Consider the following 69,585-nt stretch of genomic DNA (forward strand, 5'->3'; position numbering starts at 1 on the left):
TTGATATGTTTGATTGATTATTTTAAATTTATATGAAATACACGTTGAAAACATAAAAAAAAGAAGTTACTTGTTCCCTAACTTATTATAAGGATAATGTCGTGTAAAATTGGAAATCAATCAAAAGTATTTCTTGGTTCGTTCATGTTCATCGTGGCTAGATTAAAACTGTTAAAGCTAACAAAATAAGCAAATAAAACAAAACATATAATAATATTTACATACTTTATTATTATCACAGTAAAAATACTCACAAATGTACATACACTATTGGTTTCTTCACTATTGATATGAGACTATTTGGCCTCTGTTTTCCAATTTTAAGCTATCTAAAATTAATTTTTTTGTGTTTTTTTTTGTTTTGTTTTCCTTTATAGCTACACATCTATAAAACAGTTAGCCTAACCTTACAAATAAAAACAAGCGACGTTATCGTTAATAATTTGAAATATCTAAAAAAGATATATAATAGTGTTGACACAACTCTCATTGGATACACAAAATTACGGAACAGTAATAAATTAACGTGAAACTATCAAATTTGAACATCGAAAAGTGCAGTTTCTCCTGCAATTGGTCTAATTTCATTAATTTTATTGTTAAATGTCAATCAATATATCGAAAAGTGTAAAAAATCACACCAAGCACAATTAAAATGAACAAAATGGTATCAATGGTCTTTTTTTTTCATTGCCTACTTTTACTTCGTTCATTCAAACAATTACTGAACTTTTTTTTATCGTAGTAGGCCTTGATTTGCTCCATCACTTGACAAGTTCATTGTACTACGATATGATATTTGTCCGTCTAATGGAAATGGAGACAGAGAAGGGAGACACAAAAATGGAATTGGGGAAGTCGAGTGAGCTCGAAAATCAGATCTTGTTTTATATCCAAGACATTAAATCTTTTAAATAAAATATATATGTGGGTACATTAATATTAAACAATATACATACTGCTTTAGATGTATAACATCAATATAGATACATACTCGGCAAAACTTGCATTTCGAATGCAAACTCAAGGAACCAAATGAGATATGAATGTTTCCACCGTCCGGCTACTCTCAATAGAAAAATATCTGCTTTGTACAACAGCCCTGGCGCGCTCTCCGGCTCTTACCACACCTCGCACTTCTTCTCCGGGTTCATGCGCGTGCCAACCTTGCACTGAAACTCGTCGCTGAACTCCCGCAGATTGCTCAATGCTCCTATCACTCGGAATTTCGCGGGCGAGTGAGTGTCCTTTTCGATTTCCAGGTTCGTGGCTTCTTTGGTGAACGCAGAACACCATACCTGCGATAACGCCATTTAGATATGGCGATTTTGATGATTAATTATAGAAATTACCTGAGCAAAAGCGACGAAGAAGAGTTGGCGATGATTCAGTGGAAGCCCAGGTAATTTTCTAGGTTCTTGCTTGTTTTTCATCATGTCCATGTAAGCGTGGTAAGCGGCCTTTAAACCTCCGTTGTCCGCAATGTTTTCACCGAGTGTTTGATTCCCATTAACATTTTTCCCGTTAATCTTGTAATTATCTATAAAAATGTTCGGAATTTTGCTAAGATTGTTGTTACGACTGTGTTACGTGAAAATGTTATCCAAGTTTTTTTCTATTACTACATTTATCCACATTTATTCTATTTTAAATTCATATTCACCATTATTTAACTAATAGAGCTCCTCCGCCATTTGAACATACAAAAATATAAAATTAGTACAATCTAACCAGAATATATCACAAAAATTGGAAATTATAAGCAACTGATGCGAGCCTTCATAATAAGTGTAAAAAAATTAAGAATAATTCAAATGATAAATACACACCATATTAACAATATAACTTAAAATTTTATTGGAAAAATCACGTCAAGTATATACAATAGAATAATCAAACTCATATACTACCGGTATAATTGTTCTTTTTTTGTGCCCTCACAGCTTCAGAAAAACGTTTGAGTTCATTATTAAATAACCTTTAAGGTTGCTCAAGAGTCATTTTAATTTGGTTGGAATACAATTCATGTTTTCTTAACTTTTAAATAAGCATTCATCATTATGTCAATAATATTTAACCCTTCGCAATTTTTTGAAAGGAAAAAAGGGAGTTCATCTGGGTTCAGTAAATATTAAAAATACGGTATACAAAATATTAGCATGTGGTCAATCATGTTTCCTCTTAAATTGTGCTCTTAGATTGTTAAAAAAAATAATGCGCATTCGCCATTCTGTTACAAATAATAATTGTTCCTTTTCAAACAAAAAATAGAATAGTAAAGTAAACCAGGTATTGGCCGTCCAATAACTTAATCTGACAATCGATTAAAACCAGCTAAACATACTATTACACGTTAACCACAAAAGAAAATTAAAAATATGGGTAAATAAGTACCACATCAGTTAACCAGGGAAAGAAAATAGACTAGGCGATGAAAAATGGAGACTGACCCTGTGCATGAAGATTTCGACCTAAACTAAAGTCTAACATAACTTTTTCAAGGATTTGTTTTCAAGTAATTATAAATTTTCAATCAAATTAATATACGAGATGTTAAGACCCAGATATCACTGTGACAACTCTAAAAGATATAGAGAGTGTGTAAAAAGTGGCACACCTTTCAAAACAATCTTTCCTTTTGCTTTTGTACAAAAATTGTTAACCATGGATAAATCAAAAGGTATTTTAGCACTCCATGAAGAAAACACCTCATATATATGTTAGAGACTGGTAAAAAGATTAAGAATGTATAAATTGAGATAAAACCACCATATAAGCCAGGCATTTCTCCATGTGATCAACACTTATTTTTGTTTACGTCTAACTTTATGGTAAATAACAGTCATTTTTAGGAAATATATGATGTTAAAATCGTGGATCACTTTTTCATAGACACAAATGCTTAATATTACTTACTGTATTGTTGCACAACACACTTGGTACGCTCCTTAAACCGTTCCACGGTTTTGTTGTTCCACCAGTGATTCAAGTTGCCGTTTTTATCATACTGCCTGCCCTGGTCATCGAAACCATGGGTCAGTTCGTGACCCATGACCACCCCCATGGCGCCGTAATTAAGACTGTCTGGAAATCTGGGGTCATAAAAGGGATTTTGAAGTATTCCGGCTGGAAATACCATCTGGTTCTTCGTTGGAGTGTAGTACGCGTTGACCGTGGACGGTACCATGCCTAAAACACACACAAAATGATATTTCACGTCTGGATTCGAACGAGAATCACTCACTCCATGTCGTTTTGTTAACGGGCTCGTTGATCTTTTCCAAATTTTTCTTCAAATTGTAATAGTTTATGTTGACGTTATTCTCGAAATATCGGTCAGACCTCACTGTCAAGTTATCGAATCTCTCATCCAAATGATTCACGTTCTTTATAAATTCCGGATAACCTAAAAAAACAAAAATAAGACCGATGGATAATGGTGCTTCGATGGCAGCTCACCGATCATATCTGAAATCGCGTCAGCTTTATCTATCGCCACTTTTCTTGTATCTTCATCCATCCAATTCAGGTTCTGAAAGTTTCTCTTGAAGGCGTCGCGAACATTGTTGATCATGACCTCAGCTTGTTCCTTCGAATCCGAATGGAACACTTCCCTCACGAATATAGCACCCAATGCGAAACCTTGTAAAATCACCATCATGTTCTGTCCTTAGATATACAGAAGTTAAATAAATACCTAGCACATTGTTGGTATCCTGTATACAGTATCTCCACTGAGGCTCATCAGCTCCATCCGAACCCATGAGAGCTGTTCGTAAGCCCTTATAAGCATCCCTGAACGGTTTCGAAAGGCACAGAGTAAATACCTTCACCGTTTGCCACACCAAGTAGTTATTCAATATGCTGAAACGAAAGGATGCGAGGCGAAATATAATCAAAACTCTAATCATCGGACTCACTTACATTCTTCCTTCGGTAGTGTTCTGGTAGTCGTTGATGAGATTAGTTAGATTGCCCAGATAGTCAGGCGCGTAAACTACAATCTGCTGTTTGGAACTGATCTTCTTCTGCACCACCTTCATAGCGTTCTCGAAAAACTGCCTCCAATCTATCTGAAAAATGGTCGATATGGACAATGGTATCAAAAACATTGGAGAACAATATAATCCTCCACCATTTTATCAGAATATTAATATAGAATTAGTACAGTTTCGCCGGAATATATTACAAAAAATGACTATATTTTCTCAGTTTCATATTTGCTTTGCTCTAATTAAAGATATTGGCGATGCGATCTTAAATAATTATATTAAAAACGTCCACCATTACATCATTAATATTAGTCTCTATCATTTACAAATAAACATAGTCAAAGCAGTTTATTAATAGGAACAATTTTAATCAAGGAGAGGATGTATCAAGATTTTATTTTTATTTTTCTTCAAATATTTAGTATCACAACTTTTAAAGTAATTTTTGTTCTACATTACTTCTTCTAAAGGTAAAAGAAAAACAGTTCCGCCAGATATATTTGGCTTTTGAAATTGCTGATCCTCATAACTGGCTTAAAGAAAAGTAATTCAAGTTTTTTCTGTTTTAAAAATTATGCACATCCACCATTTTATCAACATTAAAAGTTCCTTCGCCATTTTCTCAAAGAAAAAGAGAAACTTTAAATACAATAAATTTTGAATGCTTAAAGAATAAATTAGGCATAAAATAAAACTTTTATTGGTTAAATATTTAACCACAGAATATAGAAGCTAATCTAAAAATGAGAAATTGAATTAGTCATAATAATTTTACTCACAAAGTTGGCCTTCTCTTGTAACTCTGCTACAGTCATTAGATGATACAAAGACTCCTCATCCCTCCTAAGATCACTGGGCGTCGTGATATTGGCCAACTTAGTTTCAAACTGAATCACATCCTCCATTTGTTTTTTGGTGGCATTTAAGTCACCTCCCAGAAGGACTCCAACCTGAATAATATATAATTTAATGATGTGAGTATAAATTATGGTTAAATACCCACCTTTGTCATATATTCCAAATAAGCATTCAATACTTTTATATGATCTGCAGTTTTGTTCAAGTAATTGTCCCTTGTAGGTAAAGCCAGCCCACTTTGATCGATCTGTAGTACGTGTCTGCTTGAATTCCTGTCATCTTCTCCAACACCATAGGAAAACAGAGCACCCACGCCATATTTATTCTGGACTATCTCAAGCGTGTTTTGCAGCGTCCATTTGCTGATGTTGAACGGAGCATCAGTGATGTTCCAACCTCCCAGCTTCCTCAACAAGTCAAACATTGGTTCAGCACCCAGTGTTTCTACGGTATCATTAGTGTCTAGACAAGATTCGTAGTACATTTTTGCTTTTTGTTCCGCTTTTGATTTAAATGTGTCTATGGGTTGTTCTAAAATACATCTTATATGCAGTATTTGTTTATTAATTGTTTTAATTACGATCTCACCTAATACAGTCTTAATGACAAGCCAGTTCTGCTGTTCCAGCTTCATAAAAGTACCCCAGTTACTCTTCCCATCGGGAATCGGGTTCGCCTTCACCCAACCGTTACAGGAATAAGCGTAAAAATCGTCGCATGGATCCACGGACAGATCCATCGCCTCCAACATGTGACTGGATATTATCACGCAAGACTCGTTCAGGCAGGGTTGTTCGGCCACAAACCTGGCTTGTTCTAACTAAAAAAGTTATAGTTAAAATTTTATTTCGGTTATATTTTGTCACAAATAAGAATTCCTTCGCCATTTCATCAAATAAATATATGAAATTACTATGGATATTATATGTGTTTAGTTAATACCATAAATACGAGTATTTATACATATTATGGCCGTTTTTAGGATATTAAAGTAGTTTATAAAACGCATTCACCATTATATCACAAAAATAGTTCATTCACCATTTTGTCAAATAAAAAATTGTACTAATGTTTTATTAGCAGAATATTATAATATAGCTTTGTTTTTGTGTTGGTTTCAAAAGCAGAAAAAATATGTATAAGAATATTTGCTCTCAAACATAATAATTTAAAAAATAAATAGATTTCATTCAACGGTAAAACCACACAGTGTTGATATGTCATAACATCAGTTATATTTTAATAGGAATAGTTAATATTTACGCTTTTGCACAATTGTTATTCACTTAAATCGTCACATTTTAACGAAAATTAACATAAAATGGAATTAAAGATGTTTTGTCTTAAATCCTTAATAATTAAAAGGATATTATTATAAAATTAATAAAAATTTATGAAAATAAAAAAAGCTTCGACTCTATTCTAAATAATGTTTGAAAAACTTCTAAATTCTTTTAACAATCACCTACATTTTTTTTCTAAAATCTGCACCCACTAGATTATGTAATATAGAACTGAATATTACATTTTTTCCATGGTCTTTAATATGTCATAGTTATGATACATGATGATAATATACTGGGTCTTCTGTTTGCACAACAAATACATGTAATTGAATGTTTGTGCTGAAATTAGAAAGCTATAATATGTGACAAACGACATAAATTAGATGGTCTGATCGCAATAGGTAGTGTCAATAGCAACTATACACAGCGTGGTCAGTAAGAGTTCAAATTTCAAGATGTTATAAATAAAATAAAACTAACTGTACTGAAAACTGTTATAATATTTGATGTATTTCCCATTGTACACCCTGTGTATATACATATATTATATAAATTGAGATAAATATTATCGGAAATACACGAGGATAATGTGAACTAGCCCTAAATGACTGAATTTGATATACGACAACGCTTCCATTATTAGAATTATCTGGGACAATGTTGACTCTAGATAAATGTATATATCATGGCACTTCATTACCATATTGACTGTTGGGGGATAGGCAAATTTAATTAGAATTTATGCGTTATATTACTACGCCCATAAGATATTAATCACTGTATCAATATACAAATTGAAATAAAACTAATATTTTTAGTCATATCTCTGGTACTTTCAAGTTCTGATCTCTTGATCAAATGACGCTAGATCAGGGCTGTATTACTCCCTACCCACTAGTGAATGATAGTGAATATTAAGATAACATTAAACTGAAGAATATTAACTATATTAAATTGATAGACGAATACACAGATACTAGAAAGAAGAAACATGCTCTTACGAAAATATCTTACTTTAGACATTTGCAGATGATGTTCTACAACGTTGATGACTATCGACAGAACAATGATGACCATAAACAGGAATGTCCCTAGAAACAATAGTATCCTCTCTAGAGTGGACCTGACTTGCCATAGTCTGGCCCCAGGATGATATCTGATGTGTGTGGCGCTAGTGCTTATACCTAAAACAAAAATAAAAATATTACGTGCGTGGGAAAATAATCAATGTCTTTTGAATAGCATTATCAATTAAATTGTTTTGGAATATTAAACGTATTATCAATAATATTCTTTCAACACCTTCAGAAATGGTGTATCATTATATTTTGATGATTTAGGCTGTATAGGTTCTAAAAAAATTGACAAATGGAGGAAGTATATTTGTTCCTACTATTTCAAATTAATCAAATTATTAAATATGTCACAGTTCAAGAACCTCTATCTAATTCTTACAGTTAAGATCAGACTGCTGAATAATATGGCCAAAGAGCATTACTGCATATTCAATCCAATCAAATTGATATAGCGTGTGGCAAAGAATTATTATTGAACACGAAAGAATATCCATTGGACATGCAGATCGAGATGGATATACAAGCAAGAACTGTGGATTTATGGAAATAAGCATTGTCTAGCATAATACCTTAGCCTGAATGAACTCCATCAGATACACAGAAGAAGAAGTTGACAAATGGTAGAATCATGAAGATCAGCATCAAAATAGGCCTCAATTTCGGCGATCACCTCTTCATTCGACAAGAATTTCTTCCCAGCGAGCATTCTTTTGAGATCTGAGAACAGGAAATAGTCGCTGGGTGGCAGATCTGGAGAACACGTTGGAATAGGAAGCAATTCGAAGCCCAATTCATGGATTTTTGGCATCGTTTTCACTGACTTGTAACACGGTGCATTGTCTTGGTGAAGCTGTACTTTCTTTTTTTTAAATGCGGCCATTTTTCGGCGATTTCATCCTTCAAACGGTCCAATAACGCTATGTGATAGTCGCTGTTGATGGTCCTTCCTTTTCAAGGTAGTCAATGAAAATTATTCCATGCACATCCCAAAATACAGACGCCATAACCTTGCCAGCCGACTGTTGCTTTTCCCCACGCTTTGGAGCGGGTTCATCGTGTGCAGTCCACTCGGATGACTGTCGATTGGACTTCGGAGTGAAATGATGGAGCTATGTTTCATCCATTGTAATATATCGACGCAAAAACTCGGGTTTATTACGCTTGATTATCTTCAAACACTGCTCTGAACCATGAATTAGTCGTTGCTTTTGGTCAAAAGTGAGCTCACGCGGCATCCACTATGCACAGAGCTTTCTCATACCCAAATATTGGTAAATTATATAATGTACACGTTCAGTTAATATCATTAGAGTGTCTGAGATATGTACAAAATTCTAATCTAAATAAAATAATTTAACAAAAATTTTATCAAATATAATTTATTTTAACATTATAGTACATATAAAAACAACAGTTAATTGTACAACCACAAGTTTATAGGTTAGAGTTATAACCTCTTACCACTATTGTTCTCAAGAATTTTGCATACGTCTGACAACTGAACGACTTTGACAGGCTTATTCCTTTAAGTGTTCAAACTAATCAGACATCATTGTGTCTCTTTTTAAGTAAAATAAAATGAGAAGGAAAATATTGTCTAAATCTGAAACGAATTTAGGAATTGCGGCAGGTAATACATTAAATATCTTGATGACATATGTACAAAGAAAACTTTGAATAGACTATATATATATATGAATTAGGTATACTATAATGTTAAAATACATTTTAGTTGATAAAATTATTTTTGTTTAGTTGCTTTATTGACATTAGAACTTTATTATATGTCAAAGCCAAATGAACTAAAAAAAAAAGTTGATGCGGCAACATGGCCACGTTTTGACGTCCTAATTTTTCGTGATGTGCATTGACCGTTTTATTGGACGGACTATATATTTGTTCAAGAAATATTACATGTACAAAAACATTAATTACCCTTTCACGAACTTCAAACAATATTTTACACAATCAAATGTTTTCATTCGTTTCTCAAAATATTTTATAAGATTCTCATAACGAATAAATCTCCGTGCAAACCAAACCAAACAAATTCGAGTAACCGAATTATGTAAATATGCGGGAGACAATAGCTTTCGCGTAGTTTATTGAATAAACAGTGTCGTAAATGTTGTATAAACTAATGCCAGACCATATTGTTTTGACGTTATTCTCGCCATATCGTTCTAGATTTGATTAAACGATCCGTCTGAGACTTATTTGTTATTCCGGATAAGACGATTTATAACGATTCTCATGTTTTATTAAGGAAAAAAAATCAACGTACCTTCTGTCAGTTGGACACTGTTGACGCTGTCATCGTCTCCAAAATCCGCATTGGTATATCTAGTCATCTGAAAAAGTACGTATTTTAGTTTCAGAGCAAAATACTAAAAAAGAGAAACACAACATAAATATGAGTAAATAGATATAGTGACGATTTTGATCATATTTCTAGTATATTCAAAGTTTTTTTGTACATACGTCATCAAGATGTTTAATGTATTGCCTGCCCCAATTTGTAAATTCGTTTCAGAATCAGACAATATTTTCCTTCTCATTTTATTCTAGTTAAAAAGAGACACAATGCTGTCTGATTAGTTCGAACACTTAAACTAATAAGCCCGTCAAAGTCGTTCAGTTGTCAGACGTATGCAAAATTCTTGAAAGCAATAGTGATAAGAGGTTATAACTCTTACATTATAAACTATTTTTTCTGCATAATTGACTGTAGTATTTAGATGTACTGCAATGTTAAAATTAATTATATTTGATAACATTTTTGTTCAACTATTTTATTTAGATTAGAATTTTGTTGTATATCAAAGCCCAATGCGGCAACAATGCGCCGTTTTGACGTCACAAATTTAGATGACTTATGTACAAAATAACTTTAAATAGACTATATTTAGTTTACTAAAGACAATTAATGACACCATTTGACAGCAAAAACTCAAAATATATTCATATTATTTTGTGTACTTGAGTAACATCAATTAAGCCAGAACCTTAATATAACAATTAATAGTTGTTTCTCTAAAAAAGAAGTAAATCAACGCATCATCATCATCGCAATCATCATCGCAAATCATCGAGTTTAGATCACATTATCTCATAATAATAATTAGCATAATTCATAATTGAATATTAGAATTTTATATGCAACAGTAAAAATATTATTAGATTTAATCTTATTTATTTAGTTGCATGTTTGCTCTGCTTTTGCCATGTTAAATGTAGTTAAAATAAATAAAGTTATACACTTTTTAATATGAAAACATATACAATTAACCTTGATGCAATAAAATGGCGAATGCGTTAAATATAATTGGATTTAATGAAAAAAATGTTGACAGAAAAAAATTACAACATAGATGTGATTAAATATAGCTAGTATTCAAGTCATATGTGGTTAATTCTAGATAATTAATGTAATGTCGTAGGTTCTTAAATGATAATAATTAAAACGAAACATTATTATTGATTAAATACTTTTGTTTTTCGTACAAAAAATATATATCATCGGTTTTGAGAAAATTAAAAATCAGTACTTGATATATTACTCATAAAGTGCGTCATTGAAAGTCACTATCAAGACAGAATCACTGGCAATAAAATTAAACAAACTCTTTACATACAGAGAAAAATAATAAATATTTTATTTAAAAAAAAACATTAATTCTTCACAAAAATGATATTTTTGAAAAAAAAACTACATAACTTAAGAAAATGGAATAAAGTATTTATTCAAAGTATTGGCCATTTGATTCTACCATCTTTCAGGCAATTTCTGGATGCCATCCCAAAACACCTGTTTGTCTTTTCGGCAAAACCATTCATCGAACCATCTTCTAACTTCCCCAAAACTGACAAGGTGTTGCTGTGAAATCGCGCGTTCCATTGATGCAAAAAGTTGATAGTCGGAAGGGACAAGGTCTGGAGAGTAAGGCGGTTTGGCTTTATAGGACGGTGCATTATCGTGCTGTAAAATCACTTTACCGTGTCTTCGGGTCCATTCCGGAGGTTTTTCGATTAATACATGGTTCAAATTAATCATTTTTTGTCGGTAGCGACCACTTTTAACTATTACACCAGGTTTGAACAGTTCGTAAGACACCAAACACAAAGTGACCACAACGATTTGGCCTTGGAGTCGATTGGTCGGCTTCGCCAGGTAATAACCACAATTTTTTGCGCTAAAACAGCATTTCGCACACGATTTTTCGATTTCCCATTTGGATATCATTCAGTAAATGTGGCAACGATCTACCCATCTTTTGGATATTTCAATAACTCTACCAGTTTCGCATCTTCGATCTTTGTCAGTCAATCACAACGTTCTTTGTCTTGCACATAGAAGTCACCTCTTTTAAATTTTGAAAACCACGCTTCACATGTTTTCACGAGTTTCTACCCGCAAATTAATAAAAAAAGTAATCCGTGCTGATAATTTACATTTACAGACACGAAAATTGATATTTTCGAAGAAGTATAAATCTGTGACGGGGTGACTTTCGCAAAGTATAACATCTATAGTTTTAACATCAAGTTTCAACATCTGTTAGAAAAAATGGTAATGATTTTCCGGTACACTTGGTATATAGATGTTACCATTTTTGATGAAAGAGCTGAAGGAGTTTCAGCAGATGTTAATTTTGATGTGGAACAAGGTCAGGTATATGAATCAAACATAGTCATACATATCCACTAGCTGGAGCATGCTGCCTGCGATTATGTATCAAATTTGATCGCAGCTGCCCACTGCGTCTTTCATCCAAAACGCCGATTTAGTCGTACAATTGCCAAATTACATTACAAGTACGTCTCTAGATTTGATCTTCAACTGTCATACACAATAATTGGCAAAATAAGCTTTCAAATAAGTAGGACTTCAGTTTTGATTGTAGTATTTCCTCCTTTCCATACGTTTTCCTCCATCATTCTTCCCCTACAGTACTGATCTAAGGTATTTGAACTTTTGTATTTGCTCTAACCAGATGCAGCTGCAATTCAAAAAAGCAGGTCAGTCCTTTGGCCAGCATAATTACATCCATATTATGCTGAAAATCATCCACTGCTAATGGAATCATCGCAAGATGTCTCAAGCTTAAACGATTTACTCAAATTTCAATTGAAACCTTCTTTATAACAGGTCAATTGAAAAGTCCCCGGCTTGACACATAGATGGCGCTATTATAATTAAATCCATATGTTTCTTAGTTTGCCCTAACCCTCAAAAGATGCGTGTATAAATTTGACAGCTGTCGGATCATTAGTTTGTGAATTATAGCATTTTGAGTGAACTTTTGTTATTATGAAATAAATGGATAAAAAGGAATTTCGTGTGTTGATAAAATATTGCTTTTTGAAGGGAAAAAAATACAGTTTTTGGCTTGATGCCGAGTTTCTGGACACTGTCCCAGGAAAATCAACCATCAAGGATTGGTATGCTAAGTTTAGACGTGGTGAAATAAGCACCGTGAACGCAGTTGATGTCCAAAAGAGGCTGCTACCGACGAAAACATAAATAAAAAATCCACAAAATGATTTTGAATGACCGTCAATTGAAACTGAATGAAAAAGTAGACACTCTAAAGATATCAACTGAACGTGTACATCATATCATTCACGAATATTTGGGTATGAGAAAGCTCTGTGCAAAATGGGATGATTCGGAGAAGTGTTTGAAGATGATCAAGCGTAATAAACCCAAGTTTTTGCGTCGATATGTGACAATGGATGAAACATGGCTCCATCATTGCATTCCGAAGTCCAATCAATGACAAGGTTATGGCCTCTGTATTTTGGGATGCGCATAGAATAATTTTCATTGACTATCTTGAAAAAGGAAGGACCATCAACAACGACTATTACATAACGTTATTGTGCCGTTTGAAGGATGAAATCGCCAAAAAACGACTGCGTTTGAAGAAATAGAAAGTGCTGCTTCACCAAGACAATGCACCGTGTCACAGTGAAAACGATGGCAAAAATCCATGAATTGGGCTTCATATTGTTTCCTCATCTACCGTATTCTCCAGATCTGGCCCCCAGCGACCATTACCTATTCTCAGATCTCAAAAGAATGCTCGCTGGGAAGAAATTTTCATCGAATGAAGAGGTGATCGCCGAAACTGAGGCCTATTTTGAAGCAAAGGACAAATCGTACTACAAAAATGACAAAAATGGTATTGAAAAGTTGGAGGGTCGCTATAACCAGTGTACAACCCTTGAAGGGAATTATGTTGAATAAAAAAACTAATTTTGCCCAAAAAATGTGTTTTACTATGGAGTTTTCAATTGACCTGTTATACTCCAGACCTTGCTCCTTCTGATTACTACTTGTTTCAACATATGAGCGATGATATGTTTAAACAGCACCGCATTTCTTATTAATATACCAAAAAATAGCTTAATTCGTAAAGAGCCTGAAAGGATACACCGTTCTTTCGATACAGAATCCGTAAAATGCCTGAAAGATAGGAAAAAATAGCTATCTATTGACAATTCTTTGACTAAAAAGCATTGTACCGATTTTTCACGATAAAACTTCTCTTGAAAGTATTTTAAAAACAGATAGTTATAATTAGCAAGCAATTATTATTGTCAATAGTCAAACATATTATTGGTTACGCATAAATGAAAACGTCATATTACAAAAAACAAAATAGAATACGTAAAATAGTAAAATGAAAAATTAATGATAATAATACCCGGTAGAATTAGCGTTTCCCAATATTAATAATAAATTACGTTATATTATACAAACACAAAAACATCTTATCTAAGTAGGACCGAGATTTTACAGATTATTTTATTTATATCTAATAAAAAATATGATATTGATATATCAACGAATAGAGAACCTTTAAAATGCGTTTACCGAAAATTTACCGGATACAGTGTGACGTTTATTATTTTCTGAATCATAAAACAAAAACTGTAACTGTAAAACTTACTGTATCCCGTCCGACCAATCTCCTGAAAAACTCCATTTCGACGAGCGACAATTCAAAACTAACCGCAATTCACAACTCGCAGCGCACTACCTAAAAATAATACCGGGAAAACGAACCAACCGAGCTCAAGCCCGAGTGGCTAGGAGTTCCGCTATTTGTTGTTGTTATCGTTTTTATCGCATCAGCTATTAATATTTGATAATATTCGCGTTTTTATTAGGAAAAACGCAATACACACGGTCGGATATCGGCGGTCGCTGTCAACGTTCGACGGAGACGGCGCTGCGATCGGCTTTAGGGTTCTCAGTCGGTATGAACATGTTTCATCTTTGATATGTGTCACATTAAGGTTATAAAAATAGCAGTTAACTTGATTCAAACAGATAAAAAGCTGGTGTTCGCTTGATATTCAGTAAATTTTGTAGTTTAATACGGCTAACGTGATTTTATCTTCTGGTGGGTACAGACCTGAGCATTCGGTGTGAATTTCGTTGAGAAAATTGAAAATGCGCATGAGCAGAACGGAATTCGGCGAACGTTCGTGCCGAACAGGTTTCATAATTGGTTCAAAGTCGTAGTGTGCATGTACTTTGCTTAGTTCCAGTATTCGCCACGTGATTTTCAGCGCTTGGCGACGAACAGAACGTTATTCTAGGAGATCGGGATCGAGCACAACAAATTTGAGCGAATGTTGAAGAAAAATTGACGGGATTATGAATGACATAGGTTTTGGTTTCGAGAAATTAACCCTGCTTTTACTGTAATTTAACAGGTCAATTGAAAAGTCCCCGGCCTACCATAGTAAAACTATTTTTTTTTGCCAAAATTAGTTTTCTTATTCAACATAATTCGCTTCAAGGGTGATACACTGATTATAGCGACCCTCCAACTTTTCGAAACCATTTTTGTAGTACGATTTGTCCTTTGCTTCAAAATAAGCCTCAGTTTCGACGATCACCCCTTCGTTCGACGAAAATTTCTTCCCAGCGAGCATTCTTTTGAGATCTGAGAACAGAAATAGTCGCTGGGGGCTAGATCTGGAGAATACGGTAGTAACTAAATTCAAACTTGTGAAAATTACTTCATTCGGTTTTTTGTACTCGGATGACCGAGGTTGAGAAATCTTAAAACAAAAGTTCGATACTCTTCTTCAAAACCCTATATTTTAATATCGATATTTTAATTTGTAATTCAAAAGCTCGATACAACTATCGATAATCGATAAATATATAGATATTCTTTTGGCATCTCAATTAACATTATTTAATAATCATGAATTTAAGCAATTAATATAATAATAAGCAATATAAACTTAGTTCCGAAGAAAACTGAAAACATTTTTTTTTTAATTAGCAGGTGTACAATTTTGTTTTCTCCATTTTTTGCAGAAATTCATCATTCCTTTTTTGGTCAGTTGAGTTATTCTCCTATGATACCTTTTTAGAAATTTCCTAAATGTTCTGGTTATTCAAAAAGAAATCATCCATCAAAATTAATTTACAATATTTTTTCTAAATATTTTAAGTGAGAAAATTCCTATATAATTACAAGATATATAACCTAAAAGCCATATTAGTTGTCAAAAAGAGTTCAGCAGCGCCATCTAGTACTAATATATTACTCTTTATATATCCATATTGTACTATGTCAAAAAATATTGACATATTAAACACATATGGCACAAAAAGCTCCTATTAAATAAATAAGTACCCTTGAGAGAAAGGACATGTTTGTTTTACTTTCATATAGTGTACATTAGCTTATATTTACAGATAAAAGCGATAAGACAAACACATATTTGTGCCGTTTATCTTAATTAATGCGATAGTTACTGAACTATGCATTATTTTCCCTCAAATATTAACACGTAATATAAAATAGTTACAAAGTATATTTTGCGTTAATAGATAACAAGACTAATACAAGAAAATAACATACGTACCTTTGTATTGTCTATTATGAAACAAATAAACAGCCAACTATTAAAAATAATCATCAATTTTCTGATAGTTATTCTACGTCATAGTATTAGCAAAAAAACGGAAAACTTTTAACACTAATAAAAATAATGAATAATAAAAAGTTATTAATAGATGCATGATACTTTAAACTGATGAAAAGTGCGAATCGTAATTATTAGATTTTGTCAATTTTGATTTTTAATAATATTTTTGAAATATTAAGTTATGTTAGAGTAATACATAGTAAGATAGATATTCCTGTTTATATTTAGATTCGCACATACACAGTTTCGTTTATATTATGTCTTATAAACAGAAAATACCATAACACATATGTTACTGTCTCAATACATGGCAATAAAAATTGAAAATAAACCTAAAAAACACATTTATTTGGAGAAGGTTATTAATATAGCTTTGAGGATAATAAATTAACAAAATCACAGTTTCCATGTGATTTTTGCAGTAACCCCTTAAGTCTGGAACACTGGATTATTTTAAGCTTCACAAAACGTAAATATAAAACAGGCGTAATAAGGAAACGTCAACAATATAATTCAATTGTTTTCACAGCACACTATGTTGCAGTAATCTCGCGCAAATAGAACTATAATCTTATTATCCTTATTACTTTCGATCCTATCAGTTCTAATATTGTAAAGCATGCCATGAAACGTGAACGGACTAAAATTCGTGTCTTTTAAAAACATTCACATACATTTATTTACGTATTTTTAAGAATCTCGCGTAAATCTCTCGGAATCTAAGTAACCCATGATGTATTTTTAGAAGTGTTAGTACTATATACACATAAACAATTTTACTTACGTTTTAGCTGTATGATAATAAATTTAGATTCGACCGATCGGTAGACCTGACCGAGTACTGTTCGAAAAAGTGCAAAAGCGACGCACGTCATGGTTGTTTTAATTAAGCCGAGGCAGCTGTTTAGACGTTAATTAAAACCGAACGTCAATGAAGAGGGCACAGCGAAGTTTTAATCGAAAAAAGTCGTGTTACTTTAATTATTTGTTGCGTGGGTGTGCCGAATATTGGAAGCCTTCTTTATTTTCGTATACACACAACTGCCATGATTATTTCATTAGTAAAACATATAATTTTATTGAAAATGTTTAGTTTCTATCCTAAATATAGGTACAATTTGTGATCGAAGAAGCTAAATGGTAACAAGTCACATACCCAACTAATAACTATACAAACAGATATCTTAATATTATGATCATTACATTGGCATTTAAATAAATAAACACTGACAGTGACATAAGTAAATACGTAAACAAAAGCCGATAAAGAAGATTTCTAAAAAGCAACCCCTATTTAAATTTAATGTAGCTCGTATATCCAGTCAGTTATGTTTGCAATATAAGTAATTCTATAAACATATACGAATAATAAATTACAAATCCCAAAAATAATACGCAAATAATGAACGATAAAGCACAAAAATAGTTCTAATAAATTATCGGACGATATCAGTCATCGGTGACAGTGACAGAAAAAAATGATAAAGTAGATTTCTAATAACATGTTTTGCGAAAACTCTAATAATTTGTCAGTTATGTTTATAAAATACGAAACAGTGAAGACTTATTAGTTTATTACAGATATATGCGTACAATATCAGGTAAGGATCAAAATTAATTATAATAAACTGACGAAAATATAAAGTACCCATTGATTAAACAGATCTGCGTATTGTATCGGTCAATTTAACAGAAAGTTTATGATAAAACAGAACAAATAAAATACGGATTGAGCTATATTAGTTAAATATTGTCACTTATTTAGAAATTAAAATGATGGATGAAAAATAGGAATCTGTAACTTATAAATTCGATGTTTTAACGTAAATTTGTATTATATTGTATCTCAATAAATACAAATAGCGATGTTACGTGATAATACATAAGAAAAAAACTGATAATATATGAAGCACAAAAATAATACTAATAAATTATCGGACGATATCCGTCATCGGTGACAGTGACAGAAAAAAATGATAAAGTAGATTTCTAATAACATGTTTTGCGAAAACTCTAATAATTTGTCAATTATGTTTATAAAATACGAAACAGTGAAGTCTTATTAGTTTATTACAGATATATGCGTACAATATCAGGTAAGGATCAAAATTAATTATAATAAACTGACTAAAATATAAAGTACCGATTGATTAAACAGATCTGCGTATTGTATCGGTCAATTTAACAGAAAGTTTATGATAAAACACAACAAATAAATTACGGATTGAGCTATATTAGTTAAATATTGTCACTTACATAGAAATTAAAATGATGGATGAAAAATAGGAATCTGTAACTTATAAATTCGATGTTTTAACGTAAACTTGTATTATATTGTATCTCAATAAATACAAATAGCTATGTTACGTGATAATACATAAGAAAAAACTGATAATATATGAAGCACAAAAATAATTTTAATAAATTATCGGACGATATCTGTCATCGGTGACAGTGACAGAAAAAAAAAATGATAAAGTAGATTTCTAATACATGTTTTGTGAAAACTCTAATAAGTTGTCAGTTATGTTTATAAAATACGATACAGTGAAGACTTATTAGTTTATTACAGATATATGCGTACAATATCAGGCGAGGATTAAAATTAATTATAATAAACTAACGAAAATATAAAGTACCGATTGATTAAACAAATCTGCGTATTGTATCAGTCAATTTGACAGAAAGTTTATGATGAAACACAACAAATGAAATACGGGTTGGGCTATATTAGTTAAGGGCTGTCATTTATATGCAAATTAAAATTATGGACGAAAAATAGGAACCTGTAACTTATAAATACGACGTTTTAACGTAAATTTGTATTATATTGTATTTCAATAAATACAAATAGCGATGTTACGTAATAATACACAAGAAAAAACTGATAATACATGAAGCAAATATACAGTTACTGGTTATTCCACTAAACTCGATAAATATTATACCTTATCCTGTATAGCTGATGATATACTTTGAATCGTATCCATGTTTTTTCGTATCACTTCACTAGGGTTTATAACTTCACCAAACTGATCGGCGATATTTTTCTATGATAACGCGTCGCATTCTCGTACGCCATTTATGATTAAATCATTAAATAAAATGAAGTTGCCGATCGAAATATTTTGCTTTCGGAGATGCATTTATCAAACGAACCTAGACTAAATGGAATTGGTCGGTACACATTCGCACAATAGCGACATAAATTATTGGTGATGTTCTTATTAGTTTAACGTTGATGCGTTAAAATAACCACTTCTACAAGATGTTAACTTGATAGCTCTCAGTGTTAGGATCCCATTCTTGGGTTCGTACAGACGTTAAAACATTAAATAAACAAAAGCAATCGTCAATGATGACATTAAAATTCGCCAACAGATGGCGCTCATAACATTATCACTACATAGTATAAAACAAAGTCGCCTTTTCTGTCCCTATATCCCTATGTGCGCTTAAATCTTTAAAACTACGCAACGGATTTTGATGCGGTTTTTTTCAATAGATAGAGTGATTCAAGAGGAAGGTTTATATGTATAATACATGCATAATATACTAAGGCAACATTGCTAATTTTAGAGGTTTCTAACGTGATGTCGTAAATTAACCTATTTTTTTAGGCTTATTTAGCAATTAGCAAAAACGCTGCCTAACCCTACGAGTTAGATCAAATTAATGTACTACAGTATTGTACACCATAAAAAGGTCTACAAAAAAGTCCGCGATGGTATATGTTTATCTTTTAGGGATAACCCACATTAACCATTTTTATTGTTTACTTTTTACGTGAGAAAATGGCTTATTTACGAAGCTATTTTAAGCAATACGGCATTAATCCTTATCGAATTAAGTACCTTAAATACAGTGTGCAATTAATATAGATCAATATGGTTCCTTACAGCATGTAAATTAAACAAATATTTTCGGAGATATTACAAATTTAAAATTTGCGTTTAAAAATGTGTAATGTAATAAAAATTGTATGAATTTAGATATTCCAAAGATAGCAGGAAATCTTCATAGTAAGTATAGGGGAAGAGGAATTGTTTTACTCCAAATTTAATGCGTGCAGGCCAAGGGCAGTAATGAATGAACCAAAAATACTGGATCGATTTTAATCATGTTTTCATTGAGTGACATAGGCATATATATTTTATGCCCGTGCAAAGTCGGAGCGGGCCGCTATGTTTTTATATACAACGTTCATATTTTTTCTGTAGTGTATTTAATTTAGTATCAGCATTGCACCCGTGCGAAGCCGGGGCGGGTCGCTAGTTTAATCATAAATTAATGGTTAAATTTTAAAGAAGAACCTAACCTCAAATACGGTATAGGTTCCTTTTTTTTTAAATTATTGAAATGTAATTTGTTTTGAAACCAAATTATAACAAAAGGCACAGTAATGTATATTTTTAGCACACATTAATTGTTATTTCATGCAATTCTTTTGTTTAGTTTTTTTAGTTAATTACTAAAAAATATGATGTTATTCTGCTTAATATTATAAACGTAAGAATTCACAACATACATTTTATATTTACAATAAGCAACTTTTATTTAAAAAGGCATTTGACCTAGGTTATGATAGACCTGCCTCAAAAATCAAGAATAAAGAAACAAGCTGAATCTTACAGCCCTATTTCGCAGCTACCAACGATATCAAAATTATTTGAGAAAATGCTGTTAAAACGTGTTAAACCGTTTATATAAAATACCACATTTCCAATTTGGATTTTGAAATCACCACTCACTCAACAGTCTACCAAGTCCATAGAGTAACAGCGATTGTTGAAAAGGCATTCGAAGGAAAGACTGAAAAAGAAATACTGTCCTGCAATATTCCTGGAGGTTTCACAAACTTTCGACTGAGTATGGCATTTGGGATTTTTCAAAATGAGCATAGAATATTCATAGGGTAGTGTTTTAAGATTGCTGCTGTATCTGCTCTACATTGCTAATTTCCCAGCAACAAAAGTAACAGTACTTGGAACGTTTGCCGACGACACAGTTATCAAGGCAAAAGATACATCTTTGCCTAAGGTTATAGAAAAAGTACAAATAGCAATTAACAAGATCTACATATGGACTGGAAAATATAGCTTGGATGGTAAGCAAAATTGTTCATCATGTTAGAGAAGAAGCAACTGACTAACCAGGTCAGAAGATAACGAAGAGCTGCACGATGACCTCGAAATCAAATGGTTATATGAAGTGTTCCAAGATTTCGTCTTGAAACATGAAATAAGGCTGCTAAATCACAGCAGCGTGCAAGCAATACTGCTACTGGACAGCACACAGGAAATCAGAAGAGTGAAGCGAACCAAACCGCACGAGCTTTTATAGTGTATAAGTTTTATTCTTAACTTTAGCTTCAGTAGTTTAGTTTTATTTTAATTTTGGAAATACATACTGATATATTAATCCCGCACTCGCCTTTTTTGTATATTAATGCAAGTACAATAGAACAGTAGTAATAAATTAATTTGTAAACTAAGATTGTATGAAGTAGATATAATGTAAGATGTAATTAATTTTAAAAAAATCAAAAAGACTATTACTGTAACTTCGTTGAGTTTATACATATAAACAAAAACGAAACAGATGTCAGAGAATAACAAAAAACCCGCATCTGTCGATGCCTCTACGATAAATACGCGACGAAAAAAAAAAACTATGAGGAAGAAACAACAAAACACTATTCGCTCGACCTGCCACGATCCGGCTTTGGATCCGTATCGAAATTGGCCGGCCGAGCCGTACGACAGATTAGGTTAAGTAGGCCGCGATTTCGATCAGCGTCGGAACCCGCGGTTCGCCACCCGACAGAAACACGTCGCCGCGTGACGTCGGTACCCGTTTCCGGGCCGCCGTACCCGCCCGCTATTTGTGGAACCAATTTGGAGCGTTTTCCGCGAATCGGACCGCCAGCAGAAACACTTACCTTGGCTGTCATGTCGAGGCCGCCACGCACTTTGGCCGGTGTCGACGCCCCGGGACGGGAACGGTGCGTCGTCGCGACGCCGACCGTCCGTCGATCGATAGACGAGATCGGGCCGCTCGGCTTCGGCCGATTTGGGGGTTCTAGAGCGAAGGGTTCATCTCTATCGGGGGAGAGAGGATACGCGATGTCCTCGAAGTATTTAAACAATAAAATATTTTTAACAGAAAAATTGAACCGACTCCAAAAAATAAATAAGGAACTCAATAAGAATTAAAAAATAATCAAACTTGAATTTTTAACACAAAAAAAAATTTTAAAATAGATATATATATACATAATTATTGTTGTAATAACTAAATAAAAATAAACAGAAACCTTATTTAACTATATTATCTAACAGGTCAATTGAAAAGTCCCCGGCCTACCATACCAAAAAACATTTTTTGTCCTTTAAGGGTGATACACTGATTATGGCAACCCTCCAACTTTTCGATACCATTTTTGTAGTGCGATCTGTCCTTTGCTTCAAAATAGGCCTCAGTTTCGGCGATCACCTCTTCATTCGACGAGAATTTCTTCCCAGCGAGCATTCTCTTGAGATCTGAGAACAGGAAATAGTCGCTGGAGGCAAGATCTGGAGAATACGGTGGATGAGGAAACAATTCGAAGCACAATTCGTAGATTTTTGACACGGCGCATTGTCTTGGTGAAGCTGCATTTTCTTTTTCTTCAAATGCGGCTGTTTATCGGCGATTTCGTCCTTCAAATCGTCGAATAACACTATGTAATAGTCGCTGTTGATGGTCCTTCCATTTTCAGATGCCATAACCTTGCCAGCCGACTATTGGCTGGTTATTGCCGTCTGGTTTTGGGCCAGAACCAAAAAAATCTATACTCACTTATCGTCTGATTGGAGACGATATACTGATCTACTATGAAGTTAAGTCCACCAACTTGGGAGAGAGACTTCTACAGAAAGCCGGGTTCCACATCTCCTCTCTAAAGTTCTCAGTGGTTCACTTGAACAATATTCCCAACCCTGCGGACAATTTAGATTCCTGTGAGTGACATTTGATCCTTGGCTCACCTGAAAGCACTACATTGCTGAACTGACGAACTAGAGTCCTCCTGATCTTTTTCGTCATCGTCGCCAGGAAATCATAGTGAAAATGTATATGTCAATCGTCCTCCCAAAAATGGATTATGGCTGTCTCCTATGCAACGCTGCATCCAACACTTACTAAAAGGTCATATAGTCTATTCAAAGTTTTTTTAGTAATGCGTCATGGATATCTGCGACGTCGAAACATTGCAATGTTGCCGCATCAAATCTGAGTTTTAGGAATTTCCAGCACTGCACAGCATTATCACATATACTGAAACTTTCCGATTCACTGTCCAATTCAATCACTAAACTGTTAATTTCTAATCTGTCTAAAACATGTTCACGATTCACGATTCCACTATTTATAAATTACTTTCTCTGTATGTCTTATCGAGTTCATCCAAGCCGAAGGTATTATAATATTAATATATATTAAAATATTAAATATTTTGCGAACAAACGTCATAGGTATAAATAAGGTCGAACAGGTAACGAAGATACAGCAATAGATGTTTTAATCGAATAAAACCTGAACCCTCATGATGGTTCAGAATAGATATTAATCGATACAGATATTTGGCAACATGACAACATTTGACCACATGTTGCAAAATCTGTGCAAACCTATAGGAACCGCATAAATAGTACCCTCGATCCTATTCGTCGTATTCGCCGAACATTCTTCTTCCTGACCACATGAACTAAAGATAAGAAAATCGGAACAACTCGTATATATCCTCAAAAACAAGTATTCTTCTATCATAGCAACGTGAACATAGTAACATAAAGTATCTTAGAAACATTTTGAAATAACCGAAAGTTCATTTTCACTATTAAACGAATCCAACATTTTATTAAATTATAATGGGGACTTTTTAATGGATGTCAAAATTAAAAACTCATATAGAAATTATCTTTAAAGCCACTTACACAAAGAAAATAATTCCAACATATCTCAATAAAGTAATAATAACTATAAACAACACTGAAAACAGTATATTACAAAATATATCGATTCATATTTTATGTACAGCCTCGTCATAGGTTGGTATATCATCCGAAATGTCATTTTCTCGACTTGGCGCCACGGCCGACGAAGCATTTCCAGTCTGGAAAAACCCGGATGGCCGTGGCATGTTCAACGCTTCGACATAATCCGGGGGCGACTCGCTCTTGTTGTCAACTGACACGACGGAATGAAGAGAATCGCCTTCCAAGCCTACGTTGATTGTCCGATGACAGCAAACATCCGTTTATTCAATTAATATTACTTACTACTTCTATAATTCGCTATCAGAGTTTCCAACAGATAATTTACGTTACCCGCGCTAACGGTTCTCAGTCCAGAATCGGTCAGACCCGATATATTTCGCGGATTGTTAATTCCCACTTCCATTTGTCGTTCTTTTTCTATCTTCTTGCAGTACCAGCAGAGCAAATACATTACTAGAATAATTCCAATTCCAAACACCCTAAATATAAACGTACATACAGATTTTATATTGGTAAAAATAACGTTCATACCAAAAACACCAGTTCTGGTAGTATTTTGATGTTTTATGAACTGAACAACAACCATTCCCTGTATCGCAACAAATTTCTATTTTATAACAAATATATCGATATATATTGGACGAATTCGCACGGACATTATGTTTATATATGGTACAGTATTTGATATCCTTTAATCCGGGCGTCATACTCTATAGAACCATCATCTTGCAGTTGTAAAAATAAGAAATGAAAATAATTTAAACATCTTTCACAATAGTGACAGTTTTCACAGATGTCGCTCGACAAAATCTCAAATTAAAACGACGCAGTTTGTATTGCTGGTTGTCGCCTACCAGATTCCAGATTGACAGTATTTGGCAAATTCTAACCAAAATCGCAACGTGTTTGTTTACAAAATTTTAAACCTATATCTGAGAGAAAATAATGTTGAAATCTTACATAAACACCATACCTTATACGAAATTCATTCTTATTAAAGGTTAGTACTAATATTTTGATATTGTTTTATGTAATTAATGGCTTTATCTCGAATATTTTTAGCTTGCTCCATGCAAGTTATTTTCGCATTGCAATGTTAAGTTCAAGGTTTCTCGTTTTTCTTTTAGACTCCGTGGAATCCAAAGACGGGAAATTGTTCGAATATTTGGTAAAACAACATGTAAATAAAAAAGAGCACAAATTACACTATTTTGTGTGTGAGGGGGTCTTTAAGAAAGCTCAACAAAAATATGTAAATGAACCTAATATAATTCTATATGACTATGTAACTAATTCAGGGGGCTGGATGCCAGAAAATATTCAAGAAAATTTCAGCGACAAATTAGCAAAATTGGGCGAAAATGACATTGTTGTTATTGATGCATTAACGAATATTATTTTTCAGTATGGCGTTACTGAAACATATAGAAGTCTCAATTACTTAAAAAATAAAAAAGGTGCGTAATTATTATCAATATTATGATGTTATATTTACCATATTCCTTTTATTTGGCTAGTAATTCAGCAAATAATAGCTGTTCTACATAAAGATTTAATAGAGGGCGATGAAAACAAAACATGTATGTTCTTTGAAAACCTTAGTACATTATGTATAACTGTTGAACCTAAATTTATGTCTGATAACAGACGTCTTCATTATCTGTATAAGAAAAGTGGTGGTAAAATAATGCAAGAGGTAAAGAGTAATAAACTTCTTAGGGTTTAAAAAAGTATATAATTGATATTTTCCAGATTGAAGAATACAGATTTGAGGGTGATAATTTATTAACCAGTAAAATAAGTAAGCCTTCTGCTAGTAGGTTATTAGAGAGGTCGGCACAGCCTAATATAAACCCAGAGAATTTATCAACATTTAAAATTGGATTAACAGAAAAAGAGAAAATATCCAGGGACAAAGTAATCTTGCCTTATTTACCCAGGTAATATGTTAGACTTTCTGCTGTTACAACACACTTTATGTAATCTGTTTCAGTGCTAATGAAAAAGAATCGGAAGGTCAGATAATCTACCAGTTAGATGAGATGGACGACTGGGATGAAGAAGACCCAGACGACGACCTGGATATTTAGCAATAAAGCTAGTGAAATTGTTAAAGTTATTTTACAGAAAGAAAATCGGCTGCCACTTGTTACAAATATTTCTATATTTAAATGCTACTTTATGTTTTCAAAGTGTTCATTTTTGTTTGTTGTAAGTATTTAATATAAGATAATATAATTTATTTTTAAGAACTCTTGACGTTTTTTTGTATTAGTAAAGAAATCTTTCGAAGACCGGATGACAATGAAAATCTACAGCTTTTTTCGTCATAGCACCATCATTTATCTTCTCTATGTCAGAAACTGTGAGTGATTTCAGTTTATTCAGGACCTTGACTAGGCGATTTTTTAAGATAATGCTTCTAGCGGCCCAAATAAATTTATTTAAAGTCAGATATCTTTGAAACCACGGTTCAAACAGGCATATATCTGGAATTGCTTCTTGGACCTAAAAAAAATGTACTGCGTAACACACTGAACCATTCTAAATTGTATTCTTTTATAGTAAATAGTATGACCTTACTACTAAAAAATTAACTAAATGCAAAGATCAATCAATATAACTTAGAAATAACATTTGTTTCTACATGGCCCACGCTTCTTATTTAACATATATAGAAAAAAACTGATTTATTTAGAAATTACTTAAAAAATAAAATGGAATGCATTATAGCAGAATAATGAATATAATATTTACTAGTCATTCAATATGTTTCACTAACACTGACGTGTATTGCAAAAAATTGATTTAAAATATAAATTTCCATTTTAAACTATGCATTCACACAACAGGCTATATTAAAATCAGTAGCATTATTTATTATTCCTGTATTATATAAAACTGTAATTATTTTCTTATCATCCTACTAATAAATTATAAAACAAAAACTTACAAAGTATAAATACTGTTACCTTATGAATCGGTCTGATGCTTCGTTTTCTGTGTAATTTACCGATGACATTCGGCTCAGACGTTAGGCAACAGCAGAGGCTTTGACAGTCCTAAAAGTAATGTACTTAATAAAACTAATATTTTCCCGCTTGGTATAACGTCCAACGTTTTCCAAACGATTATTCTCTTTTAAAAAACTCAAATCCAACTGATCTTCGTAATTTTGGTGCAGTGCCACTTTTTTCTTTATTACGGTGTCCGCATTTAAAGCTCTGTATTGTTTGACCGCCTGCAGAAATGCTTCCTTTTTCAAACTGTACTCAGATATGTTTTCGTTTCGGTTCTTTCCGGAGTAATCTGTTAATTCCAGCGGAGATATTGTTGGTTCATCCTTGGAGATGATTTTACGCGAGACATCAGAATGATTTAAAGCTGTAATTTCTTTTGGTTTTGACATTTTCGATATTGTGACATGCATTATGTAACCGATGCATTATAATTAGTGTTTGACATTATATTGATATTTGATAAGTGCATTCGATTAGTTCAGATTTTTTTCTATGTATAGCCTTGTTTAGCTTTGCGATTGTGTTTTTTTTTGTAAATTAATTTCTAGGTACAATACGCAGTGTTATTTTGTTTTTTCCTTTTTCTTTGTTATGACATTTATTACTTAAGTAACGTCTAAAATTAAAATAGCTTATAAACGTGTAATTTCCTTTTTTGATATTTATAATGTACAGTGTTTATAGTTTTGATCTTTTAACTAGATATAAAGATAAAATCAATTGGATTAACCAAAAATCAAAGCTTGATATTATTTTGTTTTTCCATCTTACTAAATTTTACAATGTATTAAAAATAAAATGAAAAACAGTTATGAATTATAATATTTTTTTTATTTAATAAAATGAAATATTTATTAAGATATCACAATAACATTTTTCAAAGAACAACAAACAATTACAAAGTCAAACAATATGAACACTGTTCTACGCAGTAAAATAACCTAGAAAAATATAATTCTATAAAGGCATGAACCTTCATTAGATTAGACTCATTCATCGCGCTACATCCTAGGGTCACTCGATCATGTTTTAGTATCGTCCTCTTTTGGATTCTGGTGACGTAATTCCGAATCGGTACTAAAAAGTAATTTGTATTATGAATATTGATTTAGGTGGTAAAAAATGAAATAAATGAACCTACCTTACTTATTTGTTAGTAAAAATTACTCATATTAGTAATTAGTAATAAAGAAGTAAATCGCGAACTAAAATGAATTTAAATTAGTCATGACAAGAAGCTGAAAATGTTAGTATTACTTACAAATTTAAAACAAGCCTTGATCAACATTTAATGCTGTAACAAATAGTTATTAGCTTAGTATAGTGATTAAAACTTCTAAATTTGCTTAAGTTTCTATATAGTTAAATTCACAATACAATCTGAATTGAGAAAAAAATTATGTTATATTAATTAACATAACCGATGAAACAATAAAAAATTCCCACAGAAGGCGTTGGAACTATTTAGAAAAACTTGCATGAGTGTTATTGTTTTGTTTTGACAGATATTGACAACAGAATTTTTGGTTGGGTTTTAGGTCTTCATAGACAACGCTACAATAGATGACAGGAACAAGTTTACTATTCATTTATATAAATACTGTAACAAAAGTTTAGTTTGAAGACATTCAACAGTCCGGAAAATGTAATTTATATTTTATGAAAGCGGAATAAGTAAGAAATCCATGTTTAAGGAATGCGGATTTAGCAATCCATGTTTCAGTATACAGAATAATTCTTTTTTTTTAGGAATGCGGAATAAGTAATCTATATTTGAGATCTTTTATAAATGCGATATCTACATTGAATATACAAATTTGTTATTTAAATAATTCTAATTATGGGTATTGAAATGATTTATTACTTTTAGGGAATCAAGATTATTTACGTTAAAATGTGAATCATCTCATTAGCTCAAAGAACTTGGTGACAGAAAAAAAGTTTGAGTAATAGTAATTATTCTATAGGTTTTTATAAAACTTTTTTGTCAATTCGGCGCAAATATATTAGTAATGAGTTAACAGAAATCAATGAAGTCATAATAAAGTTTACTCACCTGGAATATCGAGTGGCTGATATGGTAAACGTGTTCCCTACCGGTCCCATAATATATTTCTCCACGAAATTATATCGTAGCAAACGGGTATCCCCCATCGATACTGCCATATGTATCACCAGGTACGTGCAGAATAAAATGTAGAGGATACCCAGGAATATAACCAGCGCCAACCAGAACCAATTCAAGTTGAATTCGTTCACTGTGCTTACAACGAAATAGATATTGATGGCGATGACAACAAGGCTCAACAAAACAGACATGATTTTATTTGCGCTGAAAAAAAAAGAAATCTGGTGTATACACTGTTCACATAGAAGGCGCTACTAGAATTAAATCTTTGTTTTTTAGTTAGCCCTAACCCTCAAAAGTTGCGTGTATAAATTTGACAGTTGTCGGATCATTTTCATCAATTTGTGAATTATAACATTTTGAGTGAAGCAACATTTGTTAATGTGACAAAAAATGGATAAAAAGGAATTTCGCGTGTTGATAAAATATTGCTTTTTGAAGGGAAAAAATACAGTTGAAGCAAAAACTTGGCTTGATGCCGAGTTTCCGGACACTGCCCTGGGAAAATCAACCATCAAGGATTGGTTTGCTAAGTTTAGACGTGGTGAAATCAGCACCGAAGACGGTGAACGCAGTGGACGCCCGAAAGAGGTTGTTACTGACGAAAACATTTTAATTATCCACAAAATGATTTTGAATGACCGTAAATTAAAATTGAATGAAATAGCAGACAATCTAAAGATATCCATTGAAAGTGTGCATCATATCATTCACGAATATTTGGGTATGAGAAAACTCTGTGCAAAGTGGGTGCCGCGCGAGTTCACTTTTGACCAAAAACAACGACGAGTTGATTATTCGGAGCAGTGTTTGAAGATGATCAAGCGTAGTAAACACGAGTTTTTGCGTCGATACGTGACAATGGATGAAACATGGCTCCACCATTTCACTCCGAAGTCCAATCGACAGTCATGCGAGTAAACTGCACACGATGAACCCGCTCCAAAGCGTGAGAAAACGCAACAGTCAGCTGGAAAGGTTATGACGTCTGTATTTTTGGGATTCGCATGGAATAATTTTCATTGACCTTGAAAAAAGAAGGACCATCAACAGCGACTATTACATAGCGTTATTGGACCGTTTGAAGGATGAAATGAAAAGATGAGATGAAAAAGAAAATGCTGCTTCACCAAAAAAATGCGTCGTGTCAAAAATCCATGAATTGGGCTTGGGAAAAATGTGTTTTACTATGGCAGGCCTAGAAGTTTTCAATTTACCTGTTATTATGATTAAATAACTTTTAACCGATTTTTGTGTCTAAAACAATCAAAAGCTATATATAATAATACTTTTGTTATGTTTTGTGTATAAAAAAAACGTGGATTTCGTTCTCAAGTATCTCGTATGATAAAACTATGGACTGTTATAGTGTACTCACTATTCATTAGCAAATTCTCCCATGATATGCGGATTGCTGGTGAAGGCGATCGTCGGTATGGTGGCAAAGGGTAACTGCAAACTCATCAGCGCGTTCAATATGTCGTTTAAACCAGTCAAATCATCGATGCTACTGTAGAACGCCAAAAGAAAGGTGGGGATGATGGCGATGGTTCTGGTGAACAGGACCCGTTTCCATCTGGCCCACTGGAGATTGAGGAAACCCTCCATCGCGAACTGGCCGGCGTATGTACCTGCGCGAACACAATCATTCTCGATAAACGAATAGGAATATTGTTGTTGACTTACCCGTCATGGTGGAGCTCTGCCCCGCGGCCAATATCCCCACCGCCCAAACATACATAGCGATCAGGCCGTACGTACATCCCAAAAATATGCCTCCTTTGTACAGGTCCGCGTTTACGTACTCTTTCGCCTCGGGACCAGTATGGGGAAATATACTGGCGTTGATGGAAGGGTAATTCTGGCAATATCCATACTAATCAAAAAAAAATCTTGTTATATATAATTACAAGAACCTTTTGATCTGATATTTCAAAAATATGTCTTTAATTACTGTTTTATTGACAGTAAAGTGTCACCAATGCCACCTTAGATTTTATCAATCCCCTTTTAAGGCATCAAAATGATTCAGAGGTGATATTCAAAAGGTATATGTGGAAAAATTGTCAAAAACACATTATTTCTCAAGGCGTTCAGATAATATGACTTCTTTTGTTTTTAAAATGAAATCCTTGTTTGTCGCTGCTTTTTTTCTCTAAAATCGTCAGGGATTTCATAAACCGAACTTTTCGTTTCGTTTTGCAGGTTGTCTAACTTCAAATTATGTAATTTTTCTATTTCTTAAAAAATTTTTTTAATGTTTTTTTTTTTACATTTTATTGTTAAGAGAATAGAATTATTAATAAAAGTAAGTTTTGGTATAAATGTAACTGGAACATTTGTATACGAACAAAAATTATAATGTGACTATGCCGCACCAAATTTAAGTTTTCGTTCGTACTAACGTAAATAAAATAATAAAACAAAAATAACCTTATAAACTATTTTAAAAGTATAGTATTCTAATGCATATTTATTGAAGGATACAGTTAATTAAACAGCCGCAATAGTTAGAGTTGTTTTATTATATTTACATTGACATATGACAACGTTGTCGACCACTACCAACACAATTAGAATATTATAGACGCATTAGAATCTATTGTCTCCTTTTAACTACTTTAGTAAAATATGAAAGAAAAATGCTCGGAGTTTAAAGGATTTTATTTTTTATAAACTAAATTTCGCAATACGTTCGACGTCGCTGATGACATTGCATTGGCTGTTTTATTGGAAGGATTATATATAGGTTTAAAAAAAATCTAACTCATGAGGTTCTAAAAAAGTACACGAAAATTTGTTTTCCACATTTTGACCAGGACAGCCATGTTTGCCATATTGATTTCAAATTTTAAAAGTATTTTAAGATGAAAGCCCATAATCCAAATATATAAACAAGTGTTCCTTCTATAGATCCTTCAAAAAGACTTCAATTTGTTACCTCTGTTGTAGCTTTACTAACCGAAGAGGATTTTAAAGATATTAACTGCACAAGTTTAGAGAAATACACAAATAAAAAAAGTCAACATTAAGAATTTATCAATGAATGTAAAAATAAAAAGAAAATTTTAATTAAGTATATTTTAATATACTTACAGAATAAATTTCCGTTACAGATTCCGTTACGTGTTCAGACGCATCAGACAGCATTCTCTTTCTTTTTATGTGGGGTAAAATGAGAAGGAAAATGTCTCCGAGTTTAAAACTAATTCTACATTTTTATAAGCTACATTTGGCACTATTTTCGACGTCATAGATCACGTGAATTGGCTATTTTATTGAAAGAAAGAATTGGGAGAAAACACAAATTTGTGGAAGTAAATAAATATCTTGAAGTTATCGCGTCAGAAAATCAAGAGACAGAGATAAAAAAATAACAGAACAAGCCTGTCTTGATAAAAAAAATACAACTCAGAAATAAAACAAATTAAAAGCCCTGGAAAGCAAAATACTACGAAATACAGTGGGGCCAATAATCTACTGCTCTGAAATAGTTCATTTTGGTTCTGGTAATTTTAATGTAAAATATATAAAGACGAGAGCTTATCTTCCATTCAAAAATTACTGGAGCTTATATGAGAAGTTTTGAAGCATCCACCGCATAGTCCAGATGTGTTGGTACCAGATACCACCGTGTTGGTAACATATTTGATTTAGATTAGAATTTTGTTGTATGTCAAAGCCAAACTGAACTAAAACTCAAGAGTTGATGCGGCAACATTGCAATGTTTGACGTCACCAATATCCATGACGCAATACTAAAAAAACTTTGAATAGACTATAGTTAAAAGCGACTTACTATATCGGCGTTGGTTTTCTGGAACAGCCCGTCGGCAAACACAGCCACCACAAACACATTTATCACGAAACTCACGAACAACGCGACGCAAGCCTCGATGAAAAAATACAAGTTGGCGTCGCGCACTTTTTCCGGCTTGGTCCTGTCGATATCTCGGGATTTAACAAGCGCCGAGTGCAGATACAAGTTGTGCGGCATTATGACCGCTCCTGAAACATAAACATCAGCCACTCCGGTCACCGCAGTCTCCCAAACCACGAACCTATGATCCCCACCGCCTGTAACAGGGCCCTGGAGTCGCATCCTTTACACCAGGGTATGAACATGCCCTCCAACACTCCCAAGCCGTCCGGTTTCGATGTCACGTACTCGTAGCCGAAGGTCACTCCCATGACCGTTATGAGTAGTCCGAAAAAACTCTCCAGTTTCCTCAGACCGTACTTGTCGAACATCAGGAAGGTGAACGTGTCGATTATGGTAATGAGAACGCCACCCCATATAGGTATCCTGTAAAATATCGGGTATGGGTGAAGAAACTTAACTTTAAATCTCATTATGTCTTACTTGGTATTCGATAAAAGGTAAATCCCGATTGCGGTTCCGATTACTTCCTGCATATCGGACCCTATAATCGCTATCTCTATCATCAGCCACAGGATAATTCTGGGGAATTTCTTGTACTGTCGATAACACATTTCAGCCAGGTGTAAACCAGTTACAACTCCTGTAATTAACAATTTATATGCTTCGTACCAAAAATATACTACTTGGAGCCAAAATCTCACACCTCCAAGAAATAAATCAGCAGTACGCTTCAAATTCATCAATTAATCGTTGTTGTACTTTTTGATATCATTTAACATCGAATTTGAAAGAATTAATGGCCCATTCATACTTAAAGTGATTATAAAACACTGCAAAAGTTAATTAAAACGTTGATCGTTAATTCTGCTGAAACTAAAAATGAATCTGCTTCTTTGTAATGCGCCTGTATTAACAAGCATTAATAAAATTTATAATTGTTTAATCATAAGTTTTACTACTTTCAAATTTTATACTTAACTATTGTGGCAGGCTAATTTTTATTAATTATAATAATAACATTAACTACTAATATTACAAATATAAGGACAAAAATTAAATGGTTACTAAATATTTACTTAATCAGAGTGTAATTAAAACAGCCTTAGAAAAAGTGAAGATAAAATCAAAACAAATGCTATGCAAAATATAAAAATTACAGGAAATTACATCTTACTTCATTTGTCTAAATATAAATGTCAATATGTGTTTCTATAAAACGTACAATTTGAGTTAGTTCATTCAAGATTTGGAATAATTACAAGGAATAGATGTTTAACCCTGATACCTCCTTTCTTGAGGGCAAATATCTAGTACAAAATAACTGGAACCAGACTGATGGTTAGTCTCAGAAAATAATGGGCGCAATCAAAACAAAAAAACCTTTTTTTCTGTTTTCCAGGTAGGTAAAAGTAAATGTCATGCAAAATGTTGATTTCTTTTTCATGAAATGATGTGGAAATAGCAAATGAGCATGCCTTAATTTATTCATAACAATTATTGAGGTAAATCTTAATTCATTTTATTAGTTTTATTGGCGGAAAGTTATTCAAACTTTCAGATTAGATATTCGAACATGAAACAAAACTGTCAGAAATAGTACAGTGTGAACGAACCTATGAATAAATAACAAATAGTGGTAAATCCTCTATTTATTCATACAAGGAAGTATCACCAATTTAGGTCAATGGTTAATACAAAACAATATTTTCATAACTGTCTTATGATAATAAAAGATTAAACCATTCACTGTCTGCTTGATAGCACTAATCTTAATTAACACCAAAAGGTAATAAAACCAATAACACATACCTAATCTAGCCGCTAATCTCTGCATCAACAATCCTAAAATTGTAGCAGACAACAGAACCCATAATAGCTTATATTGTGCCACGGTACCACTCTGTAAGTCACTTTCAATGTTTCCTGGATCTAAATAGGCTATGGACATGAGGAAACCGGGTCCGGTGAAGGCCCATAGTTTCTTGAAACTGAAACCATTCTTCAAAAATACCAAAATTATGAAAGGAGCGTTGTTTTTGTGATGGCGCTACCTACATGGGATGTTTCAGGTATCTGTATTCTTTCTTCTGCGAAATAGGTCTGTGATTGAGATAGCACGGTTCTTTCGTTTGGCATTGCAGCTGATGAGTCGGGAATATTAGGGTCACTACTGCTGTAAGCACTGTTTATGTTGCCCGAATCATTGAGATTGTATGACTTTTGCGGCATCTAAAAGTAATAAGAGCTATATAAATGATTACAACATAAAATGAATATTAAATCATAGTTTGCATTATGTAATTTATTTGTATCTTAAACCTAAATTATCATCAATGCTACTAAAATACTGTTTAAATAATAGTTTTGTTTATAATAAACACCATTTACCATTTTTGAAGAAATGTGTTGGATTTATCTTCCAAATAAGAAAAACCACATGAATCACTATCTGGGACAAAACATGTTTAGTTTGGAAAACTACAGTGTCATTGAAAATGCATGTTATCAAACTGATTTTATAAATTTTTGCAAATAAGCAAAACACTTTACTAACAAATATCAGCTGATATATGTCTTTTATGTTAAATTACCGACGACCAATGTCAAATTTCTGTCAGATATAACGAAATATTTTGCTCACCTTTGTTGCGATTCGTAAACCTTGGATTAAAACTAACCACAACGCGTACGGATTTGCAAACTAGACTAATACCCAATGCGAGAACAAATTCGTTTTAAATTTGCGCTAAGGATTATTAATTCCCCACCTTATCACAGTATTGTACTAACCTGGGTTTAATTTTATAACTTCTTAATTCGTAATTACTCACTAAAACAATAAATTCTTGCATGATTAGGAACAACAATACAGTGGAATAAAACCCAACAATAACTTAACCCGGTTAATGATCTATGATCCATAAAATTACAGATGTAGTTATACACGCTTATTTTTGATTTGTAGCAAACATCGAATTGTATTGAACATCATAACTCTCTAAAAATAGTCCAAAATGCATTTCAAACAAAATAACAAAAACCTACTGGGTATAACAGTACTTACGATTTTAAAACGACTTATATTTGGTTTAAAAGTTGAACTTTGTATATCGAAAACAAATAAATTTCTATTGCAAAATTGTTATAGGAAATATGTCATACTATCAAGTACTACGAAATGCAATTCAATAAATCCGATAATTTGATTGAAAAATCTGAAAAAAGGCCTTGAGACTTTTATCAATATCTAAGTGGGACATACTATTGGCTGTTTGGGTTAGAAACAACGTAATAAAATGGATAAATATAATCTAAAGTACATTTTTATGGCAATACTTTGTACAAACAGTTATAACCAGGCTGGTGCTTTTTCGAAATAAGCTTATATTTCAACAGCCAAATAACTACGTAAAGCCCAAAAAGTCGGTGAAATTACAGTATTTCTTAAAACACAAATAAAATATGTTATTAAATTACAGTAGTAAACCTATTATTATAAGATATTAAATAGATTATTAATAAAATGACATGTCTGATTTTACGAAAACAAATGAAAAAATATTAAGTGTCACCTGATAAATACTTTCAATGTCTTTATTTAATTTACAAATTAGTGTAAAACTGCATTACTAACAGGGAATTTTAATAGAATACGTAATCAAAAACATTTATTTGTATAATTTGTAGAAAGCGCTTTTATCAATCTCGTTTTTCATCTGACAATCATAAATTTTGTTTATAATTCGTTTTTATCCTACAATCAAGTTAAATTTATTTATTTGATAACCCAGCATTTATTAATCGGTACTTTTTCAGAAACGTGCCTAGTTTTCAAATTGTAAATTATTACAGGGGCATCAAATGCGAAACCACAGTTTAACATTGACAAAGGTTAATGGAAATGGCTACGGAAAATACATCAAACAATAGGTTTCGCATTTATTATGGTATTTGGCTTAAAATACCGGTTTGATAGTTTTTCCCAGTAGAATTTATATTCCGAACGCTTGAACGGTAAGTATATTTAAAAATGGATGAGTGTTTCTAGGAAACCGTTGCAAAAACATTCATTGAAATTATCTTATAGGATATTCAAAAATCAATATTTGCACTTGGTGATAAAAGTAATAAAACATAAATAAAGGTAAGGAGAAAAAAACATCGTTTGATGCGTTATTTTTTTATTACTTCTAAATGCCTGGTTCGCACTTGAAAATGTTGGGTTCCAGATTGTGAGTTTTCCTCAGATGGACATTCCTGTCGTAATTATCCCGAAATCTCTTATCACAAAATTCACATTTCACTGGTTTTTCACCGGTGTGAGTCAGGATGTGCCTCTGAAGTTTATTATTGAAAGCGAACACTCTGGAGCACATCGGGCAGCATAATTTCTTCTCAGGTTTCTTCACGTTGTAGTTTCCCGTGTTGTGTTCGGTTTTCAGGTGTCTGCGGAGGGTTTCCCGCTTTTTATACTCCTTGACGCATATGTGACACTTGAACAGACGCTCATTGGAATGACTCAACAGGTGAGTTTGTAAATCGATCTTTTCCACGAATTTTTTTTCACATAAATGGCAGGAGAACTGTTTGATACCTTCGTGTCGACGCATGTGTTTTATCAAGTTATTGTTTAGGGGGAATTTTTTGCCGCAAACCGTGCAAACAAACTTCCACAAGCCTGGGTCTTGATGCATTTGCAATTTGTGTGTTCTGAAAAATAAACTTACTTACCATATTCAAGGTAACTATACAAGAAATACCTTAAATTACTATGAGTTTTGAAACTTCTCGCGCACTCTGTACAGGGATATTGCCTCACTATATCATGAATTTTGTTGTGCTGCCACAAATCGTTTGAAGAAATAAAGCTCTTGCCACAAGTCGAACACACATAAGGTTTTTCATTTGTATGTTTTCTTTTATGAACATTTAAGTTATGGCTACTGAAATACCTGAAGAATATATTTAACAGTCATATTGATATTTAACAAAAAAAAACACTATTACTTTGCTTCACACAAGTCACATTTAAAGGGTTTCTCCAGTGTGTGTTTGGAACGTATATGCTGTACATATCTATCTGTCCTAGTAAAGGTAAGTTCACAAAACTCACACTTTCTTGGTCCTTTATGTTTTGGTCCCCTTTTTTTCCCACTATAAGATTTCTTTTCTTTTATTAATTCCTCGTCGCTACAATTCTGTGATTATTACTTACATTTGTTCAGTTAATAACACCCTTTTTACCTCGAATAACTGGTATTTCTATTGTCATAATCTGAAACAACATAATCCTCCAACTCATGAACTAAACCTGCTTCTTTTTCATATTTTATGCTTTCCTCAAAAGCATGTTCTTCATGTTGCTGTTCAGTATTTATCAAAGCGTCTTTCACCCTATTCTGTACAGGTAATTCTACTTTGATGTATTCTTTTAAAGAGCCATTTTCAAGAGACCCCTTTTTCTGATTTTTATGAATCCTTGTTATATGTAAACTTAAAGTCCTCTTTAATCTGATAAAAATACATGAAGAATATGAATTAAACTTTTTCCAATAAATATTACCTAAAGCTTTTATTGCATTGTTCACAAGTAAAACTAGTTGGACAATGTTCTTTTTTCTGGTTCAAGAGTTGAATTTGATTTTTTCGATACTCTTCACTCTGCAAACATAACTGCACAAATACATATGCAGTTTCCAATTTGTCTATGCAATCATTACACATGAAAAAGTCTTCATGCCAAAGCTAGAATAACTCACTGTTCACTATTAAATTACAAAATCGGTTTCAAGATTTTTTACCTCATTGGGAAGACATACTTGTAGTTTATTAATATATTTAATTTCTCCATAGTTATGATCACTGATATTTTGATAGAACGGGCTTGTTTTTAAGCAAATGCAACATATTTGAATGTTTTCTGGCATTATTCGTCCTTGCTACAAAAACAACTTAAATATTGAATGAATTACTGTGTCAAAAGTCGTTCATTAATAACATAATATAAGTACTCCAATAGAGATTATACGGCAACTAAGTTATCATTATAATTATTTGCGATTGATATCTGTGATTGTTTAAAATATTATTTACTGAGATCATGAAATAATTTTACCCTATCAATTGACATCTAATAGAATATTAGGTTGCATAAATTTCTTTGCAGTTGTGTATAAAGTTGTACTTCGTTAACTTAAATATTATAAATGTTATAAATCATATTATATATTGAAACATATTATTAAATGTTTCAGGGCAATAACTTTTTACCCTACATTTGCCTTACAAAACATTGTATATATGTTAAGTTGCGCAAACTTGAATATACCGCTGTATTATAAGTTGTATAACGCTCGATATTTAGATGAGGTTTTTATAGATTACCTTTTGGAAAGGATTAAAGAATTAACATTGAACTTAAAAGTTGAACAAAACATTTTTTGGAAACATTTTTTTAAATATCAAAGGAATTGTCTTTATTAATTATATTGTCATCTGATAATTGAAATTTCTATCCTAAATTTTGACATCTTATGTCCAAGAATGTCCGATGTATTTATTATTTGTATTTACGGTAATTTTTGTGTTATAGTTTGTTACATACGTAAAATATATGGATTTAACTATAGTTTGAAGAAAAATTCTCTTGTTTAAGATGAAACTACAACGAAGACATTTTCGGATGATTATTTTTTATAACTTTAGACGCGGATTAACACAGCAACAATGCATCGATGAACTTAATTCGATTTTTGGGGATGAAGCGCCATCCAGGACCACGGTTTATCGGTGGTTTGCCGAATTCAGTTGCGGCCGCAGCTCGGTAAATGACGAATTTCGAAAGGGCCGTCCGAAATCGGTTGTGGTTCCCGTAAACATCGAGGCTGTGCGCGAATTAATACAGCAGAATCGTCACGTGACCTATCGGGAGATTGGGGCATCTCTGGGTATTAGTGGAACTAGCATACACTCAATTTTGCATGAACACTTGGCCATCAAAGACCGCAGCTTAAACAAATAGTTTGTTTTGTGCTCAAGATGTTGATCTGATAGGTGCTCAGTGGTACAGTCTTGTTTTAGTAGCCAGTGACTTATGTTTGTTCCTGTTTATCAAGAATAAATTGCGAGGGTAACTGCAGACGAGTTCGCAGTGCCTCTTTTGTCTGAAGGTGTTTTTGAAGCTGCTGAAAGTGTTTTAAAGTGTACTGATCTTCTTAAAAATATTTTGAAGAACAATAAAGTCACTTTTACCAATGAACAGTTGTTTTTGATATCAAACCCAGAATTATAAAACAAAATGAATCTTTATTGACATGGTAATTTTATTTACACTTATTGTTTGAAGGAATTTTGTAAATTTCTAACCCTGGTAGACCTCTTCACTGAATCTGTGGACACGTTTGCATTGTTGGCGAAATCCTCGTCGTTCTCCTCATCGCTGCTGTTGCGTCTCTTCTTTTTCTTCTTGGACACTGATCGGAGAGGTTTAGCCTTTGGTGGCGCCGGAGGCTTCATGCTGTTACCATCCTCGTCCATTTCGAATACCGAATTAATACTCTTCTCCAGTTCGGCGACTAGGGGCTAGTTTTGTATCGTTAGTTAAACCACAATGGAATGAATTATCAAGTAGTAATTACCTTGAGATCAATTTTACCGGGTTGTTGTTTGGAACAGGATTGCATTATTGTCTTAAAACTAGCATAAATGTCGGAATCGTGGATATAGTGTTTATACAACCCGAAATTATCGTGCAGTTTCCTTAAAGCCTTGTCGTTATAAGCGATGAGCGTCAGGGCGTATGCTATGTTTCGATGGTGATTAACGTTTTCGGTAACAGGGAATTTCGCACAGAACCGATCTACCAGATTCTCCATTTGTTTGGTTTTACTGATCAAGCTAAATAGGAACCTGAAATAAAACAATTAACAAATCTTGAAGTGTTCCATGATAGAGGAAATCCGTCTCACTTCATAATGTCTTTGATGCACTCGTCTTTTACCCCCTCCAGATTCATTAAATGAGAGAATATATCGGGCAGCATCGTGTATAAGTTGTTTTCCTTCTGAGCTAGCGTGTTGAAGAAGGTCCTGCACATCGAGCTCAATTCCGAATCCTGATCGACCAAACACCCGACCATCTGAGAGATGTACGAATTGGCGCGAATCATGTCTCGTAGGATCAGGCCCGATAATGTGAAGAATGTGGCTTTTCGGATATTGATCGACGGATCCTTCAACCTACGGGCGGAGAGGGTTTATAACGCGAACGATGAAGCACACGTTTTTACCTTTTGTAAATCTGGGGGGTCCATGGTTCGATGACGTTCGGGAATCTTGTTAGTAAATCGGACAGATGAATCAAAATAGATTCCTTAACTTCGATGTATGTAGTTTTTTCTAGTATAGTGAATAATAAGCGGACGTTGTCTTGACAAAATTCACTCGAAACCAGCATGTACCTGAAATATATATTGTACAATTATACTTGTGATTCACTCTGATGATATTATTTATTGGAACAGTAAGTAAAAATATTCTAGAGAAAGTAATTTACTCATAAAATGCATTAAAATTATTTTTGTTGAATATAGTATGTATGTTAGTGATCCTTAAAAAAGTTGAAAAATAAGTCAAGATAATTATTTCAAAAATCATTTCATGGAGAAACAGTACATCGCACACATAAAATATTTATTGTTATCTTTATAATTGAAGGGCTGGCAGTGTTGCCAAGTGTCCTAATATATTCTTTGTGTAACTACTGGCTGTGCGTATCTATTCGTTCTACTGGTCAATTATAAGTTTTAAAATCTGATTAGTAAATGTCTTTGATCCTGTTTATATTTCGATCAATCTGGGAATTATATTGTAGCGACTCTGAGGCATGTCGAATTTAACATCATTCAACAAGGACCTACAAAATACCCAGAAATTTTATCCCATATGTTGAACGTGCCAGCAACGACGACTAGTAAACGATAGCCAAGATCTGGCAACCCCGAAACGTTGATCTCGAAAATCATTCAAGGGTACTTCAGTCACCGGCCATCGTTCAGTTCAGACGTGCTACCATCGACTGCCCAAATGTCTCTTCAGGTTACACTGTGCATTCTCACTTTTTCTCTATTATATTTTCTTTATTTTTAAACCTCAATAAATAACGGTCATGTTATGTAACCACTATAGATTATTTCGTCTTCGTCGCGAAATATAAACTTTAATTCAACAGTCAATGTTCAGGGGCCTATTACTATATTCCCCATATATAAATACAATTGACACAATTTGGCAACGCTGCGAATTGAAATATACACTTTTTAAGATATTAGTGGTCCCACCATCATCTTCAATTTGAAGGAGGATTCTGTTGGTATTTCAATTAATTTTATTAATTATATAATAGTATAATAGTTAAAATACTTTAAAGTCAATGTTCAGGACCTATTACTATATTCCCCATATATAAATACAATTGACACAATTTGGCCTATTGTTCAGGGCACCATCACCTTCAATTTTAAGAAGGATCCAGTTTGTATTTCGATTAATTTTATCAATTATATAATAGTATAATAATTAAAATACTTTAAAGTCTGGATTATACGCTTTTTCATTCAACATTCTTCAGGGCCTATTACTATATTCCTCATATATAAATACAATTGACACAGTTTGGCAACACTACGAATCGAAGTACACATTTTTAAAGATATTAATGGTGCCACCATCATCTTCAATTAGAAGGGCAAGGGTTTGTTCACATCACAGCACATCACTTTTGGTAGTATATTAATACTTATTCTCATAATTGAATAGTATGCGATGCTAAATTAAGGTCATATTTTGTATGGATTATTGCCTTTAATGAAATTGGTGATGAAATTTGTACGATCAATGTTAACTAAAGTATAGAACTTCAGTTATGAGACTAATAGGTAGTGATACTCGGTCTATCCGTCCGAAATACGAAATATAAAACAAAACGATATTATAACTGTTAACTTACGAATTTTCCGTTGTAATTTCGGAATAAAAATTGTATAAAGACATTCTTCCGTTAAAAAACGATGTTGTTTAAACATTTTAAGTCAATCCATTGATTTCTTTCTTTTAATGTATAGTCCTTCCAATAATACAGCCAATGCACGTCATGAACACCGTCGAACGTAACGCCAAATTCAGTTTATAAAAAGTAAAACCCCTTTTAAACTTGGAGCATTTTTCTTTATTATTTTACTAATTGGCATTACTCTAGTTAAAAAGAGACTTGGTGCGTCAGCGTTGCGTTATAAATTTTGATGACGTGCATCGGCTGTTTTATTGGAAGGAGTATAATATCAGATGCGCACACGTGCTTCGCTTTAAACCTACCTGATCAATGCGATTACGGCAGTTCCCTGTAACATCGCGTCCTGGTAAACGTCAGGACGCCGGCACACGGTTTTAATCAAGTGCGCCAATTTTCCAACGCCGCCTGTGCCATTCACGGTCTCCTTCTCCAAAACGGCCAAGATAAATTCGGCTTCGCAATCCTCGACCTGCGCGCCCTCTAGCTCGCTCTCTTCCGCCTGGAAAAAAGTGACGTCCTTGACCGAAACACGGTTTAAAGAGGCATTTCCGAAACATACCATTGTCGTGTTGTCACGACTGGTTGTGTTGTTATGACAGGTCGCATTGCCGGTCTTCTTGTCATTGGCTTTCTTTTTCTCCCCGCTTTTGTTCTCTTTGATTTCCTTACGCCTCTTCAGTTCCCGGTAAACCGTATCGTCCAGATAGTCGAGTTGTTTGACGGCAACTAGCCCCAACAGTTGAAACAGGCGCATGAAGACGAATTTCTCCATTTCGAGCGTCTTGGACGTGCCCTTTTCTTTGCGCAATTTTTCCAGGATTCCGCTAATCAGATCGTCGCAGAATTTATCTGGCTTTCCACAAATCTGAAATATTCGATACATTTCTATTAATTTAACTTGATAGTACAATAAGTTTGATGAGAATATTTAAGAGATGGCTCTCGTAGCACGGAAAATTGTTTTTATTAAGAATCATTACTAACTGGATTAGACTAAAGCTTTACTTCTATTGTGGATTGAAGTACAACACCTTTTCTATTCAGAGAAATAGTATGATGAAGGTGTGTAAAGATATTTAATACAGCTGATAATGTTTATGATACATTTCCATTTATGCTATTCAGCGCATTTGACATCCGCTAATTTTTCATTTTTTTGACTTTAAAAAATTACTCGGCAGATCACCAAACGGCGATGTCATCACACAAACAAATGAAAAACAAAATAATGTTTTCTGTCTTCTAATGGCTTATTGAATATAGCTTTTCCTTCGTTTTTCATTTAGTGGGCTTAAAAATTGGTAAAATCCTTAATAAATATTTTATATTTTTTATAAATAGTGTATCATATACAATAGGTGGCCAAATTATTAGGGACAGTACTTGTATTTATGTAATTTATTGATTATATTTGTTTGAATAAATTATATTTTTAAAGGATTATTTTATCTTAAATAGGTACTGGTATACGTGTGTCATTTGTCAATTGTGTGACGTTTGAAACGCATGCTTTGTAGTAATGTTATTGCATAATAATGCTTTTGTTATGTTTTGTCTACGAATTTACATTTTATTAATGGTTCGAATTTTCAACTTTTCAGGATGGGCAAGACTTTGAACACATATCCAAAAAAAAAAAAATGCGGAGAGATACAAACGTTGTTATTGCACGCCACACAATCTCAGAGTTAGAAGCTATTGCTGGAGTTTCAAAGTATGTCCTCCATGGAATTAAAAGTCAAAAGCGCCCTGGTGAACAATTCGGCGCCGATGGCCTTGTAGAAAGGGCCAGGTTAGTGTCATGGTGTGGTCTGTTATCCCATCCCAAAGCATTGCATTGCCCCTATACATTGTAGAAGGGACGATGAAACAAGACCAACACAGGCGAGTACTAGAAACCCACTTCCTACCGCAGATCAATGAATGGTTCCCTGACGACGATAACATTTTTATGTATGGTTTGGCACCTTGTCACAAAACCAGAGGTATTACTGCATATTTTGCGGAAAAAATCACTGTTTTGCCTTGACCAGGGAATTCACCAGACGTGAATCCCATAGAAAACATGTGGGAACTCACCAATGGGCGATTGCAAAAGAAGTGATTACCACCAAGAATCAGTTAATTGAAACTCTCATCAGAGAATGGCATCACAACTCCAAACTGCCGGAAGATGCGAAAACATGTATTGAGAGCATGCCCCGACGTACAGAACCTTTTATTGCAGCAATAGGTGGCATCACAAAATATTAAAATTAATTCTATTACTTTTTGATAATATTAAAATTAACAAAACGAAGATTATAAAACTGTTTTGTATTTTTTTGTAGTTTTTATGATTACAGATACAACTAAAAATATATGAGACCCCCAAGTAATCATTTGTTACAGAAATCCAATTAAACTAGAAAATTAAATACTCCCAATGTTGTCCCTAATAATTTGAATACCCACAGTAATTTGCAAAATGGAGTAAGTTAAAAATATGATGTTTTTATATTAAAAATCAATTATTTCTAGCATAATGGGCAGCGAATTGGTAAGTGAGGAATAATGGTTTGATAGTATGAATTTGTTCATCGACAGTATACATACTTTAACTAATAATGAATGCTGGTTAATTCGAAAATAGATATTCCTTCCCCGCCAACTTGATACTTACTTTATAAACAAACGTCATAGCTCCGGAGATGGCCTTGTAATAAAACTCCACTGGCTTGAAGAAATTCTGCAACAGAATATCATGGAGGCTCTTGAACATTGAGTCTTTTATGTTGATCCTGAACGGTGTCTGATTCGAACTGATATCGATCCTGTCTCGGCCTGCTATGGCAAGCAGCTCGCAGCAGCTGCCCAGAAAAGCCATACTGTTCAAACCCCTCTCGGTGAATGCTGTTATTTGAAATGTTGTCTCGGACATGAGTTATTATGAAAAATTACGTCTTACCAATGCTCGTCACGAGCTTGATGTTTTTGGTGACAATCGTCTTCCGTCCCAGACTGGCCATCCTCAATAGTTCGGCGCTGGCGTGAGAGTCATCGTCTGTTACCGGTGCTTTCTTGGTGAAGTACTGCCACAACATATCGATAATGTTGTTATCTAAGATACCTGAAAAACGTGTATGAGTTTCTGCAGATTTTTTCCGTATTCTTAGTTATTTATTGGTGAAAATCAGAATGAAGTAGTACTTAAAAAAATCATACAAAGGAAAGGAAGTTGAAAGATGAAGTGAAGCAAAGTGGTAAAAAGGACAATCCATTTTGTACTCCAAAAAGTCTTTTTTATATACATGTTAAAGTCTCCACCTCGGGATTGGACCTATTGTTTAACGTGGGCTCCTAACTACGGTCCTCGGCATTAAACCTACCGATTGGCGAGCGACCAACTTAGAAATCATCCCAGAAGACATACATCCGGTCTTACATAGCCTGGTTATTGGCGTGACTGGGATCATTTTCCTTGTCGGATTTTGCACTCTTGCCTAGGACAATCGCAAATTTTAAACAATTAGAAATATACATTTACGACCCAGCAGGATTCGAACCCGCGACTATCGCAAAGTAGGTGGACGGTCCTGTTGCCTTTACCACTGCGCCAAAAGTTGTTTTTAATGAATCAGAGTTTATTTAATTCATGCCGAACAACATTACATATTTTAGGATTGTTTTGGATATAATTGTTTAAATCCCCGTAAAAAAAATGTTACATGATAGATCCAGTCAGCGGTGGAAGAAAACAGAATGACATCAATATTTTGAACCATCGTCAATTGTTTCAATAATGAATCCTAGATGTATATTTACAAAAAACCAAATAAAACATTTAGTTTTAATACGATTTAATCTCTAGGTACACTCGGCTTTGTGTTTCAGTAATTCGAAATTTATTTGAAGTAATTTTTTAGATTGCAATTATGAGTTATAGAGTTGCGAGTGTTATAATTGACACAACTAGACAATTTCTATGCTCGCAATATATAGCAACAATGGACCTTGCCCCCTTCTCTTTTTACTTAATCAGATAGAATCAAAGCTTATATTTAAAAAGTTTCTGTGTTAATACAGACAGATAAGTAGTGCAAGCAGATAACAAATTCTGTCAAGAGACCTTTGATTCGCTTTAGGTTCTGAAGTTTAGGCTATTAAATAAAACAAAATTGCTACAAATAACCTTTTCTGGATTTAATGTGGGCAAATTTAAAGATAACACTATATTCATCAATTCTTTAATGTTGAAAAAGTACGTTTGCCACCGCAGTCGGTGATCATGAGAGACAAGTAAAAGCGAAAGACAATTTCTACGTTTGGGGAACACGATTCTAAAGAATTATTCAATAAAAGTTTATGAAACTGTAGTTTTAAAGGCTCGTGTTTCTTGCTGCCAATAACAATAGTTTACTTACACTCATTCGTCGCTCAGACTATTCTCCAAATAATCAGCGTAAGCATTGACAAAACTTGAAGTTTTTTCCAAAGTCGCTACTGTTGTTTATTTTATTAATTTAGGAGAAGTGGTAATGTTGAAAGACCAGTTTTTGCCATCTTCACGCACAGGTAGACACGGTTTATGTTTGAGTAAACCGAGTTTTAAGAGTTAACAAAAGTATTAGACAATTTTTATACTCTATATTATACTACCTTCTCTTTTTCAATTAAATAAGATATAATCACAGCAAGGTTTATATTTTGCATGATAATAGTATAGAAAAAAGTAATCAATTGCTGGTTCAAGTTCACAAAATTACTCAGGTATCAGTCGCTCACACTAATGAGACTCACCTCTGTTCACCCACTCCTTGATGATGAGCTCCAGGTCGTCGACGTTCTTGGTGGGAGTGTCCTTCAGGAACTGGATCAGCCTCTGCACCACCGTGGAGCAATGTTCCCTGAAAACACCCGATTAGTTAAACAAATATCGTTACCAACCCCGTTCCGCATTACTTCATATCAGACGCGTCGGTCTGCAAATAGATCGTCTTGAACGCCTCCACAATTATATCCTTGCGGTCTTGCTCGTTTCGCTTCATCATCTTCAACATGGCTGTAATTACAAGAAACATTAAGTCGAGGTTAACACAGATGACGAAACCATCGCGCGCTAACCCATTATTCCTCTGTCCACATCGTCGATGTTGAACTTATAGGCAGTGATGAAGAATTCCACGGCCTCCTGCATGTCGCTGATCGAGGTGGTCTCGAGCAACTCTATGGCGATGGCGATCGAGTCGTTCAGTAGTTTGATGAAGGAGATCGCGTCGGTGAAGTACTGGACCGTTTCCTGCGACACCAAACTCGTAGAACGAGGAGTTCAAGGGGGGTTCGTCCAGATTACCTGTAACTGTTCTATCTTTTGGATGTCTTCCTCGGTGACCGGGACGGAACCTCCGTACACGCCCTGCTTTAGGTCCTCCAGCAACTTTAACGGGTCCACGAAGATGGTTTTCATCAATATCATGTACAATTCGAGTTCGTCAGTCTTGTTCTCTTTCCTAAACCGAATGTTCGTTTATTTTATCAGAGGATTTACTGATTATTTTACCTGAATTTTTGAAAATCCTCGTCCTGTATATCAGAACTCCTCGCTAATTGAAACGCTTCCTTATATTTACCGTCAGTTAAATGTTTCCTGATCATCTCACTGACCTCTTTGGTATTCTTCTCCTTTTCTTTCTCCCCATCATCATCGTCATCGTCATCACTTTCTTCCTCAGAATCTGCAAGATATTTGGTTTAGACAAAATCTAACCAAGGCCAATTACGACCTCACCATTACTAGACTTGATCTCCTCCTCCACTACATGCCTCAAATCTGGTTCAATTTTCTCCCATTTGGCTTCGAGCTCGTCAATCTTTGGAATACTAAATTTTGTCTTCATAGAATCCATCTGATTGGTGTTTTCATCCAAACCTGCTTGCATTTTTTTCAGGGATAACTAGAAATTGTTACTCTTGAGAGTTTGTAGCTTTGAAAGTTGTTAGGAATGGTGAAAATTAATGAAAATTGCTAGGATTATGAAGGATTTCATGCTCAAAGGAATGGTGGTATGATCATTTTTATGCCACCTATGGTTTTTAAGTTATACAATGATAATGCGTATTTTTAAAAGATGTAGGGATATGTTTCTTAAACATATTTCAAGAATCATGCATTCTAAGACAGTTTAACATAGAATTTCAATGCTTTCACTCCAGAATACACATATTTAGATAGTCTAACTTTTTCCATATAGTATATAGTTATTTGTTATAGAGTTTCCTTACCTCTGAACTATAGATATTCGTGGCTATGAACGTCGTGACACAATTTATGGCACTCTTCCTCACCAAAGTCGATTTGTCATCCAAGTGATCTATGACCTTCTCTAAAACCTCGTTAACCAGCTTCTTGGGAATCGCGTTCTCTTTTTGTAATCTGGCCCAGTGTTGGAGCACTTTGGATCTATATGAAGCAGAGTAAAAGAAAAACGAAAAAAAGTTGACAGAATCACTTACCTGACGTGAGCTGAAACATCATTGATGTGATCTAACAATATGGTCAAGAAATCATCTCTATACCCAGTTTGCTCCTCGGTGAGTGTGTGATTGGTTAAAACAGTAATTATCACTTCTGTGATGACATTTAATACTGCATTACGTAATGTGTACGACTACAATATGTTAAAATAACATAATAATGAAAATGTTACTATGAAAAAACATCTACCTCATTATTTAAATACTTGTTCAGATAAAGAACTTCAGGTAACATTAAATTAGGCATTTGATTTGCCATAGCTGTTAAAAACTGGGCACAATATCGTGAACCCTAAAACATCCAACATTTCAATAGTGTTCTCAAACACAGAACAGTTTAAAACACACATGACTATCATGAAACTTTTCATCAGTTTGCCACTCAGTGGATTCTTCAACCAAGGAATGAATCAAACCTTTACAATTATAATTATCCACTAATTGTTTTACACCATCATTAAAACACTGCACTAAGTGTTCCTCTGTTTTAATCATCTGCACTGCCCGAATAGTAAATATTGTTCCATAATTATAAGATTTAATTAGTGTACCTGATAAACATGAAATTATCAGTGACTGAAATAAATTACACAAATCTTTAACCTACCTATAACATTAAATATGTTTTCCCTAACATTCTTTTCACTTTTAATAGCCGGATTTGCCAAGAAGCCATAACATACTTCAGCTATGAGAGCAAGGAAGTTTTGTTCAGCTATAGGGGGCTCCCAAAATAAACCAATATCCATTTGTATTAAGTCATTTAGGACTGATAGAATTTTGTTCTTATCCACATTGAAGGTACTCTGATCAGTGACCTTGCGCTTTTTAATTAAGTTCTGATTCTTCAAATTAGTTACGTTGGTGTTTTCAATAAACATTACTATTTCTGTATAAATGTACACCAGCATTTTTAGGATGTTCTTATATTTAAGCTGTATCTCTCCACTAATACTTGATTTATCTTCTAAAAGAAAAGTTATACCTTTGCATAACTCAACCATAGCTGAAAATCAGATAATAGAATCACTTAGTTGAATTTTTAAATTTGTATTGTATAAAAAGCAACCTTTATGCAGCTCCTGATATGCTTTAAAAGCCAAATCCAATGGATATGGATTGCCAGGGTATATAACAGAAAAAAACAAGTCAAACTGTTCTAAAATAAACTCTGCACCCTCTTCTTTAAATGATTCTCGAGCAACTAAAAATAAATATTGTTTTAATTATTGTTTTAATTCCAGTATGAAAATATTTTTGTTTCTAACCTTTCAAAGAATCTAAAAAACTCCGTTGTGGTACGATATTTCTCACGCAAAAATGATTCACTTCTGTAAGGAGCTCCTCTTTTTTACCGGGAATTAAAAAACTTATGTGTGCCATAATGTAATTTTCTTAATATCGCGGAAAATAAACTTTAACTAAAAACAAAACATTTTTAACGCTGACCTGGTTCGTTATGTTTAAATTGCTGTTACGTTATTGGTCGATTTAAAAATACAAAATGTCAAAATGTGTTTTCTGTGTTGCCTATAGTCCGATAAAAATATTTAGTGGTTATGTATTCCATGTGGTTGGGGAGCGAGGGATAAAAGTTGATTGTGATTTCAATTAAAAAAATATAAAATGTCCATGTTAGCGGAGCGAAAACGTAAACAAAAATGGTCATTGAATCCCCGGGGTAAAATTTGGGCCCAAGGTACTTTGTATAACAAGAGTTTCCCCGGTATTTTCTGAATGTTTTATGTGTTTTGTAGATACAAACAAATTTGGTCAGAAAATGCTTGAGAAAATGGGTTGGACACATGGAAAAGGTCTTGGTGCTAAAGAAGATGGTATGGTCAACCATATAAAAGTAAATTATAAAAATGACAGTAAAGGTATTTAGATTAAATATTGTATACACGAGTTTCGGTTCAATTTAAAATAATTTACTTATAGGAATGGGCTATAAAGAATCCGATAACCAGTGGACAGAACATGAATCTAATTTTACTGCGCTGCTAGAGGCGCTTGGCGGTAATAAAAGTAATTCAGAAGAAATTAAATTAAGTTCATTAGAACAAAAGTCTCAAAGTTCCAGAGCAAGAGTTCATTACCAAAAGTTTACCCGTGGTAAAGACTTGAGCAGGTATTCTGAGAAGGACTTGGCAAATATATTTGGAAAAAAAAAGTTACAGGTGTCTGTTGAGACAGATAAGGAAAAACCAAAAGAGGAAAATGATGTTGAGGACAAAAAAGTTGAAGATAATGGGAACTTTTATAACAAAGGCTCCATGTCTGATTATTTCAAGAAAAAAATGCCTAGTTTTGGTAAAACCAATGGTTATGTTGTTGGAAATAATGGTGTTTTGAAAAAAGGTGATGGATCTGAATCAGAAAGTGAGTTAAGGCCTAGTTTTGGATTTGGTTTTAGAAGTTCAGAAAATGAGACAGCAGGGAGTAATTTTAGATCACACATTGATGAAAATAAGAATGAAGAATCGGTAACAGAAAAATTAAACAAGAAAAAGAAGAAAATAGTTGATGGTTCTGAATCACAGATTGAGTTAAGGCCTGGTGTTGGGCTTGGTTTCAAGAATTCCAAAAATGAGAACGGAGGGAGTAATTTTATTTCATATATTGGCGAAAACAAGAATGATGATGTAACACCAAAAAAATCAAACAAAAAGAAGAGGAAAGCGGAAGATACTGATAGTACACCAAGTAAAAAAAAGAAAACTGACGATAAAGCTGAAGTGCGTGAGGATACGCCAATTAAAAAGAAAAAAAAATCAAAGAAAGTCGAATCACAAGAGAATGGATTATCAAATCCAGCTTTTGATCCTTTATATAGTCCTACTAAAGTTGAAAGACATTATTTGGAAACTATAGAAGAAACTTTCAATGAAAGTTTAGACAGTACTACCAGTCAAATCGCAGAAATGGTTGAAGTAAAGGCTGACGTTCACAATGAAAAAACATTAGAACGATACGTTGAAACAGGTCTAGTAGTCATTGAGGATGATGTAGATGAACCGAAACAAAAGAAGAAGAAAAAATCGAAAGAAAATAATGGAAATGCCGACAGTGCATCAAGAAAGAAGAAATCAAAAAACCATACTGAAATAAGTGTAGATGATGTCATAGTTATTAATAGCGAAAATGAAAAAACATTAAGTCCCGAAAATGAAAACCCACTCAAAGAAAAAAAAAAGAAGAAAAAGAAATCTAAACAAGATCAGGTAACTGGTCTGGAAAATCCAGTTTTTAATGATGAATCGGATCAAAGTTTTGTGATAACTGGAGAAGAATTTGAGGTAAAACGAAAAGATAAGTCCAAGAAAAAATCGAAGAAAGATAAAAAGGAGGAAATAGGTATCGACAATCCTGCTCTAAACCTAAACGACACCGTTGAAGATTGCGACTTGATGTTAAACATTGTTTCAACACCTGTTTCACAGAAAACAGATGAGAAATCAGTTAACAGTTTTAGTATTAAGAGAGTGTCGGAAGACTATAGTTCTTCTAGAAGGAAAAGTGTGAGATTCAGTGATGTTACTAGAGAAAGGATAATTCCCAACAAAGAAGATATCCATCAGTCTAGTTTTGGGGAGGGCTCAGATATAATCGAAATAGAAGGTAAACTTAATGATAGTGCGGAGATACCAGTTAAAAAATCAAAGAAACACCGAATGGGGCTTGAGAATAATGGTTTTGATTATCAAGCAAACTCTATTGAAGAAAATATTACCTCTATTACAAACACGCTAGATTCTTATGAAGCCGAAATTGAAAACGACATGAATGAGGCCAAACTAAAAGCCGTAGAACTAAGTGAAATAATGGTCGGTGAGGTCGGTAACCCGGATGGTGAAAATGAGGCTCTAAGTGATGGTTCTGTTAAGTTAAAATTCAAGTATGCTAAATTTAGGAAACAACCTACTTACATGGATGCATTGACTGGACCAAAGAAATCATATAAACACCTGATCAAAGGCGATATCCTTCTTAATTTTAAACAGAGCAACTTACATGAAATTAGCGGTTACGCTAATAAAGAATGATTAATTTACTGACTTCTCTTCAGTGTTCTTTATTTATTATTTTACATAATAAAACTTTTTGAGATATTAACTGTTTTTAATTTTCTATATTCTTAAACAATTCTATAAATATTCTAAAATACAATTTATTTTATAATTACAAAGTTTATTGATTAAGAATAATTACCAGAAAAAGATTCATTCAAAATTGGCACAATTTTTCTTATACTGTAAAGGTAATAAACTTTTTGTCAATATATAAACTTACATTAGTCTATTTTTATTATGTCTGCAAATATAAACATATTTTGACTTTATTCGTAGAGTAAAAGGGAAATCTTTTTCTTTCTGAATTTATTTCAAAATAATAGTATTGACAAATATTTATCTTTGACATATGGTAATGTCATTTTCTGTAATGCCAATTTAACAATAATTCAGTTATTTCCAATTTTTATACTCTGTAAATCTTTCAAATGAGATCACTATTTATTTTAGTTACCAAAAATTAAAATTACTAAAAACTGTTTTTGTATTAGTTTTTGCTTTTGCTAACACTTTTTTATTCTATTTAACACGAGTACATTTTATTTCTGACAGATATTTATGATTGATATGCGGTAAAGTCGACTTAACTATAATTTAAATAACTTAATTCTTTAGTTACTGAATATTTATTAACGGAATTATAACTATTTTTTGTTGTAGTAGATTTATCAAAAAACAAGTATTAACAAAAACTTAAGTATATAATTTGACATATGATTAAGATGTTTCCTGTAATGTCAATTTAATAATTATGAAAAAAAATTAAATACTTCTTAAATATTTATTAAAAACTAATTTTTACATAAACATTAATATTTATTGGAAGACTAGGATTTTAACAATCTTTGGTATAAGCCATAAAGAAAAACAATATAATAAACCAACCACTAACGTACAAAACACATATGGTGACAGAACTGTCAAATAATCGATTAATTTATAATTCCGTATGGGATATATTCTCTTTGAGGATATATGTCGTTACTTTTATGGTCCAGGGAATGGCCGTGCAGTAATTCAGTCATAAAACTGATATAAGTAATGGCTAATCTAAGAGTCTCGATACGAGACAGGCGTTTTTCGTAAGCAAACGTCGGTACCTTTAACAAAATAATTTTATATCAATAATAATATAACTATTTTCATGGCACACTTTACCTTTCGTCTTAACTTGTCGAACGCTTCATTCAGATTAAACATCCGTCTTCGTTCTCTTATATTTGCGGCTCGGCGTTGGGCTAGAGTCGCTACCCGCCTTCTAGGTTTTTTCGTGGATTGCGAACCGCTGCTTGAACTGCTCCTTCCTATTCTGTTCGAAACCAAACCACCGCATTGTTGACGAGGCCAGACTACGAGAAGTTCAAATTAAATTAGTCGTCAAGATTTTATGACATCTGTCAGTGTCAGGTTATTTAACATTTGGATTTTACTTATTTTCATTTGTTTAATAATGTGAAGTTTCGAGTATAGATCGAAGTATTTTATATGATCGAATTAAAGAAATGTAAATATAAAGATTACCTAGATCCGAGTTAAATGCTGTTAATATGTCTGGATATCCTCCTATGGCGGGATTCTGTCCTGGGAAGTGGTGCGGATCCCATAAAGCGCCGTAGCCGTTTATATCGTTCGGGTAACCCGGAAATTCTGTACCCTGTTAAAAATCATGGACATTGTGATTTTGTTTCTCGTATGAATTTTTATATGGTTTTATCATTTCCCGATATCTGTTTCTAATATTATGGAGGGAAATATATAGGTTGTGTTAATATTGATGATTTAGGTATGTGTATTTAGGAGGAAAAATTCTCTTAAAATGTAATTCTGATATTTAAAATCCCCTTATTCTTCGTTTAAGGTAAGCATATTAATTTATGATAGGCATATATTTAGATTATTCATGTACATTATACATTCGATAATTGATTTATCTTTTGTAAAACAGTGAATTTATATTTCTACCGTTAATGGCGTTGCTTAACTATTGTTGTTATAGTTATAGTTGTTATATTTGACATTAGTAATTATAATAACCCATCACTTAATAAGTCTTGCCATCTCTCATATGTCGTATAGATGGCGCCACCTCCTAACCTTCTAAAATCTTGTAATGACATGTGTCTAAGTTTAATGGGAATTTGACGCTTAGTTTAAAGGTTTCTGTACAAACTTTTTATGATTTTATTTAATAAATTTTTTTGCAGAAATTAAATTGTTTCTTTTATTTAAATTTCATTGGTCTATGAAATGCCACGTGCCACATCTGAATAGCAAAATTTTGTCAATGAACCATTCAAATGTCTTCACAGAAAATGTTTGCTTTACAGGTACCTTTAATAGATATTTAAATTCATCTATCAAATTACTTGAATGGTATAGATATTGGACAAAGGGAAATTTTTCGACAGAGACTTCTATTGAGTTTTCTCTCTAGTACTGTATGATTGAAACTTGGTCTTTTTTGATTGTCAACCTTGAAAATATACAGATCGAAAAACCAGAAACATCTAAAGACCAACACACAATACATTGTTGCTATATAAACTTATTATGGTTTTATGGAAATTTATTTAATATATTTTTCCAGAAATTAAATTCTTTATTTAAATTTCAATATGTAATATTACGTGCCACATCTGCGAATGTTGTCAAAGAACCAATCAAATGTCTTTACAGTAAGTTGTTTTCTTTACAAAGGCCAATAATAGAGATTTAGATAGTGGCGATTATCATACCATCTAGATATTGGACGTAGCGAAATTTTTCTCCATAGACTTCTATTGAGTTTTCTCTCTATTGCTCTATGATTTCAGCTTGGTTATTTTTGATTGTCAACCTTGAAAATATGGCGTAGGTGGCCAAATTATTAGTGACAGTTCGAGTGTTTATATAATTAATAGTTTATTATATTCATTTTAATAAATTATGTTGTTTCTAAAGGTCTAGTTTATCTTAAATAGATATTGGCAACATTATAATTGTTTTTGTGAAGTGCCAACACAGTATAGGTGACATTTGTCAATTGTGTGACATTTCTTCTCATTCAGTCATTGTTCATTAGAACGCGCGCTTTGCAATATTGTTATATCGTCTAAATATTAGAAATTCATTTCCTTTAACCGACTTTTGTGTCCAAAACAATCATAAGGGAAGTAATGCTCCGGTTCGATGCGTGATTACCTTCAATTTTTTACTTTCCAGGATGGGTCAGGCTTAGGACACAACTCCAAGAAAATATAGGGAGATTCAGACGTTGTCACTACGCTACATACGTTCTCATATTTTGTAATAATATTAAAATTACTAAAACAAAGATTGTTGTTGTTGAAGGAAACAAATGTTTTGTATATTTTTTTGTTTGTTTTATGATCCCAATAGATTAAAGATACCAATAAAAATGGAAGTAAAATGGCATGGCGTATCAAAGCAAATGAGACAAAATCTACTCATGTGACATTCACCCTTTCTAAAAGAACTTGTCCCTCAGAAAAAAATGAATAATCATGAACTTCCGCAAGCAGACAACGTTAAATATCTGGGAATGCATTTTGATCGACGTTTGACATGGAAAAAACATATAGTGACAAAACGCAAACAGCTTGGGCTTGAACTAAACCAAATGTAATGGCTGATAGGGCGTAAATCTGAATTATCGATAGATTACAAGGTTTTGTTGGATGCATTTGGACCTATGGTATTGAACTGTGGGGTACTACTAGCAAATCTCAAATAGATATATTCTAGAGGTTCCAGAATAAAGTCGAGTCATCGTCAATGCCTCATATTCCGTGTCCAACAACTGATTTAGCGCGATATCCTCTTAAAACCCATAATGAGTGTGATTCCAAGTATATAAAGTACCCTGAAAGACTGTTAAAGGTGCGCGATGACAATTAACTTGAGATATATAATAAAGAATAGCGAATCTGAATAGAGCTGAAGGGATCTTCTATATGTCAGGATAGTTTTGTTATATAACGGAAATCATATAATAATACTTATTGCCCACGGGCAGATTGTTGACGATCTAAGAGATTAATATAAAAAAAAATGTTACAGAAACTCAATGAAATTAGAAAATTAAATAATCTCAATTGGCCCTAATATGTTGGCCATCAACTGTAGATATACGTGGCTTTTGGTTACTTTTTGAGGGAAAAGGTCCTAGATAAGTCAAGAAAATGATACCACTGACTTATTTTGATATTATTCCTAAAACAGTTGGCCGTCAAGGATCTGGAAAGTCAGTATTACTGGTCCCTAACACTCAGTTTAACTTGGTGCAGTAAGAGGTCAAACCAATGTTATCTATTTATCATCGAGTCATTGTAAGTTGGACTGAGAATACAGAGGAAGAAAGGAATAATTAAGCCATCAACGTCACTTCCACTCACGTTATTTGCTTCCCACGGCCCATGGTCACTAGAAAAGGACATTTTCATTAGTAACAACTGATATTCTTTCAGGTCTCGTCGCGAAAAACCCACTCACTGATCACCAAACACTCGATAACCTACGAAGTTCTGATTCTAATCCGGATACAGCTCCCGTATCTCCCGACAAAGCGTCTCCAGGATTGGGGGAGGGTGACGGACCCGGGGGTGGGTCCAACCCCACCGGCGGCCAATCAGGAACGCGAAATATGATACCGGGGGTTGGATTTTCGTGGTGGACTTATTGTTCGCGCGACATAGAGGCGTGTTTTGTTCGTGGCGGGGTATTGATGGAAATTGGAGGGTGGCCGGATGGGGTACAAACGTAATATATGGTGGGGCTTTTATTAATATTTTCATATTTTTTCTTTTTACGGTCGATATTGTTTGAAATATGGGCTTGCTTAATATGGAATATGTTTAAAATTTGCTCGCTTACTATTTTGCAGAATTCTGGTTTGGTTGTTGAGCTCGGATAAAAAAATAAGAAATATTAGGCGTATTAATTAATTTTAAAGGATTTTTTTTTCTATTTGAAGCTTTATTGTGAAAAATTGGTACAATGTATTTTGTCCATCGATAGTCATTATTTTTCCCTAACAGGTCAATTGAAAAGTCCCTGACCTGACACATAGATGGCGCTACTAGAATTAAATCCATATGTTTTTTAGTTTGCAGTAACCCTCAAAAGTTGCCGTATAAATTTGACAGCTGTCGGATCATTAGTTTGTGAATTATAGCATTTTGAGTGAAGCAACTTTTGTTATTGTTAAAAAATGTATAAAAAGGAATTTCGCGTGTTGACAAAATATTGCTTTTTAGAAGGAAAAAATACAGTTGCTCGCAGTTGCGAGCTCACTTTTAACCAAAAACAACGACTTGATGATTCGGAGCAAATGAAACTGTAGACCATTTGTCTTTGGCTCTGGTGCTTGTTACAGCTCTGAGCTGGTATTTCCTACATAAATCCCGGAAATGGTTCACGGATGAGTCTCCGAGCGCCTGTTAGGTACCGTCGCGACGTTATTGCGCTTTTTATTCGCTTATTTCCCTCTCATGTCCTGTCCCTGATCTCTAGCTTGGCCACTTTCTTGCGCGCCAGCGTTCGTCTCCTCTTGGCTGCCATTCTGGGTATCCCTTTCATCGGAATCAATCATCGTTTCAGCACAAACGTTGATCCGTGTGACAGTTTCCTCATTGACTATCCCGTCTACGTTTCTTAGCCGGTAGTTCCCGTCAGCTGTCCGATGCCTGTTTCGGGCATCCACCCTTTTTCCAATTTCGCAGGTCTCCAAGATATGCGTAGTGTCTTCTGGTCCTGTGCGACACTCGCCATCGGTCTCCTTGAGTTTAAATCTGTGCAGGTAAGCTTGCATATTTTCGTGGCCGGTCATCAGTTGCACAGCCTTTCTACTCAGTCCTATGTTTCATGTCCCTACTTGTTGGCAGTATTTGTAAACGGTTCTTTAATGGATTGCTCCCAATATATTTGCCACCTTCTTTTTACCTCTCGTTCTTTGATCCTATTGATGGTTCTGATGCTGATCCATCCGTGGTTTTCCAGCCCTATATCCTCCTATCCGGTGATGATTCGGAGCAGTGTTTGAAAATGATCGAGCGTAATAAACCCGAGTTTTTGCGTCGATATGTGACATGGCTCCATCATTTCACTCCGAAGTCCAATCGACAGTCATCCGAGTGGACTGCACACAATGAACTCGCTCCAAAGCGTGGAAGAACGCAACAGTCGGCTGGCAAGGTTATGGCGTCTGTATTTTGAGATGCGCATAGAATAATTTTTATTGACTACCTTGACAAAGGAAGGACCATCAACAGCGACTATTACATAGCGTTATTGGACCGTTTGAAGGATGAAATCGCCCCAAAACGGCCGCATTTGAAGAAAAAGAAAGTGCTGCTTCACCAAGACAATGCGTCGTGTCACAAGTCAGTGAAAACGGTGGCAAAATCCATGAACTGGGCTTCGAATTGCTTCCACAACCATCGTATTCTCCAGATCTGGTCCCTACCGACTATTTCCTGTTCTTAGATCTCTCTGCTTACTGGGAAAAAAATTTCGTGGAATGAAGAGGTGATCGCCGTAACTGAGGCCTATTTTGAAGCAAAGGACAAATCGTACTACAAAAATGGTATCGAAAAGTTGGAGGGTCGCTATAATCAGTGTCACTTCACCATTGAAGGGAATTATCACTACATAGTATAAAACAAAGTCGCCTTTTCTGTCCCTATATCCCTATGTGCGCTTAAATCTTTAAAACTACGCAACGGATTTTGATGCGGTTTTTTTCAATAGATAGAGTGATTCAAGAGGAAGGTTTATATGTATAATACATGCATAATATACTAAGGCAACATTGCTAATTTTAGAGGTTTCTAACGTGATATCGTAAATTAATCTATTTTTTTAGGCTTATTTAGCAATTAGCAAAAACGCTGCCTAACCCTACGAGTTAGATCAAATTAATGTACTACAGTATTGTACACCATAAAAAGGTCTACAAAAAAGTCCGCGATGGTATATGTTTATCTTTTAGGGATAACCCACATTAACCATTTTTATTGTTTACTTTTTACGTGAGAAAATGGCTTATTTACGAAGCTATTTTAAGCAATACGGCATTAATCCTTATCGAATTAAGTACCTTAAATACAGTGTGCAATTAATATAGATCAATATGGTTCCTTACAGCATGTAAATTAAACAAATATTTTCGGAGATATTACAAATTTAAAATTTGCGTTTAAAAATGTGTAATGTAATAAAAATTGTATGAATTTAGATATTCCAAAGATAGCAGGAAATCTTCATAGTAAGTATAGGGGAAGAGGAATTGATGAAGGAATGAATGAACCAAAAATACTGGATCGATTTTAATCATGTTTTCATTGAGTGACATAGGCATATATATTTTATGCCCGTGCAAAGTCGGAGCGGGCCGCTATGTTTTTATATACAACGTTCATATTTTTTCTGTAGTGTATTTAATTTAGTATCAGCATTGCACCCGTGCGAAGCCGGGGCGGGTCGCTAGTGTTGAATAAAAAAAATAATTTTGCCAAAAAAATGTGTTTCACTATGGTAGGCCGTGGACTTTTCAATTGACCTTTCATCTTTCAGACAACTTCCGGATTCTATCTCGATAGAATGATATACTTTTCGAAGTTATCCATGAATGGACGCATTTTTGGTATATTCATAAGTACTGAAGCTGTTCAGACAGGTTGCGACTTATATATTTCTTCATCATGTAACATTTTGATCTCGGTTATGTGACCTTTAGATCAGTTTTGCTTTAACCATTATGTTGTGTAGACGTCCAAATTTTATTATGGATAAATATACGCCACAAGAATGAGCAGAAATAGTGACAATATTTATTGGAAATAGTCGTTCCGTTATTGCCACTCAGCGGAAATTGCGTCAAAAATATCCTAATCGTCCAGTGCCTCACAAAACCGCAATTTTTCGTTTATATATGAATTTTCGACAGTACAGTACGACAGTAGCGTCTCGTAACGCTGAAAATGTGGCTCTGGTGGTTGACGTGGTTCCCAGTTACACATTTCTGCACGCAGTTTAAGGCAAATTTTGAAAACTGACTTGAAAATATTCCCGTACAAAATTCAGTCCAAAAATTGCTACCGAGAGATCATGATCAACGAGTTGAGTACAGTAATGCAAGCCTAAGGCTGTCCGGTGCGATGAAACCTATTTTCTTCTCATTGGCCACGTCAATAAACAGAACAGTCGGTTTTGGGGAACACAAAATCTTCAATTAATTCATGAAACATCATTGCGTCCATTAAAATTCATTCATATTCATGCTGGAAATATCATTGGTCTCTATTTTTTGAAAATGACCAAGGTTTTGTACTTATTGTAACTGCTGAACGATACTAAGACATGATTTCCCTGAAATGGAAGAGCAAGGACTAGAGGATATGCAAGAGGTTTCAGCAAGATGGAGCCACAGCACACACAGCTCGTTCAACGATTCAATTAGTGAATGACGTTTCTCCAGGAAGACTAATTTAGGGAAGTGGCGATTTGGTATGGCCAGCCAGATCTCCGGATTTAACAGCACCAGACATTTTCTTATGGGGTTTTTTAAAATCAATCAATATTTGTCACGTAATTGAAGAAATTCAACCTCAGATGTTGCAGGATATCACGAAAAATACCTTAAAAGATCCGAAACTTGCATATCATCATCATCATCAGGTCATCATTTAGCCGATATAATTTTCAATCATAACGAAAAAAATGTAAAGACCAGTTATAGTTATAGGCAATCAAAATGGTAGCGGAAGATTAATAAATTATAGAAAAAAAAACGAAACCACTTGTTATGAAGGAAAAACTAAAAGTTTTGATACAATTAAAATTACATTAATTCTGTATGAGTGCATCCCTTGCAATTGGAAATCGTCCGATTTGTTTTGGCCATGGCAAATTAGACTATATTAAAAGTCACCCCCTCCGTGTCGAACTGTTATAGTTATTTTGCACGTGTGATAGTCAGTATTTTAATAACGAGGGGGTCTCATCATACCCCTCGTTGTCAAAACATATGCCACCCAGATCTGGAATAGGATTATAATGGTCGAAGAGAGCTGTTCTTAGGGTCGAGATTGAATTAATTATCTTACGCTTGATTTATATAATGTTTGAAGTGATTTTTGGTAATAAAAGTATAAATAGTGAATATACAATTCAAAAATTGCCACAAATTTCTAGGTACTCTGTTTTATTACTTTATATCAGTTGTTATATTACCACACACTCTGTTTCATTACTACTTATTCTCTGTTATTACCAGATTCTTTTTTTAAATTTGTTATTATTTGTTCATCATTAGAAAAATATTACCACGTAAAATAAAAATGCTTGAATACATTATTTGTTTATTGAGTGCTTTTTGTCATAGATTCATTAAGTTTATATACAACATAATAAATTAAATAAAATTAATAACAAAAATAGGGAGGACTAAAGTATAAATAGTGAATATACAATTTAAATGTTGATACAAATTACTAGATATACTCATTTATTATCAAGGACCATATTATATTACTAGGTACTCTGTTTTATTACTTTATATTATCAGTTACACTCAGTTGTTACCAAACACTATGTTATATTACCACACACTCTGTTTCATTACTACTTATTCTCTGTTATTACCAGATTCTTTTTTTACATTTGTTTTTATTTGTTCATCATTAGAAAAATATTGCCACGTAAAATAAAAATGCTTGAATACATTATTTGTTTATTGAGTGCTTTTTGTCATAGATTCATTAAGTTTATATACAACATAATAAATTAAATAAAATTAATAACAAAAATAGGGAGGACTAAAGTATAAATAGTGAATATACAATTTAAATGTTGATACAAATTACTAGATATACTCATTTATTATCAAGGACCATATTATATTACTAGGTACTCTGTTTTATTACTTTATATTATCAGTTACAGTCGTTTGTTACCAAACACTATGCTATATTATTACACACTCTGTTTTATTATTACATATTTACTGTTATTACCAGATTCTTTGTTTTATTTGTGGACATTCTTTCCTATTTCCATTTACTCTTATTTGTTATTAAACTTTTAACCGACTTTAAAAAAGGAGGAGGTTCTATCTTCGGCTGTCAATTACGGACCGATTTTCAAAATTCCTTTGCTATTCAAAAGAGTGCCCTTCCGAGATGGTCCCATTGGAACCCAGTTAGGATCAGTTGTGGGGAATGGGGGGAAATCGAGCGAAACCCTCAAATTTCAAAGGCATGTACAATGTCTGCACACGTTTTTTTTTTATCTAAAATAATCAGATATTTGTTTATAATTTTATTGCTGAACTCATGTGGTGAAAAATAAGCCAAATAATAAGTAAAAGCCATTCAGTTTGCTTTTTAAGCACTAATCATATCATATGAGAAGAAAGATGATAAGTAACGTGTTAGAAGGTTAAGCTCACACGCAGAGATCGCGCGTTCGATTCCCAACAGAGCAGCAACTATCTTTTTTCTAGTTTAGTTAGAACATTTGTCAAATCAACTAAACTAGTTAACGGGCCCGAGTGCCTGAAACATTTCTTATTTTCAATCATTGTTTTTGTATCCCTATTTTTCCTCATAGCCCGTATGAGGAAAGTAAAGGCCATGGGACGGTCCTTCAGCTGTTGCGATAGCCGCGGGTTCGAATCCTGCTTGGGCATGGTTGTAAATTTATATTTATGATTGTTTAAAATTTGTGAATGTTCTAGGCAAGAGTCCGACAGGGAAAATGATCCCAGTCACGCCAGTAACCAGGCTGGGTAAGACCGGATGTCTTCTGGGATGATTTCTAAAGTTGGTCACTCGCTAGTCGGTAGGCTTAATGCTGAGGACCGTGGTTCGGAGCCCACGTTAAACTTTAGGCCCAGTTCAGATAAACCCATAGTTGGTAAAAGGAGACATTAAAATATATGTATAAAAAATAGTGATTATGATTAAGTCATAAAAATGCTGAACATACTCTATATCAGGCACACTAAAAGAGAACTTTGCACACTTTGCAGAGAAATTCTAACGAACGAATCAAAAAAGTAAAAAGTATCAGTGACTGTAATGGTGGGAGCGCGCAAAACATTTCCTTGGTTATTTAAGTTGAGCGTTTATATAATCTCTAATATTCTACGGTTCTATCATTGAAAGTTTTATCCTATCCAATTAGTTATTAATATCCTATTTTTTGTTTTTCTGTCGAAGTCACTGTCGAATTAATGAATATTAACGAAGCATACCTTGATATTTTTGAAAGATTAACCGCAGATTCTATTGAAATTCGCGGGAGGTTAACAGATTTTGAATTAAGAAAAACAAGCGTTTCACGTATTTTTGTACATGTCCTTTGAATAATTTCAGGTGGCTGACAGGCGGCACGTTTGACGTCACCTGCGATACCGATCAGCGTTTAGTCATCGTACATTGCCTTACGGAAGATGGCTTACGTCTTTTGAACGTATAACGAGCACCGTGCCGAGAGATAATATGGATGGTATCTGTACGACAATTTAAAATCGGAGCACTAGATTGATAATTTGGTCTTGCCCGCTATTGTCCCAAGCCTACGCCCGATGAATGATGATGATACTAATGATAATGACGCCCCGGAAATGGTTGCTGTGACGGTTTCGGATATCTTGGAGCCATCAAAATATGTATTCTTGATTTGATTCTTATTTCTTACCAGATACTCTTTTATATTACTAGATATTCTCTTTTATTAGCCGTTTATTAGCAAATATCCTATTATATTACGAGATATTCTATTTTATTACTAGTTATTATCTATTATTAATGGTTACTTCCTTTTATTATCAAAGACCATGTAATATTAGCAGATACTTTGTTTTATTACTACATATTACCTTTTGTTCCTAGATTCTCTCATTTTTTATCCGACCCTGTCCTGTTGTTAGATAATATCTTGTTATTATATGTTTCAGACACTAACTCACAGCACTAAGTTCTTACAAGATTCTGTTCTTTTTGGAGACACTCTGTTTTATTACCGATTATTCTCTTTTATTACTAGATATTCTCTCTTATTATTCTATTTACGTATTATTTTTTACCATCAGATTCTTTGTTTTAGTAGTAAATATTCTCTCTTATTTCCAGTTAGTCTTATTTATTATCGCATTTCTTGTGAAATTATTAGTTACTCTAATTTATTATCAATTATATTATTAGGTACTCAGTTTATTACCAGATATTCTCTTTTACTACCAGCTACTCTCGTTTACAACTAGACATTATGTTATATTAGGAAATATTCTCTTTTTACTAGATTCTTTATTATTACTTGTTACTCCTATATTTATCAAGTACTATGCTATATATATGCTACACACGCATATATGCTACGCTATATATATGCTGCTCTTTTATTACTAAATATTATCTTTTAACTTTTTATTACCAGGTGCTCTCATTGCTTATCAGATACCAGCCTTTGCCTTATCACCAATTACCTTGTTTAATATATAATACCCTATATATTTTCTCTAATTATTCTCTTCATCAGGTACTATATTTTCTCTAGGTCCTTAGCTCTAGTTTTTATGAAATTCTGTTTTATTGGAGATACTGCTCTTATTAATAGATAATATCCGTTTTTTACCAGTCGTTATCATTTATTACCAAAAACCATGTTATAAAACTAAATAATCTGTTTAACTACTACATATTATTTTTTATACCCAGATTTTTTGTTTCTTTAGTAGCTATTCTCTTTTATTTGGGTTACTCTCATTTATTACCATATACCATTTTATATTACCGAATACTCCGTTTTGATACTGAGTATACAGACCTTGTTATATTACTATATATTCCCTTTTTTATTCTCTTTGCCACATACTCTAATAGCCCTATTTCTTAACATATTCTGTTTTACTGCCAGATACTCTGCTGTATTAATATAGACTCTACTTTTTTATCAGTTACTCTAATGTATTACCAGATATTCTGTTTTATCACTACATATTCTCTTTTATTACCAGTTGCTTTCATTTATTACCTGCTAAATTATAAGAAGCTCTATTCGTTACTAGATATTCTCTCTTTTATTAGGTACACGTATTTATTATCAGACTTCATTTTATTATTAGGGACTCTGTTTTATTACTACATATTCTATTTTAGTACCCGGTGACCTAATATTGGCCAGATTCTGTTTTATAGTCTGCTGTATTAAGATATTCTCTTTTATTACCAGATACTTTCATTTCTTACCAGGTAACCTGTTTTTTTACCAGATTCTAATCTCTGTGGTTTTATTTTAGGTACTATGTTTTTACTGGTATTCTCTTTTATTATTAGATATTATCTTTTTTTATTATTCGATATTCTCTTTATTATTAAATGTTATGTTTCACTATCCAAGTTACTGTATCGTTTGGAATAATTTATTATTAAATACTCGGGAGTTTCATACATAAATTATGTTGGAAATAATCAGCTGTAATTTATTTTCGAATAGTTTTACGCAGCTTCAGTTACTAGTTACCTTCTTTTACTACCAGGAACACTATTTTTTAACAGATCTTTTTTATAACGTCTTTATTAGATTGTCTTAGTACAATCTTAATTATAAATTAATTTATTACTACTACTTTTCATTTGTACTTGGAGTAATTCACAAGCAAGACGAGTGCGAGAAAATACATCAGTATGTATTCCTCAATTATAAAATTATAATAACTTATAGCCATAATTTACACTAAAGGTATACACTTTATATCAGGTCGTATGGTTTGGTTCGTTTCAATCTCCTGTCATTCTGCACAATGTTCAGCAGTTGTATTGCTACCACGTTAATATGATTAAAGAAGATTACTATTCTTTCATGTTTCAAGGAGAAATCTTGGATAACTTCGCAAATCTATTTGATTTCCAGGTCATCGTGCAATTCGTTAGTTGCGTATACAGGCGATAGGCATTGGTAATCAATCGAAGAACCTTGTTTTGACAGCGTTGGATGACTAGTTGATTTGAATTTTTAGTGCAACCCCATATTTGCACCCTATAGGTCCAAATTGGTTTTATGATTGTCCTATAAATCAACCTATTTGATTTTAGATCAAGTTGAGAGTATCTTTCGACTAACCATTACAGTTGTTTTATTTTGGTTCTAATGTGTTTTGCTTCTTGTCAAACATGATGTTTCCAATTTAATCTACCGTAAAGATGGATTCCGAGGTATTTAGCTGATTCTGCTTGAGGAATCGGGCATCCATTGAGTGATATAATTAAGTTTTTATTATTTCGCCGCAATGCAAAATTAACGTGGACATATTTGGATCTATTAAGTCGAATTTTCCAATGTTTCGTCCATTTGTAGATTTTGTTGACTGCCACTTTTACTTTTTCTACTGCCCTAGACAGAGATATGTCGTTTGCCATAATAATTATGTCGTCAGTAAAGGTTCCAAATAGTGTTTCTTTTGTTGTTGGAAGGTCAGCAGTATGGAGCAGATATAGGAGAGGAGATCCTAAGACGCTACCCTGTGGAACTCCAGCCGAAATAGTTTTAAATGTCGAGAACGCCATTTCGTGCGATACTATAATTTTTTTTCCGAAAAGATATAACTCCAGCAATTGACAATAGTTACACACGGTAACAATTTGCTCATCTTATAGATTAATTCCAAATGCCATACCCGATCAAAAGCTTGTGAGACATCCAGGAATTTTGCAGGGCAGTATATATTTTCCTCCAACGCTTTTTTAATAGCCGAAGTTACTCTATGCACTTGATCGATTGTTGAATAGTGATTTCGAAAACCAAACTGGAAATTGGGTATTATTACAAAATTTTTAACATGTTTAAATATTAGTTTCTCAAATAGCTTTCATATAGCAGCGAAATAGGCCTGTAAGATTCGACTTGTTCTGCAAGTTTGTCAGTTATTTTGAGCATAATTATTTGTGCCACCTTAAAGCATTCCGGAACATGCTTCAGTCTTAAACAGGCATTAAATATATATGTCAATATGATGATTGCTTTCCGTGGCAGTTCTTTCAATAATCCAGGTGAAATGTCATCTATACCAGGTTCCTTTTTAGGATTGAGTTTATCAATTTCAGTGGCAACTTCCAATGGATCCACGGTACATATCATTAGGTAGCAATATGTTAGCTAAATATTGTGCGAAGAATTCAGGTTTTACATCGTTGCGATTTTTTAACACATGATTTTATTTCTGTATAAGTTTTTTATGTCAAATCTTTGGCGTTAACGTGTCTGTCAAAGCCAAACGCCATAATGTTGTTTACACTGCTATACAGCACAAAATAACAGATGGTTAGCTCTATATAATCCACTTCTCGTCAATGATACGACCCGAAACGTCGACGAAATCGCGTCCCTCTGGCCAATTCGTCAGGAACAGTTGACAAACTAATGAAAATGTGACGGGATCCGGGAAACACGTGGGTTGCGAAAAGGGCCGATTGCGTAAAGACCAACAAAAGCGCGCATTCGCCTCGGCCTGGGCGGTGGTTGTTCCGAATTAGGGGGCGTTAAACCGTGTCATCGGATTAAATCCGGATTAATATGGTGTTATCGATACGAAGGGACAGTCGGTGTGTCACGGAACGGCCGTGGGCTAATTCGTATTATGTCGATTCGCGATTTTCTTTAATGAAATACGGAATTTCAATGATAATGG

At 33.6% G+C, this 69,585-nt stretch overlaps 9 protein-coding genes and 1 long non-coding RNA gene across 28 annotated transcripts; 3 read left to right on the forward strand and 7 right to left on the reverse strand.

Moving 5' to 3' along the window:
- Positions 1–208: 208 nt before the first annotated feature.
- Nep3 (M13 family metallopeptidase neprilysin 3) lies at positions 209–22,198 on the reverse strand. 6 transcript variants are annotated; one of them, XM_076397697.1, is made up of 13 exons: positions 22,115–22,198; positions 9,497–9,563; positions 7,151–7,320; positions 5,439–5,670; positions 4,996–5,381; positions 4,772–4,942; positions 3,925–4,073; positions 3,698–3,864; positions 3,460–3,642; positions 3,245–3,406; positions 2,917–3,189; positions 1,353–1,540; positions 209–1,298 (listed from the first exon to the last, which is right to left on the reverse strand). In XM_076397697.1, exons 1-13 carry the CDS (start codon positions 22,124–22,126, stop codon positions 1,122–1,124), a joined length of 2,337 nt encoding a protein of 778 aa, XP_076253812.1. In that variant the 5' UTR covers positions 22,127–22,198; the 3' UTR covers positions 209–1,121. The 6 variants fall into 6 exon arrangements, with proteins under 6 accessions (XP_076253812.1, XP_076253810.1, XP_076253815.1 ...); XM_076397695.1 differs by lacking the exon at positions 22,115–22,198 and adding an exon at positions 19,122–19,277; XM_076397700.1 differs by lacking the exon at positions 22,115–22,198 and adding an exon at positions 17,330–17,398.
- Positions 9,023–53,936, forward strand: LOC143192377 (uncharacterized). 2 transcript variants are annotated; one of them, XM_076397705.1, is made up of 4 exons: positions 9,023–9,033; positions 51,425–51,523; positions 51,582–51,704; positions 51,766–53,936. In XM_076397705.1, exons 2-4 carry the CDS (start codon positions 51,451–51,453, stop codon positions 53,868–53,870), a joined length of 2,301 nt encoding a protein of 766 aa, XP_076253820.1. In that variant the 5' UTR covers positions 9,023–9,033; positions 51,425–51,450; the 3' UTR covers positions 53,871–53,936. The 2 variants fall into 2 exon arrangements, with proteins under 2 accessions (XP_076253820.1, XP_076253818.1); XM_076397703.1 differs by lacking the exon at positions 9,023–9,033 and having other exon boundaries at positions 51,370–51,523.
- Elp5 (Elongator complex protein 5) lies at positions 18,661–29,580 on the forward strand. 4 transcript variants are annotated; one of them, XR_013004765.1, is made up of 6 exons: positions 18,661–18,765; positions 25,340–25,669; positions 25,730–25,908; positions 25,965–26,152; positions 26,206–26,423; positions 26,488–29,580. XR_013004765.1 is itself a non-coding variant. In XM_076397751.1 (5 exons), the coding sequence occupies exons 1-5, from the start codon at positions 25,158–25,160 to the stop codon at positions 26,300–26,302; spliced, it is 849 nt and encodes a 282-aa protein (XP_076253866.1). In that variant the 5' UTR covers positions 25,052–25,157; the 3' UTR covers positions 26,303–26,464. The 4 variants fall into 4 exon arrangements, 1 of the variants encoding a protein (XP_076253866.1); XR_013004763.1 differs by lacking the exon at positions 18,661–18,765 and adding an exon at positions 25,052–25,212; XR_013004764.1 differs by lacking the exon at positions 18,661–18,765 and adding an exon at positions 25,052–25,212 and having other exon boundaries at positions 26,493–29,580.
- Positions 24,200–25,020, reverse strand: LOC143192408 (uncharacterized). Its single transcript, XM_076397761.1, has 3 exons — positions 24,744–25,020; positions 24,495–24,691; positions 24,200–24,438 (listed from the first exon to the last, which is right to left on the reverse strand). Exons 1-3 carry the CDS (start codon positions 24,917–24,919, stop codon positions 24,236–24,238), a joined length of 576 nt encoding a protein of 191 aa, XP_076253876.1. The 5' UTR covers positions 24,920–25,020; the 3' UTR covers positions 24,200–24,235.
- On the reverse strand, positions 26,358–27,642 carry LOC143192405 (uncharacterized). The gene is made up of 3 exons (XM_076397756.1): positions 27,331–27,642; positions 27,185–27,274; positions 26,358–26,720 (listed from the first exon to the last, which is right to left on the reverse strand). Exons 1-3 carry the CDS (start codon positions 27,640–27,642, stop codon positions 26,484–26,486), a joined length of 639 nt encoding a protein of 212 aa, XP_076253871.1. The 3' UTR covers positions 26,358–26,483.
- LOC143192382 (protein Malvolio) lies at positions 28,047–36,427 on the reverse strand. Of its 9 annotated transcripts, XR_013004761.1 has the most exons (14): positions 36,308–36,427; positions 36,132–36,239; positions 35,885–36,073; positions 35,299–35,472; positions 35,053–35,242; positions 33,724–33,883; positions 33,422–33,666; positions 33,160–33,368; positions 31,047–31,236; positions 30,739–30,991; positions 29,289–29,564; positions 28,494–28,526; positions 28,374–28,437; positions 28,047–28,309 (listed from the first exon to the last, which is right to left on the reverse strand). XR_013004761.1 is itself a non-coding variant. In XM_076397717.1 (12 exons), the coding sequence occupies exons 4-12, from the start codon at positions 35,470–35,472 to the stop codon at positions 28,255–28,257; spliced, it is 1,752 nt and encodes a 583-aa protein (XP_076253832.1). In that variant the 5' UTR covers positions 36,034–36,073; positions 36,132–36,239; positions 36,308–36,427; the 3' UTR covers positions 28,047–28,254. The 9 variants fall into 9 exon arrangements, 6 of the variants coding, with proteins under 6 accessions (XP_076253832.1, XP_076253828.1, XP_076253831.1 ...); XR_013004762.1 differs by having other exon boundaries at positions 36,034–36,241; positions 36,308–36,420; XR_013004760.1 differs by lacking the exons at positions 35,885–36,073; positions 36,132–36,239; positions 36,308–36,427 and adding an exon at positions 35,632–35,842.
- Positions 37,331–45,320, forward strand: LOC143192421 (uncharacterized). Of its 2 annotated transcripts, XR_013004770.1 has the most exons (3): positions 37,331–37,387; positions 37,686–37,769; positions 44,913–45,320. It is a non-coding gene; the product is annotated as an uncharacterized LOC143192421 (long non-coding RNA). The 2 variants fall into 2 exon arrangements; XR_013004769.1 differs by lacking the exon at positions 37,331–37,387 and having other exon boundaries at positions 37,635–37,769.
- On the reverse strand, positions 37,408–39,337 carry LOC143192387 (uncharacterized). Its single transcript, XM_076397735.1, has 6 exons — positions 39,045–39,337; positions 38,807–38,988; positions 38,488–38,754; positions 38,251–38,433; positions 38,004–38,195; positions 37,408–37,953 (listed from the first exon to the last, which is right to left on the reverse strand). Exons 1-6 carry the CDS (start codon positions 39,168–39,170, stop codon positions 37,434–37,436), a joined length of 1,470 nt encoding a protein of 489 aa, XP_076253850.1. The 5' UTR covers positions 39,171–39,337; the 3' UTR covers positions 37,408–37,433.
- Positions 40,529–51,290, reverse strand: Cap-D2 (CAP-D2 condensin subunit). The gene is made up of 21 exons (XM_076397684.1): positions 51,093–51,290; positions 50,894–51,028; positions 50,432–50,830; positions 50,173–50,375; positions 50,015–50,116; positions 49,804–49,958; positions 49,573–49,750; positions 49,079–49,244; positions 48,851–49,025; positions 48,644–48,800; positions 48,415–48,589; positions 48,253–48,352; positions 48,091–48,197; positions 46,259–46,420; positions 45,974–46,203; positions 43,871–44,176; positions 43,614–43,810; positions 41,531–41,701; positions 41,211–41,480; positions 40,881–41,151; positions 40,529–40,824 (listed from the first exon to the last, which is right to left on the reverse strand). Exons 1-21 carry the CDS (start codon positions 51,205–51,207, stop codon positions 40,576–40,578), a joined length of 4,023 nt encoding a protein of 1,340 aa, XP_076253799.1. The 5' UTR covers positions 51,208–51,290; the 3' UTR covers positions 40,529–40,575.
- Positions 53,937–54,728: 792 nt separating the features above from the next.
- LOC143192411 (protein Fer3) lies at positions 54,729–58,411 on the reverse strand. Its single transcript, XM_076397764.1, has 4 exons — positions 58,292–58,411; positions 55,419–55,551; positions 55,056–55,246; positions 54,729–54,997 (listed from the first exon to the last, which is right to left on the reverse strand). The coding sequence occupies exons 1-4, from the start codon at positions 58,337–58,339 to the stop codon at positions 54,830–54,832; spliced, it is 540 nt and encodes a 179-aa protein (XP_076253879.1). The 5' UTR covers positions 58,340–58,411; the 3' UTR covers positions 54,729–54,829.
- Positions 58,412–69,585: the final 11,174 nt, after the last annotated feature.

This window comes from Rhynchophorus ferrugineus, unplaced genomic scaffold (assembly GCF_030347505.1).
Source record: "Rhynchophorus ferrugineus isolate W39M unplaced genomic scaffold, kcgeb_rfMv2 rfM3, whole genome shotgun sequence".
Taxonomy (NCBI): domain Eukaryota; kingdom Metazoa; phylum Arthropoda; class Insecta; order Coleoptera; family Curculionidae; genus Rhynchophorus; species Rhynchophorus ferrugineus.

Coding starts and splice junctions, on each gene's coding strand:
- LOC143192408 (XM_076397761.1), bottom strand. CDS start 24,919: ATGACGCCCGGATTAAAGGATATCAAATACTGTACCATATATAAACAT. Junction 24,692..24,743: donor TACCAGAACTGGTGTTTTTG/GTATGAACGTTA, acceptor GTTTATATTTAG/GGTGTTTGGAATTGGAATTA. Junction 24,439..24,494: donor GATAGCGAATTATAGAAGTA/GTAAGTAATATT, acceptor CAATCAACGTAG/GCTTGGAAGGCGATTCTCTT.
- LOC143192382 (XM_076397712.1), bottom strand. Junction 35,243..35,298: donor AGATACCTGAAACATCCCAT/GTAGGTAGCGCC, acceptor GTATTTTTGAAG/AATGGTTTCAGTTTCAAGAA. Junction 29,565..30,738: donor GGAGAATTTGCTAATGAATA/GTGAGTACACTA, acceptor TTTTTTTTTCAG/CGCAAATAAAATCATGTCTG.
- LOC143192387 (XM_076397735.1), bottom strand. CDS start 39,170: ATGCCAGAAAACATTCAAATATGTTGCATTTGCTTAAAAACAAGCCCG. Junction 38,989..39,044: donor AAGTATGTCTTCCCAATGAG/GTAAAAAATCTT, acceptor GAGTTATTCTAG/CTTTGGCATGAAGACTTTTT. Junction 38,434..38,487: donor AGAAATACCAGTTATTCGAG/GTAAAAAGGGTG, acceptor ACAGAATTGTAG/CGACGAGGAATTAATAAAAG.
- LOC143192411 (XM_076397764.1), bottom strand. CDS start 58,339: ATGAAAATGTCCTTTTCTAGTGACCATGGGCCGTGGGAAGCAAATAAC. Junction 55,247..55,418: donor AGCATTTAACTCGGATCTAG/GTAATCTTTATA, acceptor AACTTCTCGTAG/TCTGGCCTCGTCAACAATGC. Junction 54,998..55,055: donor TCGACAAGTTAAGACGAAAG/GTAAAGTGTGCC, acceptor ATTTTGTTAAAG/GTACCGACGTTTGCTTACGA.
- Elp5 (XM_076397751.1), top strand. CDS start 25,158: ATGTTGAAATCTTACATAAACACCATACCTTATACGAAATTCATTCTT. Junction 25,213..25,339: donor GAAATTCATTCTTATTAAAG/GTTAGTACTAAT, acceptor TTTTTCTTTTAG/ACTCCGTGGAATCCAAAGAC. Junction 25,670..25,729: donor TTACTTAAAAAATAAAAAAG/GTGCGTAATTAT, acceptor TTATTTGGCTAG/TAATTCAGCAAATAATAGCT.
- Cap-D2 (XM_076397684.1), bottom strand. CDS start 51,207: ATGGCACACATAAGTTTTTTAATTCCCGGTAAAAAAGAGGAGCTCCTT. Junction 49,245..49,572: donor CGAATATCTATAGTTCAGAG/GTAAGGAAACTC, acceptor AACAATTTCTAG/TTATCCCTGAAAAAAATGCA. Junction 48,353..48,414: donor TGTGGACAGAGGAATAATGG/GTTAGCGCGCGA, acceptor TTGTAATTACAG/CCATGTTGAAGATGATGAAG.
- Nep3 (XM_076397695.1), bottom strand. CDS start 19,163: ATGGATACGATTCAAAGTATATCATCAGCTATACAGGATAAG. Junction 3,643..3,697: donor GGATACCAACAATGTGCTAG/GTATTTATTTAA, acceptor TGATTTTACAAG/GTTTCGCATTGGGTGCTATA. Junction 3,407..3,459: donor CGCGATTTCAGATATGATCG/GTGAGCTGCCAT, acceptor TTGTTTTTTTAG/GTTATCCGGAATTTATAAAG.
- LOC143192405 (XM_076397756.1), bottom strand. CDS start 27,642: ATGCATGTCACAATATCGAAAATGTCAAAACCAAAAGAAATTACAGCT. Junction 27,275..27,330: donor AGAATAATCGTTTGGAAAAC/GTTGGACGTTAT, acceptor CATTACTTTTAG/GACTGTCAAAGCCTCTGCTG. Junction 26,721..27,184: donor GCATCAGACCGATTCATAAG/GTAACAGTATTT, acceptor CATTTTTTTTAG/GTCCAAGAAGCAATTCCAGA.
- LOC143192377 (XM_076397705.1), top strand. CDS start 51,451: ATGTCCATGTTAGCGGAGCGAAAACGTAAACAAAAATGGTCATTGAAT. Junction 51,524..51,581: donor GGGTAAAATTTGGGCCCAAG/GTACTTTGTATA, acceptor TGTGTTTTGTAG/ATACAAACAAATTTGGTCAG. Junction 51,705..51,765: donor TTATAAAAATGACAGTAAAG/GTATTTAGATTA, acceptor ATTTACTTATAG/GAATGGGCTATAAAGAATCC.